The sequence below is a fragment of the Abramis brama genome (genome assembly GCF_963993115.1).
Source record: "Abramis brama genome assembly, chromosome: 4".
Taxonomy (NCBI): Eukaryota; Metazoa; Chordata; class Actinopteri; order Cypriniformes; family Leuciscidae; genus Abramis; species Abramis brama.
In genome coordinates, this window is record NC_139966.1 from 49,641,259 (window position 1) to 49,713,347 (window position 72,089).

The 72,089-nt window shown below is 41.4% G+C and overlaps 4 protein-coding genes across 4 annotated transcripts in view; all 4 read left to right on the top strand.

Moving 5' to 3' along the window:
* Positions 1-5,687, top strand: part of LOC311082232 (scavenger receptor cysteine-rich type 1 protein M130-like) — a gene marked incomplete at both ends in the record, with an annotated part of 12,534 nt that extends 6,847 nt beyond the window's left edge. Inside the window, 7 exons of the mRNA XM_084112965.1 lie at positions 2,823-3,137; positions 3,296-3,601; positions 3,705-4,019; positions 4,131-4,493; positions 4,531-4,848; positions 5,090-5,386; positions 5,614-5,687. Coding sequence (XP_083969091.1) covers positions 2,823-3,137; positions 3,296-3,601; positions 3,705-4,019; positions 4,131-4,493; positions 4,531-4,848; positions 5,090-5,386; positions 5,614-5,687 — 1,988 coding nt within the window. The remainder of the gene's footprint in view (positions 1-2,822; positions 3,138-3,295; positions 3,602-3,704; positions 4,020-4,130; positions 4,494-4,530; positions 4,849-5,089; positions 5,387-5,613) is intronic.
* Positions 5,688-5,812: 125 nt separating this feature from the next.
* Positions 5,813-7,985, top strand: LOC311082233 (uncharacterized protein; the record flags this gene model as incomplete). The annotated part of the gene is made up of 9 exons (XM_084112966.1): positions 5,813-6,188; positions 6,278-6,478; positions 6,577-6,672; positions 6,884-6,943; positions 7,142-7,210; positions 7,313-7,381; positions 7,542-7,592; positions 7,697-7,759; positions 7,939-7,985. The coding sequence occupies 9 exons, from the start codon at positions 5,813-5,815 to the stop codon at positions 7,983-7,985; spliced, it is 1,032 nt and encodes a 343-aa protein (XP_083969092.1).
* Positions 7,986-27,909: 19,924 nt separating this feature from the next.
* Positions 27,910-52,256, top strand: LOC311082234 (antigen WC1.1-like; the record flags this gene model as incomplete). Its single annotated transcript, XM_084112967.1, is given in 32 exon segments — positions 27,910-28,120; positions 28,207-28,509; positions 29,586-29,885; positions 30,801-31,115; positions 31,879-32,190; positions 32,350-32,664; positions 32,748-33,071; positions 33,148-33,465; positions 33,682-33,978; positions 34,175-34,243; positions 34,441-34,755; positions 34,858-35,067; positions 35,164-35,259; positions 35,806-35,865; positions 36,035-36,091; positions 36,194-36,262; positions 36,400-36,462; positions 36,580-36,642; positions 46,578-46,892; positions 47,098-47,412; positions 47,790-48,104; positions 48,213-48,467; positions 48,470-48,566; positions 48,627-48,928; positions 49,085-49,387; positions 50,119-50,433; positions 50,523-50,723; positions 50,822-50,917; positions 51,402-51,458; positions 51,783-51,833; positions 51,944-52,018; positions 52,207-52,256. Coding segments are annotated over 32 exon segments (6,444 nt in total).
* A 9,237-nt stretch (positions 52,257-61,493) lies between these two features.
* On the top strand, positions 61,494-68,444 carry LOC311082235 (scavenger receptor cysteine-rich type 1 protein M130-like; the record flags this gene model as incomplete). Its single annotated transcript, XM_084112968.1, has 12 exons — positions 61,494-61,569; positions 62,631-62,945; positions 64,699-65,013; positions 65,117-65,431; positions 65,526-65,849; positions 65,926-66,243; positions 66,716-67,012; positions 67,131-67,208; positions 67,383-67,697; positions 67,787-67,987; positions 68,088-68,183; positions 68,380-68,444. The coding sequence occupies 12 exons, from the start codon at positions 61,494-61,496 to the stop codon at positions 68,442-68,444; spliced, it is 2,715 nt and encodes a 904-aa protein (XP_083969094.1).
* Between the last annotated feature and the right edge of the window lie 3,645 nt (positions 68,445-72,089).

Consider the following 72,089-nt stretch of genomic DNA (forward strand, 5'->3'; position numbering starts at 1 on the left):
AAGATTGAATCCAAGATTGGGTGAAAATGTGGTATAATGAGTGATTTATAAGCTATTTTTTATAGGCGGGTCATTTTGACCCGGGAAGACCACAAGTGTGACAATGTGCCATTTTGTACAAAATAAAAGTTTTTCAAAACAAAATTCCTGGTGAAAAATTAAAGTAGACTAGTGTGATAAACAGTGACAATTTTCTTCAGATTTCATTTAATATTTCCAAAATTATTCAAAAATATTCAAAAATAATGTTTTTTTTACTCAAAAAATTAGATCCCTACTGTCAAATAAATGAGGCCTACGATTAATTAGATGCAAATAGAAATATAAAACCAGTCCTAATTGAAAGAGAACAAGTTGACAAAAAGATTGATTCCAAGATTGGGTGAAAATATGGTATAATGAGTGATTTATAAGCTATTTTTTATAGGCGGGTCATTTTGACCCGGGAAGACCACAGGTGTTATAGGGTTTTGAACACCACATGAGGGTTAAAACACATAAAAACACATCTCTTTAACCTAGCATACACATAACACATTATCAACTTCTATAATTCAAATCATGTAAAATGTTAGGCTGCATAAATTAGGTCAGCCTGAACCGGGAACACTTCCCATAAATCCTGATGTACTGGTTACATCATAAGAAGAATGGCGTCTATGGGTACGGCAACATTAGCCTCTCTGTTTATCCCGAGGTTTACCGTAGTCCGCCGGATCCAGGCCATATTCAGACCTGATGAAGGACCTGCACCTAGACAAGATGAAAAAGCAGCCCTGAAGTGTCAACTAGACTCTCCCTTGCGAAGGCCTCCTTCCCTTCCCTTTACCTCTGTACAGATAAAACGTTATAAAAATTATTTCTAGTTCGCATGGATCCGCAGAAACGACAAAAAATTCTCTATTATGCAGGCCAGACAAGTAATTTGACGATGTCACTTTGTAAAGAAAGACTACGTGCCTGTGCACATATATATTCAAACACGCATACCTATAGACTAAAAACGCGTAATATGCCCGTGTACGCCGTCACCGTTTTCACAGATTCACGTTTTTGAAGTTAACACGGAGATGATGACGTTTTCAAATTTTTTAAAACTTGCACCTTGGAACCTATTTCAAAGTTTGCGTTCTCGAGCCACCAAACACTGTTGTCATGCAAATGAACAGCCAGAACGCATTAAAAGTTTTCTGTTTTCTTTAAAACTGTGGCATGTAAGCGGCCCCTAAATTAATAACTAATAATTTTTCCAAGTGAATCAATCAAAAAACTAACTTAGACAATAACTTCTTTCTAGAGCTGCTGTAAAACCAAAACAATCTCTGTTCCATTCATTTCCTATTATCACTGTAAAGCTGCTTTGAAACAATCTGTATTGTTAAAAGCGCTATATAAATAAAGGTGACTTGACTTGACAAAAAAAGGAAAAATGAATCGCTCATTCACAATCCAGCAGCATAAATGCTATATTACGTGTATGTTTTGTGATCATGAAAAAAAAAAAAAAAAAAAAAACCTAAAAAAACCTTAAAGGCCTTATAGACGGGAAAAAATAAATATAAAAGGAACAAACCAGATTTAAGTTTAGTTTAAGTTCAATCGACATCATTTGTGGCATAATTTGTTTACCACAAAAATTTCTACTTGTCCCTCATTTAAAATAAATAAATAAATAAATAAAAATCCGGGTTACAGTGAGACATTTACAATGGAAAAAATGGGGCCAATCCGTAAACTTTAAATGTTTTAAACCATTTACAGCTGAAATAATACATACAGTTTTGCATAATTGATTTAAGTGCTTTTATAAAATTATAAGCTTCGTTTTTAAACCCTCAATTATTTTATAAAAAGGAGGGAGTCAGCATGATTTTCTTTTTTTGTTAATCAACATACCTATGAGGTTGATTGAGCTCAACTTGTATTGAACTCTGAATATTCATTTTAAATATAGAGACGTAAGTGTCCCATTTTGGCAGTTGTCCCACTTTGTAATGCTTTAAATTAAACTATCATCCCTTCATCTCTCATCTCTCATTGTTTCTTTCTTTACTCAATGTTTCTTTAATATTTTTTCTGGTTGGAGGTTCTCGCTGCTCTGGGAGGTTAGAGATACTTGATGATCAGTCGTGGGTTTCAGTGTGTGACGCTGCCTTTGACCAGCAGGATGCAGAGGTTGTGTGTAGAGAGCTGGACTGTGGGGCTCCTGTACAGGTGCTGGGAGAAGATGCTTTTGGCAAAGGAGACGCTCAGATGTGGACACAAGAGATTCAGTGCAGAGGAAATGAGTCTCAGATTCACCTCTGTCCAACATCCTTACACAAAAACAACTGTTCACATGATATTCACCAGGGGCTGATCTGTGCTGGTGAGTTAAAAGAATATGATATTAATATCATACCTTTTACTTAAAGGGCTTGACTGTATCTCAGTCAAGCCCAATTTATACTTCTGCGTCAAACTCACGCCGTAGACGTGACAGGCAGTGTGTAGCACGCGTACCCTTCGGTGTACCCTGATGTTGCACCTCTCCAAAAATGTAACGACGCGTCAATTCTACGTGGACCGCAAGCGCTGTGATTGGTCTGCTAGAACCGCGCCCTCGTGTTTCACATTCTCCCTCTGCATGTGTCAACATGGTGACGTTCAATGACACAAGCACCTAGTCATATCACCAGAAATTGAGTAATCAGTGTTCGAATATGTAGTGAGCCAGTGTGCTTTACCAGTGCCGAATTTGTGTACACAATATACTGATACACAAACTAGTGTGCTTACGGAGATGCAATCACAGTCTCTATCTGTATTTTTCTTTCACTTAGATAAAAAGAATGTGAGGCTGGTTGGTGGTAGCAGTCGCTGTGCTGGTAGAGTGGAGGTTCATCATAGAGGTCAGTGGGGAACAGTGTGTCATCATGCCTGGGATTTGGCTGATGCTGCAGTGGTGTGTAGAGAGCTGGACTGTGGAGAACCTGTAGATGCTCTGAGTGATGCTCAGTTTGGTCAAGGATCAGGCCCAGTCTGGATGGGTAGTGTGTTATGTACTGGATCGGAGTCTACACTGAAGAACTGTGGGTCAGCAGGATGGAACGTACATTCATATTCTCACATTTATGATGCCGGTGTCATCTGTTCGGGTGAGTAATTTTACTGATTGCCCATTCATTTGTTGTGACATAAAGAATTTTTTGTTTGGAAAACTGTAAATGTTTGCATGGTTATTGTATTTAACTATCAAGCATTTGTTTTTGTCTACTGTGCACTCTCATTCCTGTAATATTAACAGATCATCAAGCTTCCAGACTTGTTAATGGATCTCACCTGTGCTCTGGAAGGTTAGAGATACTTCATGATCAGTCGTGGGTTTCAGTGTGTGACGCTGCCTTTGACCAGCAGGATGCAGAGGTTGTGTGTAGAGAGCTGGACTGTGGGGCTCCTGTACAGGTGCTGGGAGAAGATGCTTTTGGCAAAGGAGACGCTCAGATGTGGACACAAGAGATTCAGTGCAGAGGAAATGAGTCTCTGATTTCATTTTGCTCAGTATCATCATCACACAAACACAACTGCACCAGTAACAATAATGTGGGCCTGATCTGTTCTGGTAAATTATAAATACTCAGTGTCTCTTTGTTTGTATTTAAAACAGTATATGTTCTCTGTCAGCTGCATTATGCTTTATTTTAACCTCCATGTTCTTTATTCAGGTTACACAGATGCTAAACTGATGAATGGTTCAGACTCTTGTTCTGGAAGAGTGGAGCTTCGGTTCCTCAGTAAATGGGGCACAGTGTGTGATGCATGCTGGGATATGAGAGCTGCCAGTGTCCTCTGTAGACAGCTGAATTGTGGGATTGCTGTGTCTGTTGTGGGATCAGACTGGTTTGGAGAGGGAAGTGGTGAAATCTGGGCTGATGTGTTTGATTGTGACGGGAATGAAACAAAACTCTCAGAATGTTCCGTCTCTTCATGGAGTCGACCTGAATGTTCTCATAGACGAGATGTTGGAGTCATTTGCTCTGGTAAACTTATTTGACACACTACTGAAAAACTCTCTATATAGTATATAAACACTATTTTATATTGTTGAAACACAAGTCTTACTTTAGTAAAACATGAGATCTTCTCCTCAGGTTCCTCTCTGGCTGTTCATGATGGTCTGGTGCGGTTGTCTGGAGAGAGACAGTGTGAGGGGGAGCTGGAAGTTTCCATCCATCAGGTCTGGAGGAGAGTTCTGCTGGACTCCTGGAGTCACACTGAATCCTCTGTGGTCTGCAGACAGCTGGGCTGTGGCTCTGTGCTGAACTTCTCCGGCTCCTCTTCATCCAGTCCTGAACACAGTCATGAGTGTGTGACGGGCTTCCAGTGCACTGGGAGTGAAGCTCATCTGGGGAACTGCAGCTCTCCACAAACTCTCAACTGCAGCTCCACACAACAGCTGTCAATCACCTGCCTTGGTGAGAACAACAACATCTGGGCAGATTCTTCAGTTGTTAGTGATCAATAATGTGTTTTTCTCTCTCTGAATATCAGGTCGCGGGTCCATCAGGCTGGTGGGTTCTGGGGGAGACTGTGCAGGGAGGCTGGAGGTTTTTCACAACGGGTCATGGGGGACAGTGTGTGATGACTCCTGGGATATTAAAGATGCCCATGTGGTGTGCAGACAGCTGCAGTGTGGAGAGGCCCTCAGTAACCAGCAGGTACCAGCCTGGTTTGGTCCTGGTTCTGGACCCATATGGCTGGATGAGGTGGAGTGTGAGGGGAATGAGACGTCCCTGTGGAACTGCTCTTCTCCAGGCTGGGGGAAACATGACTGTCAACACAAGGAGGATGTAGGAGTCGTGTGCTCAGGTAAAGTGGTTTTCACTCACATTTTAAGTAACCATTGCAAGTAATTTGTCAGCAACCACTATTTTTTTCTGCAAAGCAAATTTTAAATTTTAAAATATTACAAATTATTGTTTGTGCCATTGGGATAAAATAGTTTTTTATTATTATTTTATATTATACACAAAACATTTTTTTTAATTGTAGTTTTAACTAATTTACAATTTTAAATAAATACAACTGAATTTAACACTTTTACATCTAGAGTTTAAAGAGATCAGGTTAACTGAGGGCTGTGAAGGGAATGTGGAGGTTTTCTACAATGGATCCTGGGGTAATGTGTGTGTAAACCAGATGGACAGAGACACAGCGAGTCTGATCTGTCAAGAGCTGAACTGTGGGAGATCTGGCAGTGAACCCAGTTATTCAGAGGGACTGAAGTCTCATAATTGGCTTGATTATTTAAAATGTCGACGTCATGATTCCACTCTATGGCAGTGTCCATCTTCACCCTGGGGACAGAATGATTGTGATAATGATGTGGCTAAAATCACCTGCTTTGGTAAGTTTTTAACTTGGTAATTAGTAACTATTTAAGATGCTATTTAGTAATCATGTTTCTATAAATACTGTATAATTTGCATGTGCAAAGAAGTATGTAGATTAATGATTTAGAAAAATTGAATAAACTATTTTTAAAAACATAAAATGATAGACATGCACTGAGAGATTTCATAAATCTGATATTGTATGTTTTGTTAAACGGTAAATGAAATTGTTTTAATCTAGAGGAGGAGAGTCACGAGTCTCCTCAGAGTCGTCTGACATGTTCAACATCTCTCCAGAGACAGTGTTCAAGTTAGTACATTTGACAACAAACAGGTTATCGTAAATGTGTATTATTTTAAGCCTGTATTTACTGTTTTCAATATTATTATCATGGTCTTCATTTTAATTATTTAAATGACAAATTTTTTAATTGCCCATAATGTGTTTTGTTGTAAATGTTGTGTTGAAGCTGGTCAGTGATGTTTCTGTGTGTGATTTAGATCATGTTCCTCTCAGACTGAGTGGAGGTTTGGGCCGGTGCTCTGGGAGGCTGGAGGTGTATCATAACGCTGTGTGGGGTTCAGTCTGTGCTGATCTGTGGGACATCAGCGATGCTCAGGTGGTCTGCAGGCAGCTGGGTTGTGGAGCAGCACTGAGGGCTGATGGGAATTCAGTCTTTGGTGCTGGTGAAGGTGTTGTGTGGCTGAACAGAGTCGAGTGCAGAGGGAATGAGATTCACCTGTGGGACTGTCCTCTCTCCCTGAAGAACCACACTGACTGCTCCCACAAAGAGCACGCTGGACTCACCTGTGCAGGTCAGAGCAAAACACTGACCAATGTTTGTCTTTCTTTTTTTTAAACATAATTTTAGTGCTAATAATACTGTTTGTGACTGTTTTGTTAGATTTGTCAGTGTCCACTTCTCCTGCCAGAACAACATCAGCTTCTCCTCCAGTTTCTCAGACAGTGCGCTCAACATCAGTCACTCCTCCACAAACTCCTCCAGTGTCTCTCTCTGTGCTTGTGGTTGTACTGGGAGTTTTGCTCTTACTGCTCTTAGTGCCACTGCTTATACTGATTCAGCAGAACAGAGTGATGAGGAGAGGTAGGAGAGATCCAGAGACTGTCATATTGTGTCTTATTCAGTGTGTGATCAGTCATGTGTTGTGAACTGACAGCAGGTTTGTCTGTCTACACTCACAGCTCTCTCTAAGAGGAGACACAAGACGAAGACTGAGGCCGTTTATGAGGAGCTTCATCACAGACCCACTAATAGACAGAGTTTCTTCACTCAGAGGGGTGAGTAAATGTCATAGAGTCTGATTTGAGGAGATCATAATCACTTTATTCATAGTGGAGAGTAGAATAAATCACATATATCCATTTGTGGGACTTTTGTATGTTATCTGAAATGATACATTGTTAGTGTTGAGATTCAAAGGAAGTGGGGATTTTGGCTGATTTACGATTGTGAACGTGTGTGTCTGATGAATCTACTTCTCCATAATAGGAAGTGTCCTTTCTGAAGAACAGCATTCTGGGTATGAAGATGCTAATGAGCTTCTTTCAGGTTAGAGGACTCAAATATAAATCAATATAACTCAAATCTTATCTTCTATATACAGAAATGAATGAATGTTGAATTAATTAAAAACATTCTTTTAGCTGGTTATCTTAACTGAGTTTAAATTATATAAACCATACAGCACGTAATAATTCAGATAAGGATTTATTGAATCTCTCTTTTTTTTATCGATGCTTTTTAAAGCAAATTTTGCAGAAGGAGCCGCACCTGACTACTATAATGACATCACCACCACTGAAGGGTCAAATAAAGGTCAGTGACTTTAACTGATTTCACTAAATTAAATGAACTATTGGACCTCTGAATAGTAAAAGCAGTTTTTGTTTATTTCCTCCTTGCTGTTAACTCATTTAGAAGAGCAGCAAATCACACCTGAGAATTATGATGATATAATCACTGTTGGCCTGAGATCTTGTGATACAGGTTTATTTCTTATTATAATTTTTACAGGTTTTATTTAATTATATTTTATTTAATAAGGGTTTAGTTAATTATACATAGGCACTGTTTCAAAATCCCAAATTTTGCACATTTAATGGATGCAATTTATTATTTTGTCTATTTGTCTCTTTTGACTTGCCAGAAAACTATGATGATGTCATCATTGTACGACAATTCTCCAATGATAAAGCAGGTGTGGGATTCAAATCACTCTCTTAAATGTTTTTTTGTTTGTTTGTCTTCAAATTATAGTTGCATTTTAACTTATGTAATTAATAATGGATACATTTATATCAGATGGTGTTCAGGAGGAGTATGATGATGTGAAGAATATCAGGGAATATATGAGTGGCATGTTTGGTACGTTACTGACACCTTTTTACCTTACACTGAATTTGTTTAATTTTTATAATTGCTTTATAATATCAATTTCTGTGAAATAGCTCATTTAACTTGATTGTCAATATTGATGTTTTCATTTATAATACTTTTTAAAGCATATATTGATACATTAATTTGCTCTTATTTTCTAATAACAGACTATGATGATGTGGAAGAGGAGCCAGGAAAACAGGGAGGGACTTAATAACTGAAACCACAATCACTGCATCAAATCTTTTCAAAGCTTTTAAGTGGTCTGCAGTTTAAGTGTCTTAGATACTAAATACGTTTTAACTGCTATCCACCATACCATGTAACCACATGTAATAGTTTGCATTGAAATCTACTTAATTACATTTAACAGTGTTTAACAGGAAAAAATGCTTAGTTTAAACTTCTCTTTCCTGAAGTATTTTTCAAAACACATTTTTGTGATCTACATAATAATTTTATTTTATTTTTTTACAAAAAAAGCTTTTAAAATATGCGTTATATATCTGTGTGTGAGTGTCTCAACTTTAAAACTTTGGACCCTACATTATCTAACATTTCTTATGAAACTTTTCTTTATGAAAATTTAAACATAACATGAAAATTTTTTAACAGTGTAACTGATGTATAGATTCATATCTTTCCCTCGTGATCTTTTTCTCTATCTTTTTTATTTATTTTAGCTTTCGGCTCATTGATCTTTTCTCGTTTGTATTCTGATGACAATGAACATATTGTTAATACATTTTGTATTGTATACAAGTTGTATGTCATAAAAATGTAATCTCTGTATATTTTGCAAAAAAAAAAAAAAAAAAAAGTTAAAAGAAATAAAATAAAATGAAATAAATAAAATAAAGTAGACTTTTGGGCTGTAAGCACGCATAGACAGTAAAATAAGCACGTCCCAGCCGGGTTCGTCCGTTGTGGTCTGTGTTATTTGCAGCGCGTTTCTGAATTTGGTTGTGTTGTGAACTTTTGCAGCGAGTTTCTGTATTTGGTTGTTGTGAGTATTTGGAGCACACGTGTGTTGTGAAACTGATGAAGATGTTTTCTTAATTTGCGGGTGTTTTTTTCTATTTGCATGTGTTTTCTTCAGTTGCAGCGCGTTGAGCTCTCTCGGCCACCGTAGAAACATGATGTAGACGTGGCAATTTGAGAGAACAAAAAAGAACAAAAAAAATCCCAACATTCAATCCGTTTGTATATAATTGTTATGATTTCAGATGCTTCACCATTTAACTTCCACTGCTCCAGTCTTTAACATTTCACAGCAACTTATAAAAATATAATATTCCTATTGAATGTAGACCCACTGGTGGTGAACATATACAGCATATATTTTGCTAAAGAACGTTGGAATGTACTTTGGGAAATAAGTTTACAAACAGCAGCTGTGATCAAGGATCTTACCCTCAAAAGAATGTAATGACTCTTTGAACTGAGCAGAAGAGCATGTTGTTCACTTTATGTCCTGCAGAGGGTTTTTTTTTACAGTCAGACATACACAGCATGCTTGCTTACATGTTTTATATACTTGTTTCATATTTCTGTCAAATTTATTTTTATGTTTTCTGTTTCAGACTGACTATGTGCATGGATATTATGTCATCATTATCATATTGTGTAATTGGGGAATGTTGCAACATTTGTTTTTCAACAAACTGTTTTTTTTTTTTGTACACAAAATGCTAAATTCAATAAAGTTCTATGAATTATTGTATACTGTTATTCTGTTGTAGTACTTTGATATGCCTCTCTGTCTTAGTGTTTGTTGTCAGCAGTTAGTTATCAGTGCTTGTATCTCTTCTCTGCAGGTGTCAGACTTTGCCACTGTATGCACACAAGTGTTTCCCACATTAATTCTCATGACAGCTGGGTGAGTTTATCATGTGTGTGTCTCCTCAGTAAAGTGTCTGTAAGGTGGAGGAGGAGTCCCGTTCATCAACAGAAGCGTTCTCTTGATATTATATATGGATATTTATTGGCTGATTTGTCGTTGTCTCTGTTCTCTTGAAGTTTAACTCTGAGTGTGATTGGTGGTCGTCAGAAGCCCCTCCCCTCTCTCTACCTTTATCTTTCTCACCAGAGCAGACTAGAGTCTCTTTTTCTTCAGAATTGCTACAGTAAGAGAGCAGATGAAAAGTTAGTCCTGAAGAGCAGAGGAAGAGGAAGATGAAGAGCTGTCTGACAATCTTTCTGATGTCCACAGTCGTCACACTCACCAGTGCAGGTATTTTATCCTATTAAAGGGCCAAACAGTTCTTTTCAACATATTAAATGAAAGTAGTTTAATATTTAACACAAGGATCTTACAGCGTACCATCAATGACAGTTCTCTTAGTTTCATTTATATAAACTTTTGTTTGTAATTCCCTACTGATAATTATTTATTTCTATTTTTATTTTTAAAAATAGCTTATGGTAGCAAAAAAGTAGATTCTCTCTGATTTCTTTTTTTTTTTTGTAATTGCATTAAATGGTCTTGTGGTTTGACGTGTTATTACGCATGCAGTGTTTAGATCTTATCAATTGAGTGAAATGCAAAAGAAAAAAAAGCAGCATAATTTATCTTTCATAATTTAACTTTCATAGATAAATGACTCTTGTGTACAGGCAAAGTGAGATTGGTTGGAGGTGATGGTCCTTGTGCTGGTAGAGGTTCATCACAGGTAATATCACACACATTTTAAGAATCATTGCAAATAATTTACCAGCAGCTGCAACTTTCAATATGCAACAAGAAATTAATATTAATGTAGTATATGTAATCAAATCGTTATAGTTCATTTACAAAAGTAAAAATAACTGAATTGAATTTAACATCTTTTATCTAATTCTAGAGTTTAAAGAGATCAGGGGCCGTATTCACAAAACATCTTTAGGCTAAAAGTAGCTCCTACTTTTTAGGAGAAACGCTTAAAAATGATAGTCCTAAATTTTGGACAAAATGTTGCTCTGAGAGTAAATCACAAAGCATTTTAGAACTAAAACCAGCTCCTAAATCTTTGAAAAGTTAGGAGTAGTCAAGAGGACTTCTAAGTCACTAAGACCAAACCACAAACAATCATAAAATGGCTGTTGCTGGCAATGCCACGAAGTGCCACTGTGCCACGAAGGAAACGTTACTAGATGGTGTCTCCCCAAGGATACAACACTTAAAGGGACATGGTAAGCAGCTAAGGCTGCCATGTACACCTTTAGTATGGAGGGGGATAGACCTGCGGAGAAACGCTGCACCCACAGGGCAGATAACTGGGTCCGGCTGGTGCTCTCCGCACCAGGAAGTGAAAAAATATCCACTTCAAGGCGTAGAGTTTCCTCGTGGAGGGAGCTCTGGAGTGGAGGATGGTCTCAACAATCTCGGTTGAGAGACCTGAACTTATGAGCTGGGCCCCCTCAGAGCCCAAGCCCAAAGTTTCCTCAATTCTGGATGGGGGTGAAGGATCAACCCACTCGCCTGGGAGAAAAGGTCCCCCCTGAGGAAAATCTCCAGAGGACTCTACGTCAGGACTTCTTTGTCGAAGCCTTCTTCGAGATAATGACTGTCCTCAGATCTGTCTTATCCCAAGACGACCACGGCTGAGACTACTAAAGGAAACCAGTCTCTCGAGACTGGTCTCTAGTATAGCTTGAGAAGTCAATCCAGTGCCCTCAAACGGATGACCGGCAGGAAACAACCGAACTGACCCCTCTTAAACCCTCCTTCTGCGAGTCAGACACCGAGACTAGAACTTGCTGGAGACCGCTGCGCCCCAAAGCACACGAGGTTGTGGGGTTGGCAGAACGACCCCTGAGGGCACTGAAGAGAGATTTGTTTCAGGTATGCTTTATAGTTTCCAATTAACGTCACATGACGTTCTGTCACGCCATTGGACTGATTTCATACGTGCTTCATGGCGCAATCACACAGAGGCGTTCCCACAGCTTCTCGACGCAGCTCGAGTTCCCTTGAAAGGGAACTGAGTTTTTCTCTGAATACTGAAGCCTGACTGGTTCACGTCTGTGCACCTACACAGACAAATGGCTTTTCAGCCCACCAAATAGGCTGACTGCCTATTCAAGTTGCCCTGAAAGTTGCCTTTAAGTTGTTGCCTTTAAGTTGCCCTGAAAGCAATTTTCTTTTTGAATTTTTTTTAGTTTTGAGCCCATGGGTCATAATGCCACTTAGAGAAAACCCCAGAGGGTGGGAAGCGAATAGGCAGACAAAATCCATGCCTGGAGAGCAGGGACTTTTAGGTTATAAAATCTGGCAAAGGTGGACGGTTAGGACCAACTAGCCGCCGCACAGATATCAGCAATGGACACATGGGCAATGCTATACTTTACTGCCGTTGGGCCCAAACTCGAGACAAGACGCGTCCACTGAAAGAGCCAGCTCACCAACTCGCTTGAACGATGCCAGAGCCAACCAGCCTGGCCGAAGGTCAGCTGTTGTGAGTGGCTCAAATGGAGGGCCACTGCATGACAATGGACAGGTCCCAGAAGCGGATTTAGCCCCCTGGCCCCTCTGAGAAATCTGACCACCAGGTCGTGGTTTGAGGCCTGCATGGGCCTCAAATCTAGGCCCTAGATTTATCTAAAGTGTTTTTTTATTTTTTATTTTTTTATGACAACCAAGCAGCCGACAGCGAGTTAAACATGTTTGATCAATTTAGCCTCTCAAATCAACACTTTTACTTGGCTACAATAAAATCCATAGATATAAATCAATTCAAGCATATCACACAGACAGTTAGTTTAAACGTTTGTTATCACAACCACAGTAAAACGACATTTTTGAAAAGCTGAGGCAGGCTTCTCTGCTGCTCACAGTCGCAACAGCGCTTGCAAACAAAATGAGCTATACAATCTAAACAAATAAAATAAAATAAATCAAATAAAAAACAAACATGCAGGTTATCTCACCTCAAAAATCAAGTCTCCACTACAGAACATGGCCATTCTTATTTCCAATAGTTTCCAACAGTTAGACTAATGAAAATAAAGTCCTATCAAACGAAAAACAACAAGACAGCCTCCTAACATGGCTAAGAACAGTCGCTTACAGAGCATCGTGGAGAAAAAGCACAGCATCCACAGTGGAAGGTTTGAATCCCGTCCTCCTTTCTTCTATAACTCTTCCAGCTGCGCTGAAGACACACTCGCTACTACTGCTGCTGGCGGCAACACTAAACACAGTCAGGCCAGTCTAATGTGAATTGTGGGTCGCGCCGCTGGGAAACTTTCTGTGTGCGTTTGCGTGAGCAGACTGTCATGTGTCAGTCATATGTCAGTGTGATAGGTTATAAAATGTCTTTCTATGTTTGTTTTTCCATCGCCAACTTCTCATATTTTCTTTTAATTAATGTCTAAAATATAAAAAGGATAAGCCCTAAAACAGGCCCGAGGCCCGGCCCGCATGTGAACTATGACATGAAAATTGAAGCCCGGAGCCCGGCCCTGGGGGCGTAAATAAGTCGGGGCCTGTCGGGCTTGGGCTGAAATGCAGGGCTTTACAACTGACTGGCCAGCTATAGGAGCGTGGTACGCTGTGAAAGCTGCCGTGTATACCTTGAACTCGGACGGGGTGCGTTCGTCGGAAAGCACCAGATGCGCTGGCTCTGGGATACGGGGCAGCAAGTTTTTGCTCTGCTTGATCCTGAACCCCAGACTCTGAGCAAGTGGCATAGATCTGTGCGCGCATAGTTCCTCCTTCGATTGGGCTAAGAGCAATCAATCATTGAGGTAATTCAGGAGAAGTACTCCCATCCGTCTCAGGGGGAGAGGGGCGCATACACACATTTCATGAAGGTGCACGGAGCAGTCATTTGGGTCAGTCCAAATGGTGGGACTGTATATTGGTAAGCCACCCCTTCAAATGCAAATCTCAAGAACGGTCTGTGATGGGGAGCTACATGGATATGAAAGTATGCAATAGACATGTGCCGGTATTCGGTAATGCGATAAATCGCGGTAATGAATATGCACGATATTGTTATCGTGGGCACTTCAAAATACTGTGAAAAATAATAGATCAGAATTTATATTTATAGAACACGCATTAGCTTATTTTCCATCAACCGCTTAAACAAACACTGCGTATATGCTGCGCGAAACACGTGCGCACTCTGATGTAAACAATCCCCACATGTAGAAGCACTGTGTGCATGCGGCAGTGCGCACTCTAGTCTAATGTAATGAATCCTCATATGAAGAAGAAGCATGGCGGAAGGAGGAACGCTTCCGACGATTTATCCCCCTTCTAAAAGCAGGGCTGTCAACTCTACGCATTCAGCGTGAGACTCACACAACTGACACTTTTCACACGCTTTCGCGCCACACATCCATTTTCTCACGCAGAGAAAAATCACGGAGCAAAGAGGACACTGACACCGACAGACTAGAGTAGACAGAGCAGTTTACTTTTGATATGAAAAAAATGATCAGCTCTCAGGTTCTGTCCATTTTATTACGAAATTCAGACAATAAATACCGTTTTGGTGCTTGTAAATGTGACGTGACCGATCGCCGTAGCGCCTCAGTTCAAGTAAACCGATCATCTTTTTATTTAAAGATACAGTACAACTTACCGAAAGGTATTTATGCCTCATACATAATATCGATCAATCAGTGTTTTTCAACCACGGAAAGAGGTCAGTAAAACTGCAGGTGAACAATTTTGTCACAGAACGTTACATTTACCTCAGGAAAGCCAATTAATGACCAACATGTTAGTTGACTAGAAAAAATAGCTATAGAGAGGAGTATTTTGCTAAATATGTGCACTATATTACATTTGTATTATATTTTTACTTGTGTCATAATTGTTATTATAATGAAAACCAAATTATATTTAATTTAATTTGTTAATTTTTAACCTTTAATAATACCAGCTGACAGGGCTTTCTGTATGTTTACAGCATTATGTGAGATATATTTATTCTTGAGAAAAATTAACATGTAGGCTATCTACTGTAGCCTACCTAATATTTATCCAAAGAGTCAATATTGAATCAAGATTGAAATCAAATCCCAAGAATTTAATTGAAATCGTGAAAATTGTGTAAAATTCTGAGCAATTAAAATATTGTGATAATACCGTATACCGTGATAAAAGCTTAATCAATTAATCGCAGCATGAAAATTTGATACCGGCACATGCCTAGTATGCAATATCCTTTGTATCCTTGTCCTTGTGGGGACATTTTTTGGTCCCCATGAGGAAAACAGCTTATATATCATATGGCATCACTTGCATGTTACTTCCAAACTTTTTATAGGTTATTGATATCATTAAAAGTTAAAAGTGTCTTCTTCAGAAATCCTGACTTTTTTTTAAAACTTTTTTTTATATACTTGCCATTTCACTAGAGAAATTACCTAAAAAACTCTCATCCAAACTGTAAAATACTCAATATATGAGGGTACAGTACAGGGTGCTTTGTCAGATACTGTAGTACTGGCTCTCTCTGCTGGTCACAATGTGAACAACATGCTTATCTTTACTATGGTTATGGTTTTTGTGGGCCATCTGAAACCACTTTTGTGGAATTAGGTCAATTTCACATTAGTCAAAGCAATTATTTGACATACGCTGAAGGAAGGTGTCACAAAATAAATTTTGTGATGTTTTTCATCCCTCTGTGTAATTAGATCTAACTTTTGCCATGTGCTCTTGCAAGCATTTATTAAGCTTTTTTTTTTTTTTTTTAATGCCATTTTACAATAGTATCCATTTTACAGAGTTGAGTTTATTACATGTTAATATCATGCTAACATATGTATACATTAATAGACCGTGTGTAGGACATTCACAGTTAGTTAGCACTGTGCTCTTGGTTAACATTTACATTTTTTATGGCTTTTTTGTTACTTGTTAATGTCATGCTAACATATCTAATAGACAGTGTTCAGAGTTAGTTATCAGTGCTTTTATCTCTTCTCTGCAGGTGTTGGGCTTTGATGCTGTAAATAACTGGAGAGTTTCCTGTATCCTGTAAGTCAGTCAAATATGCGTGTGTGTGTGTGTGTGTGTGTGTTTCTGCATCCCCTCTTGATGGGTGGGGAGGAGGAGTTCATCAGCACTGACTGTTAGATATACATGGAGAAAATCATAAAAGCCTGGTCTGATTTGTCACTGAAGTTGTTTGATGATTTCCTCTGTTCTGTCTAATAAGGTAACAGCGAGTGTGATTGGAGGGTTTTGAACCTCTTTCTCTCTCATTAAGGGGGCTGAGAGAGGTGGTACTTGTACTGGATGTTGAATTAATCAAGCAGAGAGAGATGGAGAGATGCCTGACACCTTGGCATTCAATTATAATACTCATCACAGCTGGTAAGTAGACAATGAATGAAAGTGAAGTTTCTTCAGAAATTCGGTATTGTGTTCTTCAAATACTTAAAATTAAGTTTGACTGTAATGTGGTGTCTCAGATGATAATATAATAATAATAATAATAATAATAATAATAAATGCATTTGTTATTTACAGATCATTGGATCTCTGCTTAATTTTTACATGACATAAAACTGTCAACAAAGTTTATTTTGTCAACTGTAAATTATTAAATTGCATTTGTCAAACATCATTTTATAACTGTAAAGAAATCTCAGTCCCTTGAGTTCACTTAGCAATGAAATAGAAATAGTCACTATAGTGTCTACAATGATAAAGTTCTGATTTGATTAACATTAATTTATCAATAATTTATGGAAGTGGTGTTTAATTGACATAATATATTTCCCTTTTCAAAGATAAAACTATTTGCTTATCCATGATTAAGCAGTGTATGTGTACAGTATAGAAATCCTAAAGAAAATTAAGCTGTGATTAAACATTTTTGTAAAAAACAAGACCGAAAAGAGAATAATGCATGGCACTTTAGGGCTTCCGTATTGCACAATCCTTTTACACAATATTATTTCAATAGCTAAAGAGGTCCACTGCACTACACAGAGAAAACAGGAAAAAATATTAAATTCAAAAACTCTTCACACTTTTTCACTGAATGTATGTTTTTTTCTCTTCCTCTCTTCCACTCTCCTTTATCTTTCTCTCATTGTGTCAGCTCTCTCAGCATCAATCCATGTAAATGTGAGGCTCGTTGGTGGTCCCAGTCGCTGTGCTGGTAGAGTGGAGGTTCTTCATAGAGGTCAGTGGGGAACAGTGTGTCTCTATGACTGGGATTTGGCTGATGCTGCAGTGGTGTGTAGAGAGCTGGACTGTGGAGAACCTGTAGATGCTCTGAGTGATGCTTACTTTGGACAAGGATCAGGACCAATCTGGATGAGTTATGTATGGTGTGCTGGATCTGAGTCAACAGTGGAGAAGTGTGGATCAGGAGGATGGGAAAAACACAACTGTGATCATAGTAAAGATGCTGGAGTCATCTGCTCAGGTACATTTTACACATTTTACATTCTAAGTCATATCTGCGTGTAAAGTTTTGTGCTTCTATATTGGTTTCTAATACTTGAGTTGATGTTAATTGTTAAAATGTTTCATTATTTAGCCATTCAAAAACAATTCAACAAATAATTTTTAATAAGCCAATGTTTTGTTGATCTATGCTGTCTTATTTAGAAGTCCGGCTGGTTGGAGGTTCTCGCTGCTCTGGGAGGTTAGAGATACTTGATGATCAGTCGTGGGTTTCAGTGTGTGACGCTGCCTTTGACCAGCAGGATGCAGAGGTTGTGTGTAGAGAGCTGGACTGTGGGGCTCCTGTACAGGTGCTGGGAGAAGATGCTTTTGGCAAAGGAGACGCTCAGATGTGGACACAAGAGATTCAGTGCAGAGGAAATGAATCTCAGATATCATTTTGCTCAATATCATCATCACACAAACACAACTGCACCAGTAACAATAATGTGGGACTAATCAATATTCAGTGTTTCTTCATCGATTCTCTATCATTAAAATGCAAGATATGCTGTAATCTTTAATGAATTATATTACAAAACTTTCTTCTCCCAAGTTTTTTTTTTTTTTTTGCATTGTTGTGGTTAAGTAATGATTTTTTTTCCTATCAAGATATGTTGTAGGATAGATGCTTTTTTTAATGTGCCTTATAATGACAAAAGTTCTTTGCCCAGGTTACACTGATCTCAGACTGGTGAACGGTTCAGACTCCTGTTTTGGAAGAGTGGAGCTTCGGTTCCTCAATGAATGGGGCTCAGTGTGTGATGCATGCTGGGATATGAGAGCTGCCAGTGTCCTCTGTAGACAGCTGAATTGTGGGATTGCTGTGTCTGTTGTGGGATCAGACTGGTTTGGAGAGGGAAGTGGTGAAATCTGGGCTGATGTGTTTGATTGTGACGGGAATGAAACAAAACTCTCAGAATGTTCCGTCTCTTCATGGAGTCGAGCTGAATGTTCTCATAGACGAGATGTTGGAGTCATTTGCTCTGGTAAACTTATTTGACACTGAGACCACTGAACTATTTCACCTTCTAACACAATTCTTATTTTAGTAAAACATGAGATCTTCTCCTCAGATTCTTCTCTGGCTGTTCATGATGGTCTGGTGCGGTTGTCTGGAGAGAGACAGTGTGAGGGGGAGCTGGAAGTTTCCATCCATCAGGTCTGGAGGAGAGTTCTGCTGGACTCCTGGAGTCTCACTGAATCCTCTGTGGTCTGCAGACAGCTGGGCTGTGGCTCTGTGCTGAACTTCTCCGGCTCCTCTTCATCCAGTCCTGAACACAGTCATGAGTGTGTGACGGGCTTCCAGTGCTCTTCCCTGTAAAGCCCCCCAAAAATGCATCCATCCATCATAAAAAATAATCCATACGGCTCCAGGGGTTTAATAAATGCCTTCTGAAGCGAAGCAATGGGTTTTTGTAAGAAAAATATCCATATTTAAAACTTTATTAGCTATAATAACTAGCTTCTGGCAGATGGCCTTATGCAGTGATTTGCGGCTGAAGAGTAACCCCTGACCCAACGCATGACACAATGACGAACGTGGAAGCGCATAGGACAGAGCAAAACAAAACACCGGTCACTAATTAGAAGTCTAAAACGAGAAATTTTTAAGAGAAATGCTGGAGGATTTCGATGTAATAAAAGAGGAGCTTGAATTTGTTGCACAGCCCTATTTGTTTAAACCACAAGAGGCGTCTAAGCTTACGATACTCCTTCATCCTACGTCATATATCGCATCAGGGGTTACTCTTATGGTGCAAGTCGACTTGCGCAGTATGCGTACGGTAATCTGCCGGAAGCTAATTATAGCTAATAAAGTTTTAAATATGGATTTTTTTTCTTACACAAACTCATCGCTTCGCTTCAGAAGGCCTTTATTAAACCCCTGGAGACATATGGATTGCTTTTATGATGGATGTATGCATTTTTTTTTAGGCTTCAAAATCACAAAATAATACAAACAGTTGACAGACAAAGAGACAAGCAATGGAGGTTATGGGTGGCACGAAGATTATTCCATAGCTTAGGGCCTATAACACTAAAAGCCCTAACACCCACAGTAGAGAGTTTATACCTGGGTACGACAAGCAAATTATCATTGCTAGACCTAAGGGTCCGGGCAGGAACATATGGTTGCACTAACTCAGCAAGGTATTGAGGTGCGGGGTCATGACAGGCTTTATAAATTAAGACTAAAAGTTTAAACTGGATTGCGATTGATATGTGCAGATTTTTTATTATATGTAAGGGCTCGAGCAGCAGAGTTTTGCACCATTTGAAGGCGATGTATGCTTTAGTGGGTAAGCCACTATATAAGGAGTTACAGTAGTCCAATCTGGAGGTTATAAAAGCGTGGATAACAGTTTCAGCATCTCCAAAGTTAAGAGAGGGGGTGTATATGAACAATATTCCGCCAGTGGAAGAAGCATGATTTAACAATCTGACCAATGTGTGAGTGAAAACATAACGAGGAGTCGAACAAAACTTCCAGATTCCACACAGTTTTTGAAGGCCTAATCTGGACACCATCAATATCAATAAAAATGTCATGCGGGGGTAAACTCTGTGATTCATGGCCAATCAACAAGATTTCAGTTTTCCCAGCATTAAGCTGTAAAAAGTTATCAGACATCCATATTTTAAGTCAAGAGATAACAGAAGCGAGTGGACAAACTGAGTTGGGTTTAACAGTGAAATAAATTTGAATATCATCAGCATAATTATGAAAGTTGAGACCATGCCGTTTGATGATCTGTCCTAGTGGCAGCACATAAATGAGAAATAAAAGAGGACCAAGTATAGAACCTTGAAGGTACACCATGAGAAATAGTGACGGTACGGGATCGATTCTCACCTATCCTAACAAATTGCTGTCTATCCGATAGATATGAAGTTAACCACTGAAGAGCATTACCAGTGATACCTATTGCAGACAGTCAAGAAAGAAGTGTAGAGTGGCACACACACAGTGTCAAATGCTGCACTGAGATCAGGAAGATTTTAAATATATCTACGATTGTGTTCATCTGAAAGAAGATAGTCATATACACCTAGGATGGCTTGAGGGTGAGTAAATCATAGGTTAATTTTAATTTTTTGATGAACTATCCCTTTAAACCTCAATTCAGTCTTGGAGTAGCTCTGAGTTTCTCTTTCTCCAGGAAATCAGACTCATTAAACTAGACTAAGTCTAGTACTATTTAAAACCATGACCGAGAAAGCGCATTTTTGTTCATCTGGTTTAAAAGGCCATTTTATTCTATAGGACTAGGTTCTCTGTGTGGGAAACCTTCCCATTATGTAAGTTTGGCAAATATTGTATTTGTACTTTATTCTCTCAAGTAGACAGGCTAAATGGCAAAAGATCTGGTCAACATTGTTAAACATTTTGGACAAGAACCACTAAAATGTAAAGGGACTGAATGACTGACATATGAACCAACAACAGTTAGTTTATGTAATATTTAGAGGAGGGTTTACTTGAAGTTATTTTTTCATTCATCTTTATGCAGTATCTGTTTCACTGTTTTCACTGTTTAACTCATTTAACTTAATGTTATTAAAATCAAGGTTTCTCTCATATTAAAATCTGCAGAGATTCATGTATTGTTTAACTTTTCAAAAATATACAATGTTAGTTTGTCACTACTCTAAGTATTAATGGGCATTAGACTGCAGTAATGTCTTATTTTTGTACAACCCGAAAGTTAGCATCACCCTGGTCACCTCAACAAAACCCAGATGGACTTTTCCGTTGGCTTTTGGATTATTGCAGAAAATAGGGTCTGTGACTAACAAAAGATAATCTTCACAAATGAACACAATTTTTTAGAATTTTGAAGCTTAAAATTCACAAAGCATTTTACCAAAAACCTATTTAAAAAACCCATTGACTTCAGGATGATGGAACCGGAAGTGCTAAAATGCTAATATGTTCTGGGTCTCAAAAATACATCATCTCTGCACCACTCTATACAAGGGCACTTTAGCAGAAATGAAGCACACAGGCTCACTCTGCTGGACACAAGATGAACAACAAGCTCACCTTCACTTTGACGATTATGGTTTTTGTGGGCCATTTGAAACAAACCACTTTTATGCCATATGAGTAAATTTCACATTAGTCACAGGAATTATTTTGTAAGTGATGAAATATTTCACAAAATTAGTTTTAAGGAGGTCTTTTCTGCCTCTTTGTAACTTTTTAAAAATTGCTATTTTGCAATAGTATTTATTTTAAAAAGTTGAGTTTATTACCTGTTAATGTAATGCTTACAAATGTGTGCAGTTATAGACATTATTAGGACATTTGCAGTTAGTTACTGTATCTGTGCTTTTATCTCTTCTCTGCAGGTGTTGGGCTTTGATGCTGTAAATAAACTGGAGAGTTTCCTGTATCCTGTAAGTCAAGTGTGTGTGTGTGTCTTGATAGGTGGAGAGGAGGAGTTCATCAGCACTGACAGTTATATATATATATGGAGAAAATCATTAAAGCCTCATCTGATTTGTCACTGAAGTTGTTTGATGATTTCCTCTGTTCTGTCTAATAAGGTAACAGCGAGTGTGATTGGAGGGTTTTGAACCTCTTTCTCTCTCATTAAGGGGGCTGAGAGAGGACGCCTGTACTTCTGTATCATCAGTGCGGAGAAGCTTGTACTGGATGTTGAATTAATCAAGCAAAGAGAGATGGAGAGATGCCTGACACTCATTTTACTGTCTTCAGTTATAATACTCATCACAGCTGGTAAGTAGAAAAAAAATATGAAGCATTGTTACTTTCAGGAATTTTCTCAAGTGGTTAGAATTGTGTATTCTAATTGTTTTAAAAGTTTTCACTGTAATGTCATGTTTCAGATAATAATATAATAATAATATGTTTATTTATATAGCGCCTTTCTACAAACTCAAGGTCGCTTTACAATATGATACAAATAAACATGACAGTAGACAAAGAAACAATACAGATAAACTGAATAGGTAAATTAATAAATTAATAAAAAGGGGGGATAAAATAAAGGGGGGGGGGGGGGGGGGGGGCAAGACCATGGAGTGCTTTTAATGTGATGAGGAGTATCTTGTATTGAATACGAAGGCGAACGGGTAGCCAATGGAGTCTGCGTAGGATAGGAGTAATGTGGGAAGATTTCTTTCTCTATGTGAGGACCATAGCTGCAGAGTTCTAAACATATTGGATCTTATTTATTAATGTATTGGGTAAACCAGAAAAGAGAATTACAGTAGTCAAGCCGTGAAGTGATGAAAGCGTGAACTAGGGTATCAGCATCGTTGGTATTTAAAACCGGACGCAAGCACGCAATATATAGGTGAAAGAAGGCAGACTTAGTGAGTGAGGAAATGTGAGGAATGAAGGAGAGAGAAGAGTCAAAGATTATGCCGAGGTTTTTAACAGTGGTGGAAGATGGAACCAAGATACCAGCAATATTAACATTGTCAACACACTGACAATATAAAAAATATTTTCATATATTAAGTCACAATATGAAAATATGAATATGAATCTCTCTCTCTCTCTCTCTCTCTCTCTCTCTCTCTCTCTCTCTCTCTCTCTCTCATTTTCTCAGTTCACTATACAGACAGTGTGAATGTGAGACTGGTAAATGGTAGCAGTCGGTGTGCTGGTAGAGTGGAAGTTCTTCATAGAGGTCAGTGGGGAACAGTGTGTGATGTTGACTGGGATTTGGCTGATGCTGCAGTGGTGTGTAGAGAGCTGGACTGTGGAGAACCTGTAGATGCTCTGTCTCAGGCACACTTTGGACAAGGATCAGGACTAATCTGGAGGAGTCATGTCAGATGTGTTGGCTCAGAATCTACCCTGAAGGAATGTGGGTCAGCAGGATGGGGTAAAGCTTACTGTGATCATACTAGAGATGCTGGAGTCATCTGTTCAGGTATACTTTTCCAAACCTATACAAAAAATATGTTTCTCTGTACCAAAAACAATGTGTTTTATTTAACCCTCTGACATATTTTTTTAAATTATACTTAATTATGCTTAAGAACTAGGTTTAACTGCAGCTATTTTATATGCTTACTTTAAGTTAGTAAAAGATAAAAGGGGTGGGTTGAATTTGAACAATGTTTTTCTTATGCTATTATAAGCCCCACGTGCCTTGTTGGTCAGATATTTTATTGTCGTGTCAAATTGACTAGATGCTGAGATTGTCAGAACCAAATAATTATAACAGATGACATGGTTAATGCAGTGGTTGTCAATTCTGGTTCTGGCATGCACACACATACTGTACATTGCCACACGGTGGCTCTAGGATAACAATTAATGGTGCGCACATGCATTTGAGTAAATATAAGGATACTATTTCAACTGCTGTGTTTGAAATCACCCCCTATACCCTCATTCACTATTCCCTACATTACTCCACTAATATAGTCCACTTGAAGGAGTGAATGAAAACACTGAATGGACAGTGAGTGTGTCCAAACACATTTGGACACTGAGTGTACTGTGTGCCTGACAGGTTTTCCATAGTTTGTGCTTGCTGTTTAATGATCATTTGAAACTTCCAGCTCCAGTAGTAATGAAAAGATTAATCTTGAAGTCATGGAAACTAGCATGAATAAACCTTAATTTGATAAGCAATTAAAAAGGAATTTATACCTGTATGATATTATTCTGTAGATAGCCACATTGGACCCGCGGTTTGGAAAATGTATTGATAATTCAGGCGTGCACCATCTTTTGGTGAGGCGCAGGAATTCATTCAGCCCGACCATCACAGTGCATTATGGGTATTCTCTAGCTGTTGAGCGTACATCGGTTGTACACAAAATTGTGCGTGTACTCCAAAAAGGGGTGGGGTCTCCACATGCAAAGACTTTAATAGATAGATAGATAGATAGATAGATTTCTTGCTTTCGTATTGACAATGTTCTCCAGATTGGTGCAATAATCCTTAGTCTCCTGAATAAAATTTGGAAAAACTTGGATCCTGACCATTTCTGTCCAAATTTTCCCAAAATAATAAAAAGTTTTTACTAACTTTTAGTAAGAAAAGTAAAATTATTATTATTATTACTTTCATTGGAATAATACATATATCAAAATTATATAATTTAATCATAACATTTGTTTTCCTTCTATTTTCCACATCCACCCAAAAAAACTTTCAAAACTTCTCAAAATTTCAAATCAGATGGATAATAGATTATTTTTCTACTGAACAAAAATCGCATGAATAATCAATATCTAAATTAAACCTCTCTAACACACTTTCAGCTGGATATATACCATGTAAAATTTTAGATGTAACTTCTTTTACTTTATTATTTAAACAGTATGCTTCACAAATACACCAAGTTTATATTTATAAATACAATGGACCACAATAAGCTTTTATGAGTAGCTGTTTCACCAGTTAAAATATTCCTAATATGTTTATTAGTACAACTGTGTTTCAGAATATCAGTGTTTCCTAGAAACATGCGTTCTTTAACATATATTGCCTCAGAATAATCACTTCCACAAGTTCTTACAAATTGTATAACTTGTTGAAGCGCGCAGACAATGCTGGTATCACATCACTTTGTAGGCCAAAACACGGAAGCAAGTTAGCATTTTAGCACCTCCAGTTCCATCCTCCCGAAGTCAACTGATTTTTTTGAATGGGTTTTTGGTTAAATGGCTGAAATAAGGTCTGTGCAATGCAAGCTCAAGACATTTTCACGTTTTATTCTATGTCATAAAATACATCAGTATTACCCCATTCGTGATTTTTTTTTTATCTGTTATGTGTCTTGAAAAAGGCAGTTGCAAGCAAGTGACTAAATGGGACTAGAGAGGCTGATTAAACGCCATCATGCTGAACTGGTAAACTCAATCCGCTTTTACAGTCTTGTTATGCTCATAATTGTGCTCTTATAAACTATAGGTGGGGGTAGTGATGCTGGGTGCAACTAAAAAGTTTCCATTGTCCGGTGAGGTCCAGTTGGATTGCATGCATTTGTGTTATGTGCCTGTCTGTCAATGGGAGGAAATCACTCCCTATTTTGGAGCTCCCACCCCCATTAGGAGATCTCCAGGCTGCAGCTAAAAGGGGCTTTCGTACAGGTTAGTTCAAGGAACTTAGATATAGGAACTAGCCTCCAGTGTGGTTCCACAATAACTAAATGTTCCCCTAAGGACAGCGCTGAGAACGCCAGGGCACACAGTGCTCACATTCTCCGTCTTCATTAGTTTATGATCTGTTTAACAGTCCTGTTTAATATGTTATAATATAACTGTAGATATAAAAATGTTTAATGGAACTGTTAAACAAAGAAAATAGACAGTATATGAAAAAATATTAGCGTTTGCTGTGTGGTTGATATCCAAAATCGCTTCTCATTAACATGCTTACCCTTTCTCAGTTTGTAAGCATGTTAAGGGCCTCAAAGCCAAGGGTGCCAATAATCCTATGCATTTAACCTAGGACAGCCAATGCTCGGTAAGACCCTTACAGATGCCCTTCGGTGGATCTCGAACACGAGATAATGAAAGAGAACAAAGTGTTCCCTGTTTTTTGTTGTATGCTGGATACTGTCTAACCTTTCACAAGTACAGTTATATATTAAGATATAAGATATAATTTTAATTTAAAGGAATTATTTAGTCCATTTTTACAAAGCATCTTGGGAAACACAAGACACCACAATAAATATCTGTCCAGTCACATATACAGTGCCCTCCATAATGTCTGGGACAAAGACTTTTTTCCTTTGTCAGATTTCCCCTTGTACTCCACAGTTTTAGATTTGTAATAAAACAATTCACAAGTTGTTAAAGTGCACATTCTCAGGTTTTATTAAAGGATATTTTCATACATTTTGGTTTCAACACTTTATTAGTCACCACATTTCAGGACATCATACTGTTTGGACACAACAATAATATGTTAATTAATGCATCACATGTAATACTTTGTGGCATATACTTTGCATGCATGACTGCTTGAAGTCTGCAACTCATAGACATCACCATGTGCTGAGTATCTTCTCTGGTGACGACTATTTGCTTCCAAATTAATTTACTATCGGCAGTTACATCATAATCAATAAAGATGAGTGAGTCAAGAAAAAATATATTTGTCCCAGACATCATAAAGGGTACTGTACTGTATGATATATAGTACCTGTAAAAAGTTTGGAAACCTTAAATTGTTTTTATGTTTTTGAGAGAACTCTCTTATACTCACCAAGGCTACATTTATTTAATCAAAAATACAATAAAAACTGTAATATTGCGAAATATTACAATTTAAAATAGCTGTTTTCTAGTGAATATATTGTAAATTGTAATTTGTTCCTGTGATGGCAGAGCTGAATTTCCAGCATCATTACTCTAGTCTTCAGTGTCACATGATCCTTCAGAAATCATTTTAATATCCTGGTTTGCTGCTCAAAAAATATTTCTTCTTATTATCAATGTTGAAAACAGTTTTCAAAACATTTTCAGGATTCTTTGATTAATAGAAAGTTCAGTGAATAGCATTAATTTGCATTTATTAAAGCATTTATTAAATAGAAAGCTTTTGTAAGATTATAAATGTCTTTACTGTCACTTTTAATCAACTTAAGGCATCCTTACTGAATGAAAGTATTAATTTCACTTTTTTATATGTATTACCACAAATGTTTGAATGGTATCATTGTTTCCACAAAAATAGTAAGCAGGAAAAACGGTTTTCAACATTGATAATAATAATTATAAATGTTCCTAGAGCTTCAAATCAGCATATTTGATTTCTGAAGGATCATGTGACAGTGAAGACTGGAGTAGTGATGCTGAAAATTCAGCTCTGACACCAAAGAAGTAAATTATATTTTTTAAATGTATTAAAATAGAAAACAATTAATTCAAATTGTAATAATATTTCACAATATTACTGTTTTTACTGTATTTTTGATTAAATATATAGATAGAAAATACAGCAATGGTAACAATAAGAGACTTCCTTCAAAAATATTAAAAAATATTTGACAGGTACTGTAATTCTGTGTGTTTGCTCTTCCCTTTTCCTTTACTTGTTAATATGTATACAGTTATTAATGCCATTTCCAATTATATTTACTTTAAGTAAATTTTTTTACATTTTTTCGAAGTGAAATGTTGACCTCTTTAAATTAGCTTCTTGTTAGCAAGGTCTATAAAAACAAATGTAATGTTTTGTTGCAAAAAGAAAAAAAAAATAATTAATTAAATTATCTTTGTTGTTACAGGAGTCCGGCTGGTTGGAGGTTCTCGCTGCTCTGGGAGGTTAGAGATACTTGATGATCAGTCTTGGGTTTCAGTGTGTGACGCTGCCTTTGACCAGCAGGATGCAGAGGTTGTGTGTAGAGAGCTGGACTGTGGGGCTCCTGTACAGGTGCTGGGAGAAGATGCTTTTGGCAAAGGAGACGCTCAGATGTGGACACAAGAGATTCAGTGCAGAGGAAACGAGTCTCAGATTCACCTCTGTCCAACATCTTTCAAATTTACACCCAAATACAACTGTTCTTACAAAAACTACATTGGGCTGCTGTGTGCCGGTATGTGTTGAGAATTTCAACTGGAAAGATTTATTTATTTTTTATGAATTGTCTATAGCTTTTTTCCTCCTTTTCTTCTACATGCACAGGCATAGTGAGTGTGAGGTTGGTTGGTGGTAACAGTCCCTGCAGTGGGACCGTAGAGGTTCTTCATAGAGGTCAGTGGGGAAGAGTATGTGATAATGGCTGGGATATGGCTGATGCTGCAGTGGTGTGTAGAGAGCTGGACTGTGGAGAACCTGTAGATGCTCTGAGTGATGCTCATTTTGGACCAGGATCAGGATCATTCTGGATAAATAATGCATTGTGTACTGGATCTGAGTCCACACTGAAAAGGTGTGGATTAGTAACATGGGGCTTTCATGGGTTGTGTCAAAGTAAAAGTGCTGGAGTTATCTGCTCAGGTAACCACAATCAATTTTGTTAACTAAAGGTAGTTACATACTTTTAAGATTCATTCATACACATAAGTGTTTTTTGTTTTTTTCAGGAGTCAGGCTGGTTGGAGGTTCTCGCTGCTCTGGGAGGTTAGAGATACTTGATGATCAGTCGTGGGTTTCAGTGTGTGACGCTGCCTTTGACCAGCAGGATGCAGAGGTTGTGTGTAGAGAGCTGGACTGTGGGGCTCCTGTACAGGTGCTGGGAGAAGATGCTTTTGGCAAAGGAGACGCTCAGATGTGGACACAAGAGATTCAGTGCAGAGGAAATGAGTCTCAGATTCACCTCTGTCCAACATCACCATTGCATTTAAACAGCTGTTCTCATGACAATGATGTTGGTCTGATGTGTGCAGGTTAGAGCAGATTTCTTGTACTTTACTGAAATCCAATATCAAATCTTTTTATGAAATATTTTTTTCCCTCTCTTTGCATGATTCTTCTTACTGACTTATCTCTGTATATATGTATCTCTTCATCTTGTTTTCTTTATTTACTATACAGACAGTGTGAATGTGAGGTTGGTTGGTGGTCACAGTCGCTGTGCTGGTAGAGTGGAGGTTCTTCATAGAGGTCAATGGAAAACAGTCTGTGATAATGGCTGGGATATGACTGAAGCTGCAGTGGTGTGTAGAGAGCTGGACTGTGGAGAACCTGTAGATGCTCTGGGTGGTGCTTATTTTGGACCAGGATCAGGACCAATCTGGATGAATTTTGTCATATGTACTGGATCAGAGTCTGCACTGAAGAACTGTGGATCAGCAGAATGGCTTGATTATGACTGTAATCATTATACAGATGCTGGAGTCATCTGCTCAGGTGAGCTGCTCCAAAATTCAACTTATTATTTCATCAGTTTTGATCCACACACCTTATATATTTAGTCATAAAGTTTTATGTTTTACTTATAATACTAATATATGGTGATTTAATGATTGACTAGCCGGATGTTTTACCAGTGGCATAAATTGTCCACTTAGACATGAAGAGGACATCTTACTGACCTGAACCATGATAAACCAGAGCTCATTTTGTTTTTACATGACATTTAGTGGTGAGCAAATCAATGATCCCACAATATACTCCATTTCAAATCCAACTAATCCAATGATTATTTCTTCCTCAGATGCTCTTATTGTTTCAGCCCAGTACATCTTAAACATCATAAATACTTGTACATCCCTACTGGTAATGTCTTAAAGCTAGCCAATTGGATATGAGCTTGCAGTTTTTGCAAGTGTTTGCAATTTTTCTTTTGTGTTCATAAAAGTAAGAGGACTGTGGATGGTCCATGGATGTAATCTAACACTAAGATTTATAATGTTCCACCTTTGGCAAAGATATTAGTACTAGTAACTTCTATGTCAGTACTAGATGTTTTAATGTTTAACAGATCTCTCGTTACTGTTTAAGAGTTCTCTCACTACTTCAGGTGTAAGGCTTGTTGGAGATTCTACTTGCTCTGGAGGAGTACAGGTTCTTCGTGGGAACAGCTGGTTTTCAGTGTGTGATGCTGCCTTTGACCAGCAGGATGCAGAGGTTGTGTGTAGAGAGCTGGACTGTGGGGCTCCTGTACAGGTGCTGGGAGAAGATGCTTTTGGCAAAGGAGACGCTCAGATGTGGACACAAGAGATTCAGTGCAGAGGAAATGAGTCTCAGATTCAACTCTGTCCAACATCCCCTCAGAAGCACAACTGCTCCCATGATGATCAACAGGGGCTGTTGTGTGCTGGTAAGAGTTGGGTTAATATGAGAGCAATCAGTAGTATAACTAGGATCATATGGGCCCCAGTGCAAAAAACTTGATGAGCCCCTGCCAAAATACAACACTGTAATTCTGTGTGTAATGTCTTGACCAAGTTGGCATCTTTTCTCAAGGCATTTTTTCACAAAACTATGAATGTCCATTTTTTTTCCCCCTCTCATTTAATGGTACCATCCTTAAAAACATTTTTCAAAATAATTGTATTCATTCGGTTTATTTGTTCTGAAACGTTGTATTTTGTGTAATAATGCTAAATTAACCCAATTTTACTACTAAGTTCACAAGTTTTGCATGGTCAAGCTCTACTAAAAATATAGTTTGAAATGTTTTTTGAAACGAGTCATGTTGATATTTCAGTATGTTTTAGAGTGAGATGTTTAATATACTAATGTATATACTGTGTAAATTAGATGTTTCCAGGATATAAACAAGCGGGCACCATTAATGAGATGCATTAGTTATACTCTACATGAGAAGCGTCTGATGAGATGAGTTTAAATCAGTAAAATCAGGCATTTACATAATTTATCTCTTTTAACAGGGCTGTTTAAGTATGTAATGATGCTGTGAGAGATTTAGAAATCCCAGTGTGACTATTCTACCCGCACTCCTGGGCTTCACCACTGCTCCGAAAAGAAACATAAAGTAGTCCATATTCTTTGTTCTCTGCGAGTCTTTCAAAAAACAACAACAACAAAAAAAAACCGCTTTGTAATTACTCCACTGAAAAAACAACTTTATTTTACTAATAACTTTTATAGCAATAACAATATAGTTGTCATATAGTTTGACATTCCTTTCACTCATTTAGATTATTTTCTGATTTTTTTTGTTTTTTTGTTTGTTTTTTGCCTTCTCTTTCTGTATTCCCCTCTCTCTTAGATAAAAATAATGTGAGACTGGTTGATGGTCACAGTCGCTGTGCTGGTAGAGTGGAGGTTCTTCATAGAGGTCAGTGGGGAACCGTGTGTGATGATGACTGGGATTTTAATGATGCTGCAGTGGTGTGTAGAGAGCTGGACTGTGGAGAACCTGTAGATGCTCTGACTGATGCTCATTTTGGACAAGGATCAGGACCAATCTGGATGAGTATTTTAATATGTACTGGAACAGAGTCTACACTGAAGAGCTGCGGATCAGCAGGGTGGAATAATGCTATCTGTACTCATGATGGTGATGCTGGAGTCATCTGTTCAGGTGAATAATATTAAAACTTCAAAGCATTCCACAATTTTTTAAAACACCTTGTCTTGGACTACATCACTGGATTACATTAAAAGAAACGACAAGATATTTCAGTGTCATATTTCACATTCATGAAATTTTAAAAGATTTTTGTTAGGATGTTGTTAACTGGATGTATGATTTGTTCTTATAATACAAAATCTGTCTTTCTTATAATAAATTGGCACTTAATAATTGTTCAGTTAAAAAAAAAAAAGGAAAATAAATAAAATGCATTGGTTATTTTACTGCATTTTCACAATGAATTAAGTAAATAATTCACCAAAAAATTACAATTCATCATAATTTTTCATCATATGCCAACAAACCTTTTTATATATTTTTTATTTTTAGCAGAGTATGTTAAGATATTTTATCAGAATATACAGGCTGCTCTTTTCCAAAAGTTAAAGTATCATGTGCTGATCATGTGACTTTAGCATGTGTGACTGAAGATGGTGTTTGGATGGACACTGAAATGTCTTGTTTCTTTTAATGTAGTCCAGTGATTTTCAATAAAGAGTTTGTGGGAACATTTTACTAGAAAGTCATACATTTACACAGATACATATTTCCTTTTGTGTTAAACTAGAAAAAAATATACAGGTTTGGAGAGATGTGAGGGTGAGAAGAGGATGACAATTATCATTTTGGGCTTTTTAATTTTAAAAATTATAATTTTGAACTGCAGTAACATATTAAAGATGCAAATACTACTTCTATGCAATATAAATAGGTCACAAACGCTCCAGACTTGCTGCTGGGCCTCATCTTTGCTCTGGGAGGTTAGAGATACTTTATGAACGGACGTGGAATCCAGTGTGTGCTGCTGCCTTTGACAAGCAGGATGCAGAGGTTGTGTGTAGAGAGCTGGACTGTGGGGCTCCTGTACAGGTGCTGGGAGAAGATGCTTTTGGCAAAGGAGACGCTCAGATGTGGACACAAGAGATTCAGTGCAGAGGAAATGAATCTCATATATCATTCTGTTCAATATCATCACACAAGCACAACTGCACCAGTGACAATAATGTGGGCCTTATATGTTCTGGTAAATTATCAATATTCAGTCTCTTCATTTGTTTTTGATACTCTAACTTGTCTTAGATACAAGATGTACTGTAATCAATCTTAAAAATATTGCATTATAAAACTTTTACCCCATAAGCTGTTTTATGCATTGTTACTGAACTCTCTGTCCTGTGTTCAGGTTACACTGATCTCAGACTGGTAAACGGCTCAGACTCCTGTTCTGGAAGAGTGGAGCTTCAGTTCCTCAATGAATGGGGCACAGTGTGTGATGCATGCTGGGATATGAGAGCTGCCAGTGTCCTCTGTAGACAGCTGAATTGTGGGATTGCTGTGTCTGTTGTGGGATCAGACTGGTTTGGAGAGGGAAGTGGTGAAATCTGGGCTGATGTGTTTGATTGTGACGGGAATGAAACAAAACTCTCAGAATGTTCCGTCTCTTCATGGAGTCGAGCTGAATGTTCTCATAGACAAGATGTTGGAGTCGTCTGCTCTGGTGAGAGGATTTTATTGAAAAAAAAATGAAATGCATAAAATACCTTGCAATATCTTGATTAAAATGCCAGATATTTCCATCAGGTTCATCTCTGGCTGTTCATGACGGTCTGGTGCGGTTGTCTGGAGAGAGACAGTGTGAGGGGGAGCTGGAAGTTTCCATCCATCAGGTCTGGAGGAGAGTTCTGCTGGACTCCTGGAGTCTCACTGAATCCTCTGTGGTCTGCAGACAGCTGGGCTGTGGCTCTGTGCTGAACTTCTCCGGCTCCTCTTCATCCAGTCCTGAACACAGTCATGAGTGTGTGACGGGCTTCCAGTGCTCTGGGAGTGAAGCTCATCTGGGGAACTGCAGCTCTCCACAAACTCTCAACTGCAGCTCCACACAACAGCTGTCAATCACCTGCCTTGGTGAGAACAACAACATCTGGGCAGATTCTTCAGTTGTTAGTGATCAATAATGTGTTTTTCTCTCTCTGAATATCAGGTCGTGGGTCCATCAGGCTGGTGGGTTCTGGGGGAGACTGTGCAGGGAGGCTGGAGGTTTTTCACAGCAGCTCATGGGGGACAGTGTGTGATGACTCCTGGGATATTAAAGATGCCCATGTGGTGTGCAGACAGCTGCAGTGTGGAGTGGCCCTCAGTAACCAGCAGGTACCAGCCTGGTTTGGTCCTGGTTCTGGACCCATATGGCTGGATGAGGTGGAGTGTGAGGGGAATGAGACGTCCCTGTGGAACTGCTCTTCTCCAGGCTGGGGGAAACATGACTGCCAACACAAGGAGGATGTAGGAGTCGTGTGCTCAGGTAAAGTGATTTTCACTCACAAGTAACCATTGCAAGTAATTGGCAAGCAACCACTATTTTTTTTTCTGCAAAGCAAATTCTAAATAACATTATTGTTTTTGCCATTGGGATAAAATAGTTTTTTATTATTATTTTATATTATACAATTTTTTTTGTAGTTTTAACTAATTTACAATTTTAAATAAATACAACTGAATTTAACACTTTTCCATCTAGAGTTTAAAGAGATCAGGTTAACTGAGGGCTGTGAAGGGAATGTGGAGGTTTTCTACAATGGATCCTGGGGTAATGTGTGTGTAAACCAGATGGACAGAGACACAGCGAGTCTGATCTGTCAAGAGCTGAACTGTGGAAGATCTGGAAGTGAACCCAGTTATTCAGAGGGACTGAAGTCTCATAACTGGCTGGATTATTTAAAATGTCGGCAACATGACTCTGCTTTGTGGCAGTGTCCATCTTCACCCTGGGGGCAAAATGATTGTGATAATGATGTGGCTAAAATCACCTGCTTTAGTAAGTTTTTAACTTGGCAATTATTAACTATTTAAGATGATATTTAGTAATCATGTTTCTATAAATATAATTTGCATGTGCAAAGACGTATGTAAATTATTTTTAAAAACATAAAATGATAGACATTTACTGAGAGAGTTCATGAATCTGATATTGTATGTTTTGTTAAACGGTAAATGAAATTGTTTTAATCTAGAGGAGGAGAGTCACGAGTCTCCTCAGAGTCGTCTGACATGTTCAACATCTCTCCAGAGACAGTGTTCAAGTAAGTACATTTGACAACAAACAGGTTATCGTAAATGTTTATTACTTCAAGCCTGTATTTACCATTTTCAATATTATTATCAAGGTCTTCATTTGAATCCAAATTTTGAATCCTGAATGAATCATGGTTTTAATTGTCCATAGCTTCAGTTTCAGTGTGAGGGTTGCTAGTCAGTGATGTTTCTGTGTGTGATTTAGATCATGTTCCTCTCAGACTGAGTGGAGGTTTGGGCCGGTGCTCTGGGAGGCTGGAGGTGTATCATAACGCTGTGTGGGGTTCAGTCTGTGCTGATCTGTGGGACATCAGCGATGCTCAGGTGGTCTGCAGGCAGCTGGGTTGTGGAGCAGCACTGAGGGCTGATGGGAATTCAACCTTTGGTGCTGGTGAAGGTGTTGTGTGGCTGAACAGAGTTGAGTGCAGAGGGAATGAGATTCACCTGTGGGACTGTCCTCTCTCCCTGAAGAAGCACACTGACTGCTCCCACAAAGAGCACGCTGGACTCACCTGTGCAGGTCACTGCAAAACACTGAGCAATATTAGTCGTTTTACATCATTTTAGAGCATATAATATTTTTGTGTTCAAGACATTCATCATTTTAAATGTGTTTTTACAGATTTGCCAGTTTTTTCAGTGTCCACTGTTCTTGCCACATCAACATCAGCTTCTCCTCCAGTTTCTCAGACAGTGCGCTCAACATCAGTCACTCCTCCACAAACTCCTCCAGTGTCTCTCTCTGTGCTTGTGGTTGTACTGGGAGTTTTGCTCTTACTGCTCTTAGTGCCACTGCTTATACTGATTCAGCAGAACAGAGTGATGAGGAGAGGTAGGAGAAATCCAGAGACTGTCATATTGTCTTGTTCAGTGTGTGATCAGTCATGTGTTGTGAACTGACAGCAGGTTTGTCTGTCTACACTCACAGCTCTCTCTAAGAGGAGACACAGGACGACGACTGAGGCCGTTTATGAGGAGCTTCATCACAGACCCACTAATAGACAGAGTTTCTTCACTCAGAGGGGTGAGTAAATTGAAGGGTAGGAGGTCACTAGTAAGCCGGGAAGTTGCTACTAGTGTGTCTCACGAACCGAAGCTCTCTGACTCTTCCATTCATACAGTGGCACCCCAAATTTAGTGATTCAGGCAGTAAAGGCCACTGTACATCCAACTGATTGCACTTTATCTTGTCTATGTATCTTTTTTATTCTTTTAATTATTTTTATAACTTTTATTTAATCATTTTTATTCTCTGATTTTATTGTTATTTTATGATTATTTTAAATCCTTTTCTAATGTGCAAAGCACTTTGAATTTCCATTGTGTATGAAATATGCTATATAAATAAACTTGCCATGCCTTGCCAAAATGTAATAGTGTTAAATTTGTGGATATCAACAGGGTAATCATTTTATTCATAGAGGTGAGTGGAGTAAATCACATGGATTGATTTGTGGGACTTTTTATGTGTTATCTGAAATGATAGTTAGTGTTGTGATTCAAAAAAAGTGGGGGGTTTGACCAATTTGTGATTGTGAACATGTCTGATGGATCTATTTTTCCATAATAGGAAGTGTCCTTTCTGAAGATCAGCATTCTGGGTATGAAGATGTTGATGAGCTTCTTTCAGGTTAGAGGAATGAAATATAATAATGTTACCTGGTACATACAGAAATGAATGTATGTTGAATTGTATGTTAAATTAATTTAAAACATGCACATAGCAAGTTTTCTAAATAGAGTTTAAATTATTGAATTTTTTTTTTTTACTTGTGTTTTTTTTTTTTTTTTTTTTAAAGCAAATTCTGCCGTAGGAGCTGCACCTGACTACCGGAATGATGCCACCACCACAACAGGTCAGTGACTTTAACTGATTTCTCTTAATTAAACGAACTATTGGGCCTCTGAATAGTAAAAGCAGTTTCTGTTTATTTCCTCTTTTCGATTAACTCAATTAGAAGAGCAACAAGTCACACCTGAGAATTATGATGATATAATCACTGTTGGACTGAGATCTCGTGATACAGGTTTATTTCTTATAATTGCTTCGACAGGTTTTGACACTATAGATTTATATGCATTTTAATGATGTACAATTTTTTTTAAATGTAAAATGTAACATTTTGTTAATTGATGCATTTCATTTTTTATTATTTTGTTGTAGATGACTTACCAGAAAACTATGATGATGTCATCATTGTACGACAATTCTCCAATGATAAAACAGGTGTGGGTTTCAAATTACACCGTTATATTTTTGTCTTTAATTTTTTCATTTTTTTTCCCCTTATAATCATAGTGTCATATAAACTCATGTAATTAATAATGGACACATTTATATTAGAGGGCGTTCAGGAGGAATTGGATGATGTGAAGAATGTCATGGAATATATGAGTGACATGTTTGGTACGTTACTGACACCTTTTTTACCTTACACTGAATTTTTTTTTGTTTCTTTATAAAACAAAATTATATAATTATAAATAATATTATTGCTTTATATTATCAATTTCTGTGGCCATGGTCTCATTTAACTTGACTGTCAGTATTAATGTGTTCATTATTCTACTTATATTGATAAATTAATGTGCTCTTGTTTTCTAATAACAGACTATGATGATGTGGAGGAGGAGCCAGGAAAACAGGGAGGGACTTTATAACTCAAACCACACCCACTGCTTCATGTTTTATGCAACATTCTTTATTGAAATCTACTGAATCAATTACATTTAGTCTGGGGGGTTTTTTTTCATGCAGATATAGCAATTTGAGAGAAAAATAAAAATTCCTAACATTATATTACTTTGCATATAATTAATGCAAATGATTTCAAATGCTTCACCTTTTAACTTCTACTGCTCCAGTATTTTTTCAGTCCATTTCTTTAACATTAGTGTATTAAAAAAAGAACGTTGGAATGTACTTTTGGAAATAAGTTTACAAACAGCAGCTGTGATCAAGGATCTTTCCCTCAAAAGAATGCAATGTCTCTTTGAACCGAGCAGAAGAGCATGTTGTTCACTTTATGTCCTGCAGAGTGTTTTTTGACAGTCAGACATACACAACATGCATACATTTGTTTTATGTACTTGTTTCATAATTGTCAAATTTGATTGTAATATTGAATTGATTTTAATGTTTTCTGTTTAGCAATTAAAATCAGACTGACTATGTGCATGGATATTATGTCATTATTATTATTATTATTATTATTATTATCATTATTGTGAAATTGGGGAATGTTGCAACACATTTGTTTCAGCAATTTTTATTTTTATTTTTTTGCAAACAAAATGCAAATTTCAATAAAATTCTATGAAATATTGTAAACCGTTATTCTGTAATAGAACGTTGATACTGTCTTTCTTCTCAGTGTTTGTTGTCAGCCGTTAGTTATCAGTGCTTGGACTTATCCTAAAATAACGGGTGGGGAGAGGAGGTAAGCGCGACGAGCGAGGCAGCCACCAGCCGCACAGACCGACGGCCCGAAGAGGAAAGAGACCCGCGAGCTCCCGGAAGGCCTCTTTTAACAGGTCATCCATTAACCTTCACGGCCAGCCTACAGCTCCACCTGTAGGACTAAGACAGACGGCAACCATAAAACACAGACAAACAACAAGCTGCCCAGCAGCACGGCAAAGCCGGTCATGACATCACCCCCCCCTTGATGACAGAGACCCATTTTAATGGGACTCTGAAAAAACCATCAAGCTCCCACAATAGCCATAACAAAATTATACAGAATAAAAAAAAAATGAATAAACCAGTTTAACTAACACTCACACACAGGAAAGACTAATTCATTCATACCATCTTCCCCAAGTGCACCTCATTCCTAACAGGACAACTGGACCAACAGTGACCATTCTCACCCACGCCACCCTTACCACATTCTGCAACCAGCAAATCCCGGTACCATGGACAGCTATTTAAGGCAAGCAGAACAGACACAGATTGAGCGGGAAAAACAGACACCATTAAACTGACTCATCCGGGGCACGAGAGAGTGCATCAGCTAACACATTCTCCACGCCGCGGATGTGCCGAATAACTAAACGAAAAGGTTGTAAAAATAGTGCCCAACGTAAGAGGCGTTGGTTGGTGGAATTCTTTAGTGACTGGAGGAAAGTGAGGGGATTATGGTCCGAATAAACCACAATTGGATGTAAACCCCCACCCACATAAACCTCGAAGTGTTGAAGTGCCCAAATTAACACCAAAGCCTCCTTCTCGATTACGGATTAATTAAACTGGTGTTTGTTAAATTTGCACGAAAAATAACAAACAGGTTTATCAACTCCATTTTCATCGCTCTGCAAAAGAACGGCACCCTCCCCAACCTGACTCGCGTCAACCTGTAGCTGGAATGGCTGATCCAATTTGGGTGCAGCCAAAACCGGCGCTGAACTCAATAACAGCTTGGCATTTTGAAATGCCTGATGACATTCAGCCGACCAAACAAACTTAGCTGTGCCCTTCAATAAATTGGTCAGCGGGGAAACTACCGTGGAAAAGTTGCAACAAAAACTACGGTAATAACCGATCATACCCAGAAAGCGCATCAATTCTTTCTTTGTGGCCGGCGGGGGAAAGTTCTCTATGGCCACGACCTTCGCATTTACTGGCCGCACCTTACCTTGGCCCACCACCTTACCTAAATAAACGACAGTGGCCTGGGCAAACTCACATTTAGCAAGATTAACAGTAAGAGTTGCTGCCACCAACCTCTGAAACAGTGCACGAATACGTGCCAGATGGTCACCCCACGTATCGGCATAACAGACCACGTCGTCTAAATAAACGGCACATCCCTCCAACCCAGCAACTACCCTATTCATGAGACGCTGAAAGTTTGAGGGGGCGTTCCGAAGGCCAAAACTCATCCTAGAATAAGAGTACAACCCAGAAGATGTAACAAATGCAGACACCTCCTGCGCTCTCGGTGTTAATGGTACCTGGTAATACCCTTTTAACAAATCAAATTTACTAACGTACCGTGCACTACCCACCTGATCCACACAATCCTCAATACGAGGTAATGGAAAGGAATCGGGCTTTGTCAATGCATTAACCTTCCTATAATCTGTACAAAACCTATATGTTTGATCCGATTTTTTAACCAACAAACACGGTGATGCCCAGCTGGAATAGGATGGTTTGGCCAGACCGTTATCGAGAAGATATTGAACACTGGCCTCCATACTTTTACGCTTCTCTAGAGGCAGTCGATAAAACCTCTGCTTAACCGGGCGGGCACCCTGTGTGTCAATATCATGCTCGATTAAACTTGTACAGGTCGGAGTATCAGAAAATAAAGACGAAAATTCAGAAATTAAAACCTTTAACTCATCGCGCTGTTCCCCACTTAAATGCCCCAACATACTATCCAGTTCAGCCAGCTTCTGCGTGTTATTCAAGCACCCATGTAAAACTGCATCGTCTGGAAACTGCACCCCATCCTCAGCTGCCACCTGAGCGACGTTCGGCAGCCCCTCTACAACAGCCAATCCCACAGGACTGTCCGCGTGATCACCCACCACCCCCGAAGATGTGGAGTAGTACGGCTTCAGCAAATTAATATGGCAATGCTGCGTTGATCTCCTGCGTTCAGGAGTAGACAACAAATAATTTGTCTCAGAGACTTTACGCATGATCGTAAAAGGGCCTGAGTACTTTGCTGTCAAAGACGAACCTGGGATGGGCAGCAACGCTACCACCTGATCACCAGGATTAAACACCCTGGCCTCCGCCTTACGATCATACCGCTGTTTCATTCTGTCCTGAGCCACACTCAGATGTTCACCAGCCAACTTCCAAGACAAAAATAATTTACGGCGGAAACCATTAACATACTCCACCAAACTGGCAGGGGTTTTTGACTGGTCTAATTCAGTGCTCAAAACAGACAAAGATGTTCGTACTTTGTGACCAAAAACTAAGTCATTAGGACAAAACCTTGTGCTTTCTTGAACAACTCCACGAGCCGCCAACAAAAGCCATGGTAAAGCCTCTTCCCAATCCTTCTTCATTTCAATGCAATATGCGCGTAACAGAGATTTCAAGGTTGCATGAAAACGTTCCAGCGCCCCCTGGCTTTGAGCATGATAGGCACTGCTCAAATTGTGCTTCACACGTAACAATCTCAGAGCAGCCACAAACGTCTTGGAGGTGAAGTTCGAACCTCGGTCGCTTTGAATTATCTTTGGGATCCCAAAAACAGAAATAAACTGTGACAAACATTTCATAATGGACTTTGTGGTTATCGCCCTCAACGCATATGCAGCCGGATACCGTGTCGCCTGGCACATTACTGTAAACAGATATGTACATCCAGTTTTTGATGGAGTTAAAGGACCTACACAGTCAATAATGATGTGTTCAAACGGCGTGCCTACGGACTGAATGGGCTGTAAGGGAGCAGGCTTGATTGTAGTATTTGGCTTCCCTGCCACTTGACAAAAATGACAAGTTCTCACAAACCTCATTACGTCCCACTTGATCCGTGGCCAATAAAAATGTCGTAGTATATGATTATAGGTCTTCTTAACACCAAAATGTCCAGACTCTATACCATGTGCTGTTTTTAAAACTAAATCGCGATACTTGTCAGGTACCACGACCTGCATCACCTGATCTGCCACATCAGGATGAGCACAAGATGACCACTTTCGGAGCAAGACACCATTTTGCACCAGATAACCTTTACCTGGGTCAGCTGCAGCTAGAGCAAAACATTTTTCCAGACTCTGATCTTTTCCTTGAGCTTCAACCAGCTCATCATAAGACAACGGTGCGGGTAATTCTGGAATAAACAAACCAGACACAGACATGTTAGACACATCAGATGGTGAACCTATCTGCGCGCGAGCCATTGCACGCGTCACAGCGCAGGCAGTAAAAACCTCTGGAAAATCTTGCAAAAATTTATCTGGCTCCTCTAATGGCAAAGGCGCAACCGTAACCACAGGCGGTGGGGACACTAAACACCCACCCAAATTATTGCCCAGAATGATATCAATGCCATCTACAGGTAAAGAGGGTCTCACGGCAATTGTTATCTCGCCATTTACAAATCCTGAAAATAACTGAACTCTGTGCAAAGGCACCGGGAAAGACTGAAGGCCTATTCCACGAATTAAAACAAACTTCCCAGTATCTGATACTGGAGAAAATGGCAAAACCGAAGCACAAATAAAGCTCTCTGAGGCTCCTGTGTCCCTCAAAATTTTCACTGGGACTCTGTGCGCATCCCCTACCCACGAGACAAAACCGTCACTAATGAATGGCGCATAGTTCGACACATCAGACACCCCAGAAGTTTCACGCTCACCCCTAGACACAGCTCCAAGATTTTTCTCCTCACCAGCGTCAGGCTGAACGACATTTTTAACTTCCGAACTAGAGAACTGATCCACATGAAACACAACAGGCCCATCTGAATGCGCAACAGAAGACACGCAACCAACAGCTTTTCCATTTGCAGTTCTAACCTTATTTCGCGCACCCAACACTGGACACTCTCGCTTCCAATGTCCTCTTTCCAAACAATAATTGCACTTCTCACCAACCACCTCAGTCTCCCGTGTTTTATTCTTCATTAAATGATCAAATTTAACCCGACCTGATCGATATTCCCTATGGTCATATTCATAACGTGGAAAATACTCACGTACTTTACTTTTGTGCGTCAACACAAAACCGTCGGCGAGAACAGCAGCCTCCGCAACAGTGTTAACTTCATGCTCATTCACATAAATAGCTATTCTCTCAGGCAAGATATTTTTAAACTGTTCCAGAATCAGCAAATCTCGCAGCGCATCAAATGTTTCCACACCCTCAGCGGCAAGCCAACGATTGAAAAAACTACTCAAATCTCTTGCCACTTCGGTATGGGTTTGTCTCTCACCTTTTCGCCAATTTCTGAAACGTTGCCGATAAGCTTCTGGAACGAGTTCATAACATTTTAAGACTGCCTGTTTTACGCTGTTATATTTCTTTCTCTCTGCAGGCGCCAAAGCCACAAACGCCTCCTGCGCGCGACCCACTAATACTGTCACGGAACACTAAACAAGAGACGAGGATTCAAGTGCAGAGGAGATTTAATAAACAAACACAGACGAAGTACAAAAACTCAGAACTCAGGTATCCAACAGACAGGAACATCAAGGACAGGTAACTCGGACAACGAACCAGCACAGGACTACAAACACAGGGAGGCTAAATAGGGGAACAAACAAAGGAGGGAAACGAGAAGGACAGGTGGGACAAATTAACCAATAATTAGATAACAAGATGGGAGGGACTAGACAATAGACAGGAGAGCACATGGCACAAAACAACAAACACCCATGTGCAGCACAAGACAGGACAGACATGTGACATTACCCCCTCCCTACGGAGCGGTTACCAGACGCTCCACAAGACCCGGACGGGACGGGAGGGACAGACCAGGGCGGGACGGGAGGGACAGACCAGGGCGGGACGGGAGGGACAGACCAGGGCGGGACGGGAGGGACAGACCAGTGCGGGGCAAGGGGAATGGACAGTTCAGAAATCCAGGGAAGCCCACAAAGTTCAGGAGTCCAGGGCGGGACACAAAGTTCGGGAGTCCCGGGCGGACCACAGAGTTCGGGAGGCCATGGCGAAAATGTCGGTCCATCTGGCGGCCAGGGCGGAGACGACCCGTCGGGCGGCAATGGCGGAGACGACCCCACGGGCGGCCATGGCGGAGACGACCCCACGGGCGGCCATGGCGGAGACGACCCCTCGGGCGGCCATGGCGGAGACGACCCCTCGGGCGGCCATGGCGGAGACGACCCCTCGGGCGGCCATGGCGGAGACGACCCCTCGGGCGGCCATGGCGGAGACGACCCCTCGGGCGGCCATGGCGGAGACGACCCCTCGGGCGGCCATGGCGGAGACGACCCCTCGGGCGGCCAGGGCTCAGGAACTGGAACAGACACCACCGACTCAGGCACTGGAACTGGCACCAACGGCTCAGGCACTGGAACTGGCACCACCGGCTCAGGCACTGGAACTGGCACTGGAACTGGCACCACCGGCTCAGGCACTGGAACTGGCACCAACGGCTCAGGCACTGGAACTGGCACCAACGGCTCAGGCACTGGAACTGGCACCAACGGCTCAGGCACTGGAACTGGCACTGGAACTGGCACCAACGGCTCAGGCACTGGAACTGGCACCAACGGCTCAGGCACTGGAACTGGCACCAACGGCTCAGGCACTGGAACTGGCACCACCGGCTCAGGAACAGACACTGGCTCCGGCTCAGGAACAGACACTGGCTCCGGCTCAGGAACAGACACTGGCTCCGGCTCAGGAACAGACACTGGCTCCGGCTCAGGAACAGACACTGGCTCCGGCTCAGGAACAGACACTGGCTCCGGCTCAGGAACAGACACTGGCTCCGGCTCAGGAACAGACACAGGCTCGTGAACAGTCTCTGGCTGGGCGGAACTCAAGTGCTTCCTCCAAGCATGCAGAACTGCCCCTGCATAGAATAGGAACACGACCTTCCTGGCCCTGGCAGAACTGATGATGGGGAGTTCTGGGACCACCGGACTCGGGACCACCGGAACTGGGACCACCGGACTCGGGACCACCGGACTCGGGACCACTGGAACTGGGACCACCGGACTCGGGACCACCTGACTCGGGACCACCGACACTGGGACCACCGGAACAATTACGGAGGGAACCTTTCTCCTCCTCCTGTGTTTCGGGACCACCGGACTCGGGACCACCGGAACTGGGACCACCGGAACTGGGACCACTGGAACTGGGACCACCGGAACTGGGACCACCGGACTCGGGACCACCGATACTGGGACCACCGGAACAATTACGGAGGGAACCTTTCTCCTCCTCCTGTGTTTTGGGACCACCGGAACTGGGACCACCGGACTCGGGACCACCGGAACTGGGACCACCGGAACTGGGACCACCGGAATAGTCACAGAGGAGGTCTTCCTTCTCCTCCTCCGTTTCCGGACCACCGGACCACCTCCTCCGATCTGATCACCGTCTGACATGGTGCTCTCCTCCTCCAAAGTCCTTTGAGCGCATCTGGAGAAATACTCAAATAGGGAAATGGAATTTCCCTTATCCTCCTCTGGAGAAAAAATCTCGCTCCGCTGAATCCACATAAGGCTGGTTCGTTCTGTCACGGAACACTAAACGAGAGACGAGGATTCAAGTGCAGAGGAGATTTAATAAACAAACACAGACGAAGTACAAAAACTCAGAACTCAGGTATCCAACAGACAGGAACATCAAGGACAGGTAACTCGGACAACGAACCAGCACAGGACTACAAACACAGGGAGGCTAAATAGGGGAACAAACAAAGGAGGGAAACGAGAAGGACAGGTGGGACAAATTAACCAATAATTAGATAACAAGATGGGAGGGGCTAGACAATAGACAGGAGAGCACATGGCACAAAACAACAAACACCTATGTGCAGCACAAGACAGGACAGACATGTGACAAATACAGTTTGCAAAAGTACTGTTTTGTCCTCATCATCCCAATCACGATCAGTGGCTATGTTTTCAAATAACGAAAAAAATATATCCGGTTCCTGTTCGTTAAATTTTGGCAGGAACCTTATCATACCAGCTAGATCTGACTTACCGGTAGAATTTCGATCAATTCTCCCCTCAGAAAGTAGTCTCAGTCTAGTTCTTTCTACATCTCGTTCCTGTTCTTCACTTCTAAGTTTTTCTAATTCTAACAAACGGTCTTTCTCTTTTTCGTGCACTTCCAAACGTTGTTGCTCATTTTCCTGCTCTAAACGCTTCTCCAGCATCTCTTGTTCCTTCGCCAATTTAAATTGCTCAAATTCCAATCTCTTTTGCTCCAACTCCAATTTCTTTTTCTCCAATTCTATATCCATCTCTAACCTCAACAGTTGTTTTTGTTGTTCAAAGGTTAAATCGCTGGACTTAAGCTGCATTTTAGGCTTAACGCTAGACTCAGGAATATCAGCAATCTCGTTAATTTGTATTTCTGGACTAGGACTGATTGGGGTTACATCAGGCAAAACCTGCTTCTCTTTTAAGAACTCGCGAATAAAACCCACAAATTCCTTCTTCTTAGCAGATTTAAGTACGGCCGGCAACTCAATCGCGTAATACTCGGCCACCTTCAACAATTGTTCCCTAGTTAACCCCACCAACAAACGCTCAGACGGAGCTGCTAAAAACTCCTCCAACATGACCATCAGTACTCTTTCCAATCCACAACAAATCCAGCCAAACCGGTTATAAAGTCGATACAGTTCAGGTAACCAGACAGACTAATGCTGGAGCATCCCCCTAACATTTACCCCCCTACTATTCTAACCTATCTTCACACCAAAGTCCAAGAACAAGGATAATTTACTCACCCATACCGCTGGAGTCGTACTGTCCCGACAAAGTCACTCCAGCCGGTGCTCCACGGCGGTGCCCTTGTTCAGACCTCAGTGACAGTAAGCTAGACCCACAACGCCGAGGCGCACTAATTGGGGACAAAACATAGCTCCATAGCTTCCAGCCACCCAAACTGCTACCGAACCCTACTCACCGAACGGCTGAAACAAAAACGCCCCTTATCTTAACTCTCCCCCCTACACACACACACACACAAAATCAGTGTGGCTCTCCCAAAACAATCCGCGAGCTTATAGTAAACTCAACTTACTTCACTCATTCATAAACCGACTTACATAACGCAGCACTACACACGCTAGTAGCCTACTACTAGGAATTAAAGCAGCCTAACGTTACTTATCAAACTTAGAGACTAATCGGACGAGCCCCCATATGTTACGACCACTTGGCTCATACAGTGATCGCAACATGAAAGGGGAGACCACACCGATCGCTACATTTAACAAAGAGTGTTTATTTAACAAAAATAGAAGTGTATCAGTAAATGTAACGGTTAACCAAAAGTGTAGTGTTCATCAGTAGAATGAAACGGGTGGGGAGAGGAGGTAAGCGCGACGAGCGAGGCAGCCACCAGCCGCACGGACCGACGGCCCGAAGAGGAAAGAGACCCGCGAGCTCCCGGAAGGCCTCTTTTAACAGGTCATCCATTAACCTTCACGGCCAGCCTACAGCTCCACCTGTAGGACTAAGACAGACAGACAGACGGCAACCATAAAACACAGACAAACAACAAGCTGCCCAGCAGCACGGCAAAGCCGGTCATGACATTCACATAATTACCAGGGGCTGATCTGTGCTGGTAAGAAATAAAATATGAGATTATTATTATTATTTAATTTTTTTACCTTAATGCCTAGTCTCTCTCTTTATTCTTCTGTCACTTAGATAGAAAGAATGTGAGGCTGGTTGGTGGTAGAAGTCGCTGTGCTGGTAGAGTGGAGGTTCTTCATAGAGGTCAGTGGGGAACAGTGTGTGGCAATTTTTGGGATATGACTGATGCTACAGTGGTGTGTAGAGAGCTGGACTGTGGAGAACCTGTAGATGCTCTGAGTGATTCTCAGTTTGGACAAGGATCAGAACCAATATGGATGAGTAATGTGTTATGTGCTGGATCAGAGTCAACACTGAAGAACTGCTGGGCGTCAGGATGGAGCATAAATGTCTGTAGTCAGCATTCAAATGCCGGGGTCATCTGTTCAGGTAAATAATGCTGGACTTAAAAGCATTCCACTCTTGCTTTTCTACTTGTTGCCAGTGGATTTATGTTTACACAAGTAATGATTTTGTTTTATGTGGAAAACTTTGTTAACAAATCTGTATTGTTACACTATTGTCTGCATTATGTCTGTAATATATTTTTTTTCTGTATTATATGTTTTTTCTACTGTTCATGTAACACAAACAGGTCATAAATCTTCCAGACTTGCTGCTGGGCCTCATCTTTGCTCTGGGAGGTTAGAGATACTTGATGATCAGTCGTGGGTTTCAGTGTGTGACGCTGCCTTTGACCAGCAGGATGCAGAGGTTGTGTGTAGAGAGCTGGACTGTGGGGCTCCTGTACAGGTGCTGGGAGAAGATGCTTTTGGCAAAGGAGACGCTCAGATGTGGACACAAGAGATTCAGTGCAGAGGAAATGAGATTCAGATTTCATTCTGTTTAATATCATCATCACAGAAACACAACTGCACCAGTGACAATAATGTTGGCCTGATCTGTTCTGGTAAAGAATCAATATTCACTGTGTCTATATTACAAAAATGTATTCCCCCAAGTTGTTTATTTTTTGTATTGTTACTGAATAGTTAAAGTACACTATGTAACTTTTTGTTCAGAATTAACTAAATTTAAATAATGAGTGATGATTACATTATAAATCCATCTTCCAAACCAGGTTTTTGTCTCACCCTGATTCATTGGCGCCGATTAATGTTTCTGCCTGTGGGTGCCCACCAAAACAAATGCATATACAGCTACAAACTGCTAGTGCATCTTTAAGAATTATTTGACCTCTTTACATCACACACATAACAAGAAGATTTTTCTCAGTCAAGATATGTTGTTTTTTGGTGCTTGTAATGACAAAAGTTTTTTGCACAGATTACTCAGATCTCAGACTGGTAAATGGCTCAGACTCTTGTTCTGGAAGAGTGGAGCTTCGGTTTCTCAATGAATGGGGCACAGTGTATGATGCATGCTGGGATATGAGAGCTGCCAGTGTCCTCTGTAGACAGCTGAATTGTGGGATTGCTGTGTCTGTTGTGGGATCAGACTGGTTTGGAGAGGGAAGTGGTGAAATCTGGGCTGATGTGTTTGATTGTGACGGGAATGAAACAAAACTCTCAGAATGTTCCGTCTCTTCATGGAGTCGAGCTGAATGTTCTCATAGACGAGATGTTGGAGTCATTTGCTCTGGTAAAATGATATTTGACACTCAGAGCATTATGCTCTTTTTCACCATGTTATAATCATTAATCTGTTATAATATTCTTATTTTAGTAAAACATGAGATCTTCTCCTCAGGTTCCTCTCTGGCTGTTCATGATGGTCTGGTGCGGTTGTCTGGAGAGAGACAGTGTGAGGGGGAGCTGGAAGTTTCCATCCATCAGGTCTGGAGGAGAGTTCTGCTGGACTCCTGGAGTCTCACTGAATCCTCTGTGGTCTGCAGACAGCTGGGCTGTGGCTCTGTGCTGAACTTCTCCGGCTCCTCTTCATCCAGTCCTGAACACAGTCATGAGTGTGTGACGGGCTTCCAGTGCTCTGGGAGTGAAGCTCATCTGGGAACTGCAGCTCTCCACAAATTCTCAACTGCAGCTCCACACAACAGCTGTCAATCACCTGCCTTGGTGAGAACAACAACATTGGGCAGATTATTCAGTTGTTAGTGATCAATAATGTGTTTTTCTCTCTCTGAATATCAGGTCGCGGGTCCATCAGGCTGGTGGGTTCTGGGGGAGACTGTGCAGGGAGGCTGGAGGTTTTTCACAGCGGCTCATGGGGGACAGTGTGTGATGATTCCTGGGATATTAAAGATGCCCATGTGGTGTGCAGACAGCTGCAGTGTGGAGTGGCCCTCAGTAACCAGCAGGTACCAGCCTGGTTTGGTCCTGGTTCTGGACCCATATGGCTGGATGAGGTGGAGTGTGAGGGGAATGAGACGTCCCTGTGGAACTGCTCTTCTCCAGGCTGGGGGAAACATGACTGTCAACACAAGGAGGATGTAGGAGTCGTGTGCTCAGGTGAACACAACTAAAAAACAAAACTATTTTGTAACATTTAAAATCTAAAATATTATTTGGTATATTTCAGTCATCCATATATATATGTAAAATTCAGTAGTTGAAATAAATGGAGTTCGATGAAAGCTATTAGGTTGTGTTCATGTTTCCATCTAGAGTTTAAAGAGATCAGGTTAACTGAGGGCTGTGAAGGGAATGTGGAGGTTTTCTACAATGGATCCTGGGGTAATGTGTGCTGGAACCAGATGGAATTAGACACAGTGAGTCTGATCTGTCAAGAGCTGAACTGTGGAAGATCTGGTGCTTTTTCCAATTCTATAACAAGGGTGGAATCAGCTCGTAACTGGCTGGATAAAGTAAAATGTCGACAACATGATACAAATCTGTGGCAGTGTCCGTCTTCACCCTGGGGACAGAATGACTGTGGTGAAGATGAAGTGGCCCAAATCACCTGCTCAGGTAAGGTATAATATATTCTCCACCTGAAGTGCTGCCATGACAGATTCGAACTTCCGTTGTCCTATTTCTGGTCTCCATGTTAATACTAGATAAAAACAGCAACTGAATTAATTAAACAGAAACTTTTTAAACACTACTAAGAATACAAATAAGCTCAGGGTCAAGCCAATAAAATTAAGGAATTCTGTTTTGAGCACTACCCCACAAACATGTATGAATTGCATTCTGTGCCAAATACTAATGGGAGAAAAGGAGCATGGCTTGCAGCACCAGAAGTTAAAATACTCCCCAAATAAGGTATATGACTGCTGCTTATCATTTTGGGGACAAAAATCCCACTGAACTTCACTGCGATCTGCAGCTGTATTGGGAAATTAATGCCCACCTGTTATCAGTGTAGTTTAACTCAGGCCGCTTCATGTCATCTACTCACATTGAACTCTTGACAGCTGCGGCACTGCCAAAAGACAGTCATTGCATGTTTATTGCATGTTTATTAATAAACATTAACAAAAATGAATAATGTTTATAATGCTCTAACTTGTGAATCCAGAACATAAAAGTCTTGAATCCCCTCGAAGCTATTTGACATGGTCTACATTTCCCTACCAGAGACAGTGTTCAGGTATGATGGCATTTGTTAATTTGATGGCAAAGAACATCATAACAGTCATGTGACCAGAATAGTACTATTCTGGATATTAATGTGTTGTCTTCTATGTGCAATTTAGAACGCCTTCCTCTCAGACTGAGTGGAGGTTACGGCCGGTGCTCTGGGAGGCTGGAGGTGTATCATAACGCTGTGTGGGGTTCAGTCTGTGCTGATCTGTGGGACATCAGCGATGCTCAGGTGGTCTGCAGGCAGCTGGGTTGTGGAGCAGCACTGAGGGCTGATGGGAATTCAGTCTTTGGTGCTGGTGAAGGTGTTGTGTGGCTGAACAGAGTCGAGTGCAGAGGGAATGAGATTCACCTGTGGGACTGTCCTCTCTCCCTGAAGAACCACACTGACTGCTCCCACAAAGAGCACGCTGGACTCACCTGTGCAGGTCAGAGCAAAACACTGAGCAATTGTAGTCATTTGAATAATATCTCTGTATTTGCATGAAATCGAATGTGTCTGTGTCTGTTTTGCCAGATTTGTCAGTGTCCACTACTCCTGCCACAACAACATCAGCTTCTCCTCCAGTTTCTCAGACAGTGCGCTCAACATCAGTCACTCCTCCACAAACTCCTCCAGTGTCTCTCTCTGTGCTTGTGGTTGTACTGGGAGTTTTGCTCTTACTGCTCTTAGTGCCACTGCTTATACTGATTCAGCAGAACAGAGTGATGAGGAGAGGTAGGAGAGATCCAGAGACTGTCATATTGTGTGTTATTCAGTGTGTGATCAGTCATGTGTTGTGAACTGACAGCAGGTTTGTCTGTCTACACTCACAGCTCTCTCTAAGAGGAGACACAAGACGAAGACTGAGGCCGTTTATGAGGAGCTTCATCACAGACCCACTAATAGACAGATTTTCTTCACTCAGAGGGGTGAGTAAATGTCATAGAGTCTGATTTTAGGAGATCATAATCACTTTATTCATAGCGGAGAGTAGAGTTAATCACATAGATCCATTTGAGGGACTTTTGTATGTTATCTGAAATTATACAGTGTTAGTGTTGAGATTCAAAGGAAGTGGAGATTTTGGCTGATTTTCGATTGTGAACGTGTGTGTCCGATGAATCTACTTCTCCATAATAGGAAGTGTCCTTTCAGAAGAACAGCATTCTGGGTATGAAGATGCTGATGAGCTTCTTTCAGGTTAGAGGACTCAAATATAAATCAATATAACTCAAATCTTATCTTCTACATACAGAAATGAATGAATGTTACAGTAAATTAATTAAAAACATTCACTTACCAGGTTACTGAGTTTAAATTATATAAACCTTTCAGCATCATGTAATAATTCAGATAAGGATTTATTTAATCTTTTGTTTCTTTCATCTACTCTTTTTAAAGCAAATTTTGCAGGAGGAGCCGCACCTGACTACTATAATGACATCACCACCACTGAAGGGTCAAATAAAGGTCAGTGACTTGAACTCATTTCACTAAATTAAATGAACTATTGGACCTCTGAATAGTTAAAGCAGTTTTTGTTTATTTCCTCCTTGCTGTTAACTCATTTAGAAGAGCAGCAAATCACACCTGAGAATTATGATGATATAATCACTGTTGGACTGAGATCTCGTGATACAGGGTTATTTCTTATTATCATTTACAGGTTTTAACAATATAGATTTATATGCATAATTATACATTTGCACTGTTTCAAAATCCCAAATTGTGCACATTTAATGGATGCATTTAATTTTTCATTATTTTGTTTATTTGTCTCTTTTGATTTGCCAGAAAATTATGATGATGTCATCATTGTACGACAATTCTCCAATGATAAAGCAGGTGTGGGATTCAAATCACTCTCTCAAATTATTTTTTTTTTCTTTGTTTGTTTATTTGATTGTCTTATTGTCAAATTATAGTGGCATTTATACTCATATAATTAATAATAGAAACATTTATATCAGAGGGTGTTCAGGAGGAGTATGATGATGTGAAGAATATCAGGGAATATAGTGACATGTTTGGTACGTTACTGACACCTTTTTACCTTATACTGAACGTTTACGTTTAGTTTTTTATAATCACTTTCAAATATAAATTTCTGCGATCATGATAGTTCATTTAACTTGACTGCCAATTTTGATGTGTTCTTTTGTAATGCTTTTTAAAGCATATATTGATAAATTATTTTGCTCTTGTTTTCTAATAACAGACTATGATGATGTGGAGGAGGAGCCAGGAAAACAGGGAGGGACTTTATAACTGAAACCACAATCACTGCATCAAATCTTTTAAAGCATTTAAGTTTTCTGCAGAGTTTAAGTGTCTTAGATACAAGTTTCCACTGCTGTCCACCAATCTTTTATGTAACATTTTGGATGCTTTAACTTCCACTGCTCCAGTCTTTAATATTTCACAGCATCTTCAACCTATTAAAAATATCATATTTCTTTTGAATTTAGACCCACTGATGGTGGAAATACATATTTAGCTAAAGAACGTTGGAATGTACTTTGGGAAATAAGTTTACAAACAGCAACTGTGATCAAGGATCTTTACATCAAAAGAATGTAATGACTCTTTGAACTGAGCAGAAGAGCATGTTTGTTCACTTTATGTCCCGCAGAGGGTTTTTTACAGTCAGACATACTCAGCATGTACATTTGTACTTGTTCATTTGTTTTATGTACTTGTTTTATATTTGAATCCAATTTTAATGTTTTTATTTTATTTATTAATTTTAATGTTTTCTAATTAGCAATTAAAATCAGACTGGCTATGTGCATGGATATTATGTCATTATTATTGTATTGTGAAATTGGGGAATGTTGCAAACTTTTTTTGTACACAAAATGCTAAATTCAATAAAGTTCTATGAAATATTGTAAACTGTTATTCTGTAGCAGTACTTTGATATGTCTCTCTGTCTCAGTGTTTGTGGTCAGCAGTTAGTTATCAGTGCTTGTATCTCTTCTCTGCAGGTGTCAGACTCTGGCGCTGTATGTACACTGAAGTGTTTCCCACATTCACTCTCATGACGGCTGGGTGAGTTTATCATGAGTGTGTCTCCTCAGTAAAGTGTCTCTGTAAGGTGGAGGAGGAGTCCCGTTCATCAGCAGTGGGGTTACACTATATTGCCAAAAGTATTGGGGCACCCCTCCAAATCATTGAATTCAGGTGTTCCAATCACTTCCATGGCCACAGTTGTATAAAATCAAGCACCTAGGCATCCAGACTGCTTCTACAAACATTTGTGAAAGAATGGGTCGCTCTCAGGAGCTCAGTGAATTCAAGCATGGTACCGTGGTAGCTTTCCACCTGTGCAATAAGTCCATTTGTGAAATTTCATCACTACTAAATATTCCATGGTCAACTGTTAGTGGTATTATAACAAAGTAGAAGCAATTGGGAACAACAGCAACTCAAGTGGTAGGCCAAGTAAAATCAGAGCGAGGTCAGACGTACAGTGCGGAGAAGTCGCTAACTTTCTGCAGAGTCAATAGCTACAGACCTTGTAACAGAGACAGGTGTGCCAACTGCCACAAAGAGGCCCCAAAGATGTTTCAGACAGTAGCAGCACCACTGCTCTGAATGTACCGGCAGATGGAGGCGTAAAAATGAAGTCAAAAGTTCGGTGTTTATTCCAATAAGTGAAAAAAAAATAAAGGTTTTCCAATAGAGTGCAAGTGGTATTTACAGTGAAAATCCCAAAAAGACGAAACAAAAATAAAATAAACTGTTCAAAGTTATTCTCAAACAAACTTTTGGCTATGCCAATAAATTGACCCAAAACAGAGCAACAACTACAAACCAACTCACACTAACAACACTGAGAGGCCCTCTTAAAAAGGCTAAGCCCCTCTTACTTGGACTAAACCATTTAGTGATTAAAGGTAATAAAGAAATTTAAGAAAGACAAAAAAATAGATTTAACAGTAACAAAGAGATAAACTGTTAGAATAATACAAAAATATATAAACATTGGAAACAAAACAAACTCAATTAATTATTAATGTTTAACAATGTTTAACGAAGGATCAAACAGAACACAAATCTCCCCCACACTGTGCCTTCTATTGGCGGGAAAGAGATCTTCAAAAATGGTGGCAGTTACTGTGACCGGGTTTTGTCTGCTGGTATGGGAAAATGTTCCAGTACGTAAGTATGACAATTTATATTATGCAAGTGGTTAATTGAAAACAACAAACATTTAACATGGTTACCGGTCTTGTTTGATTTCTTAACACAATACATAAATTAACATAGTGAAATTAATGACTCAGTAAATGTTAAACTAAAGAAAAAGGGCATGGTGAGGACAGGAACAACACTAAATACACAATCAGTCACACACACATATCTGTGTTAACTGGTGTTAAAATTTGCGCAAAACAGATAATGTGTTATGTTAGTATGAAAACTGTATGTATGCATGTATCTTCTGAGACCACGGTCATAATAAGAGTCCTTTTACAAAATAAGAGTCTCTAGTCACAGAGCCTCACTGTGACATTTCCCCCTCCCTCTCCAGACACCGCCTGTGGTGTCCTCGAGAGAAAGTCTGCAGAGTAATTTTGTGACCCTGACTTGTGCAGCACCTCAAAATCAAACGGTTGCATGGCCAGAAACCACTGCGAGCATTTGTGTTTTTAATGCGGCCTAACCAGGCCAATGCTCAGTGATCAGTTTCCAACCGGAATTTTCATCCAAGCAAATAATACCTTAAAGAGTCCAGGGCCCACTTAACAGCAAGGCACTCCTTTTCAACAGTGGAATAGTTTACCTCTCTGGGCAGGAGTTTCCTACTGATGTATATAACTGGCTTGAGTTGACCTTGTTCCTCTTGAAGGACTAGGCTAAAGCACCAATGCCATGTTGTGAGGCATCAGTCTGTACTGTGAACAGTTTCCCAAAATCAGGACTCTGAAGAAATGGCTCCTGACATAGTGTGTCCTTTAAGTCTTTAATGTCCCTGACAACCTCTGTAGTCCCATTTAGCCACTTGTTAGCAACAGCATTTTAAAAGACAAGTAAAAGCTTCTAAAAGATCACAAGAGCGTATTACTGATGTATTTTATATTGTTGAATGAAACTTGAAAATATCTTGAGCTTGTGTTAACCACAGGCCTTATTTCAAGCATTTAACCAAAAACCTATTCAAAAAACTCATTGACTTCAGGCTGATGGAACCGAAAGTGCTAAAATGCTAATATGTTTCTGTGTCTACCTGTTTGGCCTACAAAAATACATCATCCCTAGTCTGGCTATCACCAGACCAAGCTCAATCTTTTAAGATTGAACATTGGTCTGGGGAGTCTGCTATGTATTTTCAACCATAGACATAATAGAGAGTAGACGCCCTATTGGCCGCTGGGCGCAAGAAATGCGGCCACCATCTTGAACCGGTCATACTCCTAGTTGCTTAGCAGCAGAAGAAACAAGATGCCGAGCACTGTGCAGCATATTCCTGCTCAAATCGGCCGACCATCGCAAACAGGGCTCTGGGGATTACTTTTCACAAGATTTAACTTACTATTGGTTGTATTTTGTGAATAGAATATTACCAGAGAGTTGAGAAGGAGAAAGGATCTTTGATATTACTGTACTGAATTCATAGCCAGCTAGCTAGGCTATGTTTAATGCACCGGCCGGTGAAAATCAGTTCGGTATTCAGTGAGGTATGATTAATTAAATGCGCTGACAGCTCATTGCACCTGCCAAACAGATTACACTGAATGGAGCGGGTGACCGGTCCAAGATGGCTGCCCCATGGCGCGTCAGCGCCAGTAGGCAGTAGCGGTCGATGCGGCTTCTACTCTCTATTATGTCTATGGGTTTACCCAGTTTACATCATCCCTGCACCACTCTATACAAGGGCGCTTAGCAGAAATTAAGCACACAGGCTCACTCTGCTGGAAACAAGATGAACAACAAGCTCACCTTCACTTTGACGATTATGGTTTTTGTGGGCCATTTGAAACAAACCACTTTTGTGCAATATGAGAATTATCTTGAGAAAGTGATGAGATGTTTCACACAATACATTTTCTGCCTCCTTTTTACTTTTTTTAAAATTGCTATTTTGCAATAGTATTTAATTTAAAGAGTTGACTTTATTACGTGTTAATATCATGCTAACATATGTAGCCTATACACTAATATCACAGTTATCAGAGCTTTTATCTCTTCTCTGCAGGTGTTGGGCTTTGATGCTGTAAATAAACTGGAGAGTTTCCTGTCTCCTGTAAGTCAAGACTCAAGAGTGTGTGAGTGTGTGTGTGTGTGTGTGTGTGTGTGTTTCTGCATCCCCTCCGTCTTGATGGGTGGGGAGGAGGAGTTCATCAGCACTGACAGTTATATATATATATATATATATATATATATATATATATATGGAGAAGATCATAAAAGCCTGGTCTGATTTGTCACTGAAGTTGTTTGATGATTTCCTCTGTTCTGTCTAATAAGGTAACAGCGGGTGTGATTAGAGGGTTTTGAACCTCTTTCTCTCTCATTAAGGGGGCTGAGAGAGGACGCCTGTACTTTTGTATCATCAGTGCGGAGAAGCTTTCCGCACCCGATGGTCAAAGTAGCCTACTATTATTCTTATGTGTTGTTACGCGTGAGGATAAATGGATGATCATCACCTTCAACAGCGGACTCGAGGCGACGGTTGATGCGCGCATCTAATACAATGATGAATGAGCGCTGCTTTTAAATGTACGGAGCCCCCCTAGTCCCACTCTGTCAAAAAAATTAATTATAACTATCTCGTGGCCTCAAGATAGTAACTCGTGGCCTCAAGATAGTAACTCGTGGCCTCAAGATAGTATCTCGTGGCCTCAAGATAGTAACTCGTGGCCTCAAGATAGTATCTCGTGGCCTCAAGATAGTATCTCGTGGCCTCAAGATAGTAACTCGTGGCCTCAAGATAGTATCTCGTGGCCTCAAGATAGTAACTCGTGGCCTCAAGATAGTAACTCGTGGCCTCAAGATAGTATCTCGTGGCCTCAAGATAGTATCTCGTGGCCTCAAGATAATAACTCGTGGCCTCAAGATAGTAACTCGTGGCCTCAAGATAGTATCTTGTGGCCTCAAGATAGTAAAGTGTCTGACACATGGACCCTTTGTTATTAAACTGTAATAACTGGACCCTGTAGTGCAATACTTCACATTCTGTGCAATATTCTCTGTTTTAATATTCAGTGTGCAATATAGTTTGCTGCAGTTTTGCTTCTATTTATTTACTAGTACTGTTCATCACAATTCTGTTAATAAAGTAATGTAAATCTTGTAGGCTGCATATCCATAGTCCTTTATAATTCTTCTTCATATTTTATAGCCTATATTTATACTTATTTTTACTTATTTTTACTTATACTTATTTTTTATATACACGAGTTACTATCTTGAGGCCACGAGTTACTATCTTGAGGCCACGAGTTACTATCTTGAGGCCACGAGTTACTATCTTGAGGCCACGAGATACTATCTTGAGGCCACGAGTTACTATCTTGAGGCCACGAGTTACTATCTTGAGGCCACGAGTTACTATCTTGAGGCCACGAGTTTCTAACTCTAAATTCTAATGTAATTCCCTGATAGGATTTATTCATAGACATTGTATAAATAATGTTTGTAGTGAATTTAATTACTCACAGTATCATTTGTATGTCGATGACACAATTATGTATTCTTGTGCCTCTACACCTGAGACTGCCTGTGCGAATTTGCAGTCAGATTTCGCCTCATTACAATCCGCCTTGTTTGATTTGAAGCTACTTTTAAATGCAAAAAAGACGAAGGCATTGATATTTGCCCCCATAGGTACTAAAGTCCCAGTTCTTGCTATTAAGACACTCCAAGATGAAGCTATTGAACTTGTTGATACTTACAAGTATTTGGGTATCTGGCTTGATAAAGGTTTTACCTTTAAAAAACACATTGAAGCTCTCGCTATGAAACTTAAATTCACTCTGGCATTCTTATATAGATTAAAATCTTGCTTTTTTAGGACTATAAGAAAAAGACTGGTTGCAGGACTATTCCTGTCTCAGATAGATTATGGGGATATCATCTATCAATTTGCTTGTCCATCTACTCTGTCAATACTAGACCCTCTTTATCATGCGGCTCTCAGGTTCATTACAAATGCTGGCTATCAGACGCATCACTGCATCTTATACAATATGGTAAATTGGCCGTCACTTAAATCGCGCAGGATGCGACATTGGTGCATTTTTATTTATAAAGCGATTTTAGGTATCTTGCCGTCTTATATTTGTTTAAAATTTGTTCGTACTCAAAGTACATATCAATTAAGATCTAGTGATGTACTACTTTTTAAGGTACCAAGAATGAGGACAGAAGCAGGAAAGAGGGGTCTGTCTTACTATGGTCCTTCGTCCTGGAATGAACTCCAGTCTAGACTTAAGATTGGTGCGCTAATTTCCTTAGCTGCTTTTTAAAAAAAGAATATCTGATATGTGGACGGACATGTGCAATTGTTTTAATTAATGGTGGGTGGATATTGACTTCTAGCCCTTATTTCGTTTGTTTATATATTATAACCTCATTGCATCTTCACATGCAAATATTTTGTATATTCTGTGTAAATCTGCTTTGTATTTTATTTGTAATTTATTGTCTTGCAACCTATGATTGAACGTGCTATACAGGACTCCCTTGTAAAAGAGACTGTGTCTCAATGGGACTTTTCCTGTTTAAAAAAAGGTTATATATTGTTAACATGAAAATGTTGAAACGTGAGCGGTCATGTAATGCATTTAGATTTTTACAGTAACAATAACTATACACTGTTTTGTATATGAGCCGTTTTTGTAGGTTACTTTCAAGTCCTTTTGGACTGGGAAAAAGTTTTGCTGACATGTATAACTGTCACGAACCGCTCTGAGACACGAAGGTGAGATCCAATTGCAGCTTTATTCAGAAGGGGACAATCCAGACACGTAAACAACTGAACAGGCAACAGGTCAAAGTCCAGGTAGGCAGTCCAAACAAACAAACACACAAGGCTGGGGACAAGGCAAACGGGTAATCCAGAGGCAGGCAGGGGACAAGGCAAACAGGTAATCCAAAGGCAGGCAGAGAGTCCAAGAAACCGAAATACAGGGAACCAAAGAAATGCTCAGAGATGCAGTGCAACACATACAAAACTACGCAGTGATTGAATGTGAAAACCAGGCTTATAAGGGGTGAGCTAAACAAGGTAATGACAAACAGGTGAATGTGATCAGTGAGGATGAGTCCGAGCAGTGAGTATGGGAAATGTAGTTGTGAGGGGAAAATGACAATCTGAAATGGAGTGCCCTCTGGTGGTTCTCGAGGGCACTCCAGCTGATGACCGTTACATAGCCCCCCCTCTAAAGAGCGGCTTCCAGACGCTCCTATGATTCTCTATAAGGGAGGTGGAGTGGAGGCGGACTCGGGGGTGGGATGGAGGGCCAGGCCCGTGGAGCGGAAGAGGGCTTGGAGATTGAGGCTGCACAGACGTCCAGAGCGGAGCAAGCTGTGCAGGCGACCAGGGCGGAGCAGGTTGTGCTGGCTGTGCAGGGACCCAGGGCAGACCAGGCAGTTCAGGTGGCCAGGGTCGACCAGGCAGTTCAGGTGGCCAGGGTGGACCAGACCCTTCGGGCAGCCAGGACGGAGACAACACTTCGGGCGGCCAGGGCAGAGACGACCCTTCTGATAGCCATGGCGGCGCGGCCTCCATGATCCCATCCAGGGACCTACTGCCTCCCCCTAAAATCTTCTCGGGGGCAGCTATGGGGTTATGAGCTGGAACAGACCCTGGCTCAGGAACAGACACCGGCTCAGGAACCGACACCGGCTCAGGAACAAAGGGAACAGACACTGGTTCAGGAACAGACACCGACTCAGGAACAGGAACAGACACCGGTTCAGGAACAGGAACTGGCTCAGGAACAGGAACAGACACCGTGGCAGCGACCATCTCTGCTGAGGGCTCAGGTTCAGGCGTGTCGGCGGCCATCTCTGCTGAGGGTTCAGGTTCAAGCGTGGTGGCGGCCATCTCTGCTGAGGGTTCAGGTTCAGGCGTGGTGGCGGCCATCTCTGCTGAGGGTTCAGGTTCAGGCGTGGTGGCGGCCATCTCTGCTGAGGGCTCAGGCGACGTAGCGGCGGCCATCTTGTCCGGAGACACTGGCTCGGCCATCTTGTCCGGAGACACTGGCTCGGCCATCTTGTCCGGAGACACTGGCTCGGCCATCTTGTCCGGAGACACTGGCTCGGCCATCTTGTCCGGAGACACTGGCTCGGCCATCTTGTCCGGAGACACTGGCTCGGCCATCTTGTCCGGAGACACTGGCTCGGCCATCTTGTCCGGAGACACTGGCTCGGCCATCTTGTCCGGAGACACTGGCTCGGCGGTGGCCATCTTGTCCGGAGACACTGGCTCGGCGGTGGCCATCTTGTCCGGAGACACTGGCTCGGCGGTGGCCATCTTGTCCGGAGACACTGGCTCGGCGGTGGCCATCTTGTCCGGAGACACTGGCTCGGCGGTGGCCATCTTGTCCGGAGACACTGGCTCGGCGGTGGCCATCTTGTCCGGAGACACTGGCTCGGCTGTGGCCATCTTGTCCGGAGACACTGGCTCGGCGGTGGCCATCTTGTCCGGTGACCCTTGCTTGGCGTCGGCCATCTTGTCCGGTGACCCTTGCTTGGCGTCGGCCATCTTGTCCAGAGACACAGGCTCGGCGGCGGCCATCTTGTCCGGAGACACTGGCTTGGCGGACGTGACGTGAACAGTCTCTGGCTGGTTAGGCGTGACGTGAACAGACTCTGGATCGGCAGACGTGACGTGAAGCGTCTCTGGATCGACAGACGTGACGTGAACAGTCTCTGGATTGGCAGACGTGACGTCGTGAAGCACTGGCTCGGCAGGACTGACGTGAAGCTCTGGCTCGGCAGGACTGATGTGAAGCTCTGGCTTGGCAGGACTGACGTGAGGTGCAGACTCGGCCGGGCTGGCGTGGAGCGCAGGCTCGGCAGAGACCTCGACTGAAAGAGACTCTGGAACAGTGGTTTTGGCAGGACGAGACCCCGTTAGGCCGATCTTCTTGGCCCTCCGTGCTGACATGAGCGGTGAGTCCATCACGCTGGACATTAATCTAGAACATCCAGAGACCGATCCGGTGATGGGCCTGATGGGTGGCATGACGTGAAGATTCTCAGGCTTAGAGTTTCTCGTGAGTTTGCGGGGTTCTTCCTCCGCAAGGCCCACAGTAAATGATGAACCGCTCAAGGAAAGGGCCAAGTCAATATACTGTTCAAGAGTCCCGTTAGGGTCATGCAATGGCATACGGTAGTTGAGTGACTCAGATAGTCCTCCGCTAAAAAATATCATTAGACATACCTCATCCATGTAAGTCAGAGGAGCAAGCTTCAAAAAGTCCATTACATAATTCTCGATGGGTCGATCTCCTTGACAGAGACGTATAATTTGTGCTGCTGGATTCATCGATGGGTCTGGGTCTTACTTGGCTGCTGGATCTGTGTTGGCATAGTTTTCTGTCACAAACCGCTCTGAGACACGAAGGTGAGATCCAATTGCAGCTTTATTCAGAAGGGGACAATCCAGACACGTAAACAAATGAACAGGCAACAGGTCAAAGTCCAGGTAGGCAGTCCAAACAAACAAACACACAAGGCTGGGGACAAGGCAAACGGGTAATCCAGAGGCAGGCAGGGGACAAGGCAAATGGGTAATCCAAAAGCAGGCAGAGAGTCCAAGAAACTGAAATACAGGGAACCAAAGAAATGCTCAGAGATGCAGTGCAACACATACAAAACTACGCAGTGATTGAATGTGAAAACCAGGCTTTTAAGGGGTGAGCTAAACAAGGTAATGACAAACAGGTGAATGTGATCAGTGAAGATGAGTCCGAGCAGTGAGTATGGGAAATGTAGTTGTGAGGGAAAATGACAATCTGAAATGGAGTGCCCTCTGGTGGTTCTCGAGGGCACTCCAACTGATGACCGTTACAATAATATGTTTTCATAATAAATATATTTTATTTCAGAAGATAAAGGAAAATATGATTTCCCGTTGATTGATATATTAATTATATGACTGACTCATTATTGAAGTTCTCTAAATTTAAATTGAGTTTTTTCCTGTTTTATTCTTTCAGAAGTCCGACTGGTTGGAGGTTCTCGCTGCTCTGGGAGGTTAGAGATACTTGATGATCAGTCGTGGGTTTCAGTGTGTGACGCTGCCTTTGACCAGCAGGATGCAGAGGTTGTGTGTAGAGAGCTGGACTGTGGGGCTCCTGTACAGGTGCTGGGAGAAGATGCTTTTGGCAAAGGAGACGCTCAGATGTGGACACAAGAGATTCAGTGCAGATGAAATGAGTCTCAGATTCACCTCTGTCCAACATCACCATCACATGAAAACAACTGTCCTCATGAAAATGATGTTGGACTGGTGTGTGCAGGTTTGAGCCTTTTTTAAATAAACTGAAATCAAATTTAATGTTTCCAAAATCTACTCTAAATATTAGTAAATTGTATCATAGTTTTTTCTCTTATTGTGATACTTTTTTCCTCATTCTTTCCTTTTGTCCATATGTCTTTACTCCCTCTTTATTTACTTTATAGACAATTTAAGAGTAAGGCTGGTTGGTGGTCACAGTCGCTGTGCTGGTACAGTGGAGGTTCTTCATAGAGGTCAGTGGGGAACAGTGTGTGGTGCTGGTTGGGATTTGCCTGATGCTGCAGTGGTGTGTAGAGAGCTGGACTGTGGAGAACCTGTAGATGCTCTTGGTGATGCTCATTTTGGACCAGGATCAGGACCAATCTGGGCAAATCGCACGTTATGTTCGGGATCAGAATCTACACTGAAGAACTGTGGAACAGTAAATTGGGCTTTGTATGACTGTGATCATACTAAAGATGCAGGAGTAATCTGCTCAGGTAAACTGCTCCAAACCCTGCACTGTTTTTAGATCACTGATATTTCAACTGTCTTAAAGGGAAAGTTCAACCCAAAATGAAAAATCAGTCATCATTTACTTTGTCTTTCAAACCTCTATGACTTTGTTCTGTAGAGCACACAATGTTTTTTTTTTGTTGTTGTTTTTTTACTTTCATTATATTGAAAATACTACTAGGATATTCTGTAAAATTCCCTTTTTATGTTCCATAAAAATGAAAGTCATATGATATGGGTTGACATGAGAGATTGAGTAATTTGACTGTTTTACTCCTTTCCCATTAATAAGTGGTGCTTTATGGTAGAACAATAATGACAAGAATTACACACCTTTAAATAAACAAAATTGAAATGTTTCTTATCTCTTGCTACTTCAGGTGTCAGGCTTATTGGAAACTCCAGTTGCTCTGGGAGGTTGGAGATGCTTGATGATCAGTCGTGGGTTTCAGTGTGTGACGCTGCCTTTGACCAGCAGGATGCAGAGGTTGTGTGTAGAGAGCTGGACTGTGGGGCTCCTGTACAGGTGCTGGGAGAAGATGCTTTTGGCAAAGGAGACGCTCAGATGTGGACACAAGAGATTCAGTGCAGAGGAAATGAGTCTCAGATTCATCTCTGTCCAACATCCTTACATAAAAACAGCTGTTCACATTATAATTACCAGGGGCTGATCTGTGCTGGTGAGTTAAAAGAATATAGTAATATCATACCTTTTACTAATAGGGTGCATCTCAGTCAGCTTCATATTTCACAGTCTGAACACTGACCAAGGAGCCAGCCATTTTAAGATCTGTCTCAATCACAAAATCCTTCAAGTTCACAGGAATGTTTGCTCCCTAAAAATCCCACAATGCATTCTAAAAACTAGATGCTCACTACGTTCCCCTTAATGGAAATTCTGTTAAGTGCAAAACAAATAACACAAACCAATATGTCAGTATAAACATCAGTAGATAAGTAGTGAACAGTGTCGTAAATATTTACAATTAAAATTTGGCTAAAATGTTTCAGATATATATAACAACAATCAAAATATATTTCATAACATACTTTAAACGGCAAAAAGAAATGTCAGAAAGATGTTATGTGTGTTGTTAATAAATACCTGTGGTGACGTTTTATGACACAAGCACTAGTCATATCACCGGATTTGAAAAATCAGTGTCCAAATGTGTAGTGAGCCAGTGTGCTTTACCAGTGCTGAATTTGTGTACACAATTTACTGATACGCGAACTAGTGTGTTTACGGAGATGCAATCACGGTCTCTATCTGTATTTTTCTGTCACTTAGATAAAAAGTATGTGAGGCTGGTTGGTGGTAACAGTCGCTGTGCTGGTAGAGTGGAGGTTCTTCATAGAGGTCAGTGGGGAACAGTGTGTCACTATGACTGGGATTTGCCTGATGCTGCAGTGGTGTGTAGAGAGCTGGACTGTGGAGAACCTGTAGATGCTCTGAGTGATGCTTATTTTGGACCAGGATCAGGACCAATATTGATAGATGTATTATGCACTGGATCAGAGTCAACACTGAAGAACTGTGGATGGAGCGTACATGTCTGTACTCACAATTATGATGCCGGTGTCATCTGTTCGGGTGAATAATTTAACTGATTGCCCATTAATTTGTTGTGACATAAAAAATAGTTTGTTTGAAAAACTGTTTGTATGTTTATTGTATTTAACTATCAAGCATTTGTTTTTGTCTACTGTGCACTGTCATTCCTGTAATATTAAAAGGTCATAAAGCTTCCAGACTCGTTAATGGATCTCACCTGTGCTCTGGGAGGTTAGAGATACTTGATGATCAGTCGTGGGTTTCAGTGTGTGACGCTGCCTTTGACCAGCAGGATGCAGAGGTTGTGTGTAGAGAGCTGGACTGTGGGGCTCCTGTACAGGTGCTGGGAGAAGATGCTTTTGGCAAAGGAGACGCTCAGATGTGGACACAAGAGATTCAGTGCAGAGGAAATGAATCTCATATTTCATTTTGCTCAATTTCATTATCACACAAACAAAGCTGTACCAGTGACTATAATGTGGGACTGATCTGCTCTGGTAAATTATAAATATTCATTGTCTCTTTGTTTGTATTTAAAACAGTATATGTGCTCTGTCAGCTGCATTATACTTTATTTTAACCTCTATGTCCTTTATTCAGGTTACACAGAGGCCAAACTGATGAACGGTTCAGACTCCTGTTCTGGAAGAGTGGAGCTTCGGTTCCTCAATGAATGGGGCTCAGTGTGTGATGCATGCTGGGATATGAGAGCTGCCAGTGTCCTCTGTAGACAGCTGAATTGTGGGATTGCTGTGTCTGTTGTGGGATCAGACTGGTTTGGAGAGGGAAGTGGTGAAATCTGGGCTGATGTATTTGATTGTGACGGGAATGAAACAAAACTCTCAGAATGTTCCGTCTCTTCATGGAGACGAGCTGAATGTTCTCATAGGCGAGATGTTGGAGTCATTTGCTCTGGTAAAATTATATTTGACACTCAGAGCATTATGCTCTTTTTCACCATGTTATAACATAATTCTTATTTTAGTAAAACCTCAGATCTTCTCCTCAGGTTCCTCTCTGGCTGTTCATGATGGTCTGGTGCGGTTGTCTGGAGAGAGACAGTGTGAGGGGGAGCTGGAAGTTTCCATCCATCAGGTCTGGAGGAGAGTTCTGCTGGACTCCTGGAGTCTCACTGAATCTTCTGTGGTCTGCAGACAGCTGGGCTGTGGCTCTGTGCTGAACTTCTCCGGCTCCTCTTCATCCAGTCCTGAACACAGTCATGAGTGTGTGACGGGCTTCCAGTGCTCTGGGAGTGAAGCTCATCTGGGGAACTGCAGCTCTCCACAAACTCTCAACTGCAGCTCCACACAACAGCTGTCAATCACCTGCCTTGGTGAGAACAACAACATCTGGGCAGATTCTTCAGTTGTTAGTGATCAATAATGTGTTTTTCTCTCTCTGAATATCAGGTCGCGGGTCCATCAGGCTGGTGGGTTCTGGGGGAGACTGTGCAGGGAGGCTGGAGGTTTTTCACAGCGGCTCATGGGGGACAGTGTGTGATGACTCCTGGGATATTAAAGATGCCCATGTGGTGTGCAGACAGCTGCAGTGTGGAGTGGCCCTCAGTAACCAGCAGGTACCAGCCTGGTTTGGTCCTGGTTCTGGACCCATATGGCTGGATGAGGTGGAGTGTGAGGGGAATGAGACGTCCCTGTGGAACTGCTCTTCTCCAGGCTGGGGGAAACATGACTGTCAACACAAGGAGGATGTAGGAGTCGTGTGCTCAGGTAAACATGCTTCTATATATGTGTTTAAATTAAACTTATAATGAATATAACATTTTAAGAAACTTCAAGTTAACACTTTCCAATAAGGTACATTAGTTAACTACCTTAGTTAACCTAAACTAAGAATGAACTATACTTCTACAGCATTTATTAATTCATTAATTAATTTATTAATTTCAACATCTACTAATACATTATTAAAATCAAAGGTTGTATTTGTTAACATTAGTTAATGTACTGTGAACTAACATGAACAAACAACGAACGAACAGCTGTGTTTATTAACCAACATTAACAAAGATGAATAAATACTGTAACACATGTATTGCTTATTGTTAGTTCATGTTAGTTAATACATTAACTAATGTTAACTAATGAACCCTATTGTAAAGCGTTACCAACTTTAAAAACACATTTATGCATCCATAATACCCACACTTTTAAAATGTACTCATTTTCCACTTCTGTCTAGAGTTTAAAGAGATCAGGTTAACTGAGGGCTGTGAAGGGAATGTGGAGGTTTTCTACAATGGATCCTGGGGTAATGTGTGTTACCATAAGATGGACAGAGACACAGTTAGTCTGATCTGTCAAGAGCTGAACTGTGGAAGATCTGGAAGTGAACCCAGTTATTCAGAGGGACTGAAGTCTCATAATTGGCTTGATAAACTTAAATGTCGACGTCATGATTCCACTCTATGGCAGTGTCCATCTTCACCCTGGGGACAGAATGACTGTGATAATGAAGTGGCCAAGATCACCTGCTCAGGTAAGAAGATATTTAACTGATTTAAGATAGTTGGAAAACATTATGTTTGTTTCAGTATGATTATTATTAATAATTTTTCTATTCAGTATTTAATTAAATTTTAATGTTTTAATTTTAGAGGAGCAGACTCATGAATCTCCTCGGAGTCGTCTGACATGTTCTACCTCAGAATCTCCTCACCAGAGACAGTGTTCAAGTAAGATAATTAAAAGGGTGTATTTTCTTTATTCACAGTATCTTGAATTATTAATATCTGAGCACTTGTACACTGAATCCACATTCCACATTCATAATTTGTCACAACCTTAAATAGTCATAAAATGCATTGTAAATGTATTGCTGGTCAGTGATGTTGCTGTGTGTGATTTAGATCATGTTCCTCTCAGACTGAGTGGAGGTTTGGGCCGGTGCTCTGGGAGGCTGGAGGTGTATCATAACGCTGTGTGGGGTTCAGTCTGTGCTGATCTGTGGGACATCAGCGATGCTCAGGTGGTCTGCAGGCAGCTGGGTTGTGAAGCAGCACTGAGGGCTGATGGGAATTCAGTCTTTGGTGCTGGTGAAGGTGTTGTGTGGCTGAACAGAGTCGAGTGCAGAGGGAATGAGATTCACCTGTGGGACTGTCCTCTCTCCCTGAAGAACCACACTGACTGCTCCCACAAAGAGCACGCTGGACTCACCTGTGCAGGTCACTGTAAAACACTGACCAATGTTTGTCTTTCTTTTTTTTAAACATAATTTTAGTGCTAATAATACTGTTTTTGACTGTTTTGTTAGATTTGTCAGTGTCCACTTCTCCTGCCAGAACAACATCAGCTTCTCCTCCAGTTTCTCAGACAGTGCGCTCAACATCAGTCACTTCTCCACAAACTCCTCCAGTGTCTCTCTCTGTGCTTGTGGTTGTACTGGGAGTTTTGCTCTTACTGCTCTTAGTGCCACTGCTTATACTGATTCAGCAGAACAGAGTGATGAAGAGAGGTAGGAGAGATCCAGAGACTGTCATATTGTGTCTTATTCAGTGTGTGTGATCAGTCATGTGTTGTGAACTGACAGCAGGTTTGTCTGTCTACACTCACAGCTCTCTCTAAGAGGAGACACAGGACGACGACTGAGGCCGTTTATGAGGAGATTCATCACAGACCCACTAATAGACAGATTTTCTTCACTCAGAGGGGTGAGTAAATGTCATAGAGTCTGATTTGAGGAGATCATAATCACTTTATTCATAGCGGAGAGTAGAGTTAATCACATAGATCCATTTGTGTTATCTGAAATGATACAGGGTTAGTGTTGTGATTCAAAGGATTTGGGGATTTTGGTTGATTTACACCTGTGAACGTGTGTCTGATTAATCTACTTCTCCATAATAGGAAGTGTCCTTTCAGAAGAACAGCATTCTGGGTATGAAGATGCTGATGAGCTTCTTTCAGGTTAGAGGACTCAAGTATAAATCAATATATCTGCTACATACAGAAATGAATGGATGTTGAATTAATTAAAAACATTCTCTTAGCTGGTTCCCTTTCAAGGGAACTCCCGTTGCGTCGAGAATGACGCTATGGGGAACGCTTTGCGTGATGACGTCTTGAAGCACATGTAAAATCAGTCCAATGGTGTAGCGGGACGTCAGAGGCGGGTGACGTCACGTACCAGGAAGCTATAAAAGCCGGCCCGAAACAGAAAACGAAAGCTTTCTGAGTCTTCAGTCGCGCTCTGTGTTGAAATCTGTCCTTGTTATTTGGTGTTGTCTGTCTATATATATATATATTTATTCAGATATGGCGAGCAAGCAGCAGTATCGAGTGTGTGTCCATCCCTGCCCGCGTTATTTAACGGGAGGTGACACACACACTCTTTGTGTTGTTTGTTTGGGAGAGGAGCATGCCCAGTCAGCACTCGAGGGTGGTGACTGTGTGCATTGCTGTGCGCTTCCATTGCGGACGCTCCGATCCCGGTTGGCTCGGTTCAATCCCGACCACGTTCCCCAGGGCTCGGGTCCCGCCGCGGCTGAGGCTCGGCGGCGATCTCAGACCTGGGGTTCGCAAATGGATCTGTCAGTGGATGTTGAGACGGGCTCTGCCTTATCTCAGCCTCTTACTGACAGATCCAGTGCCTCTCATCAGGGTGTGGAAGCACGCGCTGCGGTTTCTTCCCCCCCGATAGAGGCACCAATACTGCAACTATCCAGCTCTGAGGAGTTGGATGTTGTAAGTATTGATGCTGAGTCTGAGGATTCGCCACCTCAGTCTCATGCTTTTGAAGAACTGCTCGATGTGATCACGAGAGCAGTTGACAGATTGTCTATTGAGTGGCCAGAGGATAGGCAGGACGTTCGTTCAAAAAGCAAACTCGACGAACGCTTCCTGCCATCTCGTGCTCAGCCCCAGCGTAGGAGCCTGCCGTTTTTCCCCGATCTCCACACCGAGGTGTCGAGATCGTGGGGGAGACCAGTCTCTTACAGAGTTTACACACCACACACCTCTCTATATTCCACTATTTCACAATATAAAGAGCATGGTTATGGGGAGATGCCGAAGGTGGAAGAGACGCTCGCGGGCTATCTCTCTCCAGCAACGGCATCTTCCCTGAAGGCTCCTACACTTCCCTCAAAGCCAGTAAAGTTGACATCTTCCCTGATTAATAAGTCGTATGCAGCCGCTGGTCAAGCTGCAGCGTGTCTGCATACGATGTCTATTTTACAAGCCTATCAGGCAGAATTATTGGGGGATTTAGAGGAGGGCGGGGGAATCGGTCCCGACACTGTGGCTGAACTGCGCAGAGCCACGGATGTTTCTCTCAGAGCCACCAAGGAGACCGCTAAATCTATCGGGCGGTCTATGGCAGCCCTGGTGGCTACTGAGAGGCATCTGTGGCTCAACCTGAGCGATATTAAGGACAAAGAAAAGCATGTTCTGTTAGACGCTCCGGTTTCCACTGCCGGGTTATTTGGGGATGCAGTAAATATTGCGGTTGCAAAATCACAAGAAGCCGCTAAACAAGCATCTGCTCTTCAAAAGCTTCTTCCCCGCCGTTCTTTCTATGAGGCTGCTGAGCGGGAGCAGCCTCACTCCTCTAAAAAGGGTGCTGAGCATCGTGCCACTCAGAAGCAGAGCGTGTCCTCCCGTGCTCCCCCACAAAAATCTCGGGGACACGGAGGGCGCGCTCAAACCCAGCAGTCTTCGAGGGGTAGAACGGATCTGCGGACCGTTATTACCGCCAAGAAGGCTGCTGGGAAGAAATCCTGACGTCCGAGGGCTCAGGATTAATGAGGGTAGTCCCCCCCGAAGCAGAGCGGTTAACACCTCTTTTTACGGTGCCCGTCTCTCTTCGGTACCCTCAGGGGACCGTTCTGCCAACCCTGCCGCCATCGGTGTTACAGGGCGCAGCGGTCTCCGGCGAGCACATATCTCAAGGACCACCCGGAAACGTAGTGGCCTCGGGATGCCCGCCCCCTCCGAGGAGGGTGTTAGAGCAGTCTGTTCGGTCGCTCCCTGCCGGTGCGCCGTTACAGGGCGTCGAATTGACTGCTCAACAACAACAAAATCCAGAAACCAGTCTCGAGAGGCTGGTACCTCTAGTAGAATCTTTGACAGCGTGGAAGCTACTGTCAAATGTTTCTCGTTGGGTCCTGCAGACCGTAGGAAAAGGGTATCAGATACAATTCAAGAAACGCCCACCTCGGTTTATGGGGGTCCTACCCACAGTGGTGGGCCCCGAGCAGGTTCTGGTTATGGAACAGGAAGTAAACACTCTGTTAGAGAAAGGGGCCATAGAATATGTACCTCCCTCCGACAGGGAAACCGGGTTTTACAGCCGGTACTTCATAGTTCCAAAAAAGGACGGGGGATTGCGTCCCATTTTGGATCTTCGAGTTCTGAACGAGTCAGTCATGCAGCTCAAGTTCAAAATGTTGACATTGAGACAGATCGTGCCACAGATCAGGTCCGAGGACTGGTTTGTCACGATAGATCTCAAGGACGCATATTTCCATATTTCCATCCGTCCGTGTCATTGGAAGTTCCTGAGGTTTGCTTTCGGGGGCAAAGCATACCAATATCGTGTTCTTCCATTCGGCCTAGCTTTATCACCCCGCACTTTCACGAAATGTATGGATGCAGCTCTGGCGCCTCTGCGCCTTCAGGGGATTCGCATCATGAACTACATCGACGATTGGTTGATTTTAGCTCAGTCGCATCAGTTGGCGGTTCAACATCGAGATGTTGTTCTCGCCCACATGAAAGAGCTGGGGTTACGGCTGAACGCCAAGAAGAGTGTGCTTTCTCCACTCCAGAGAACCACTTTCCTAGGCGTGGTTTGGGACTCAGTGTCGATGCAGGCGCGCCTGTCACCGCCACGTATAGAGTCCATCCTTGCAGCTGTGAAAAGTGTAAAGCTAGGCCAGCTACTCACTGTCAAACAGTTCCAGAGACTGTTGGGTCTCATGGCAGCAGCTTCCAACGTGATACCTTTTGGACTGCTGCACATGAGGCCCCTGCAGTGGTGGCTCAGGACCAGGGGGTTTTCCCCGAGGGGCAACCCATTTCGCACAATCAAGGTCACGCGGCGATGCCTACGTGCCTTGGTTATGTGGAAGAAACCTTGGTTCCTGTCCCAGGGCCCAGTGTTGGGAGCTTCTTGTCGTCGCAGACTGCTAACGACGGATGCTTCCCTCACGGGTTGGGGAGCGATCCTGGAGGGTCGCTCAGCTCAAGGTCTGTGGGAAGACCATCATCGTTCCTGGCATATCAATCGCCTAGAGATGTTAGCTGTCTTCCGGGCTCTGAGGAGCTTTGTCACAGACCTCAGGGGACACCATGTGTTAGTGCATACGGACAACACGTCGGTAGTCGCCTACATCAACCACCAAGGGGGTTTGCGCTCGCGCCCATTATCAAATCTGGCACGCCATATCCTCTTGTGGTCCCAGGGGAAGTTGCTGTCACTCAGAGCAGCCTACATCCCCGGGGTTCAGAATATAGGAGCAGACACTCTGTCGAGGCAGGGGCTGAGGCCCGGGGAATGGAGGCTCCACCCCGAGGTGGTGGAGCTGATATGGAGGGAGTACGGCCAAGCACAAGTG